Source organism: Pimephales promelas, chromosome 2 (genome assembly GCF_988280905.1).
Source record: "Pimephales promelas chromosome 2, fPimPro1.hap1.1, whole genome shotgun sequence".
In the NCBI taxonomy this organism is placed as follows: Eukaryota; Metazoa; Chordata; class Actinopteri; order Cypriniformes; family Leuciscidae; genus Pimephales; species Pimephales promelas.
The window spans coordinates 40,785,610-40,857,698 of NC_142770.1; the positions used below are offsets into that span (position 1 = coordinate 40,785,610).

Sequence of the window (72,089 nt, forward strand, 5' to 3'; positions counted from 1 at the left end):
CTTGGAGACCTCCTTTTGGCGTGTCAGGCCGACGAGGGTCGTGGAGGTGGGGGAAAAGATGGCCTTCTTTACTTTCAGCGGGGACACGTGCCTCTGGGTCGACGGCAAACATTTCAGGGGAGTCAGGAGCACCGTAGCTTTCCCTCTCCGCCGCGGGTACTTTTTTGGGGTGGTCCTCTCCTCCTCCTCCTCCTCTTGGGATCCCACTGCCTCTGCGTCTGACTAGGCCTTCTCCTCCTCTTGGGATTCCACCGCCGCTGCGCCTGACTCGGCCTCCTCCTCCTCATCCTGCTGCTCCTCGTGCTGCGCAAAGTAGGAAAAACACGCGCACACACACACACACAAAAAGACAAGGTAAGTCATCGGTTGTGATGTCGCAAGAGGGATGTTGTAACTCTGCAGTCAAAGGAAAAAGCCAACTCACCCCACTGGAGTCGGGGCTGGACGTCCCCGGCTCCTGGTACTCCGGGCTCTTGGTCGCCTCTGGAGTCGTGCTGCCCGAAGTCATCTCCTCGTCCGAGGACTCGGGAGCTCTCCTCTTCTTCTTGAGGGGCTCCTTCCCCTTCGCTGGCCGCTTGCGTTTAATTGAGGTCGGCTGTTTCGACGGGGAGCCCCTCTCTTCGCCCTCCAGGGCGGTGTCAAAGAGCCTCCGGTGCTCCATGGCCTGCTGGGGGGTCAAGTTGGCCATGTAAAATTTGTCTGCCGTCCTTGTGTCGTGGCACATAAACTTGGACAGCTTGACCCGGTCGTCGTTGGAGTGGGTGAATTTTATCTGGGAGGACAGAGACAGAGAAGAGTAAAAACCAATGCCGCCACCGGCGGAGGACCTCCGAAACGCGTGCCGGAAGCGGCGACGAAGGTGGGGCACCCGGGAAGGCCCATGGACTTCCAGGCCTCTTGGAAGTAGGAATTTAGATTTTTGCATGGGTTTGAGGTCGAAGTGAAAAACAGGAACTTGGCGGAGGCACCGCCGGGAAGCTGATCTTTGACTCGGAGGAGTCGATTGACCCAACCGAACTCCGTCAAAACGATCTGGGCCGACCCGAAAGCCATGTTCGTTTTGTGGTTGGCCACCTGTGGACACACGAGGGGAAGAAATAAAAATAGATGGACAAATCAATCAATAAACAAATCAATTTAAAAAAAAGTCCACACAAAAACACAATCGGGCAAAGAAGAGTCGGACGCTCACGTTTATCAGGTACGCCTTCTTCGAGGTCGATTTGTGGGCCACCAGAACCTCCTGCATAGTTATGTTTTGGAGAACCCCCCCCTCTGTGGCCGTACACGCAGGCGAGCAGCGCCGCAAAGTGCCCGTAGAACCTCCACAGGGTCTTCTGGGTGGGCTCGTTCTCCAGGAGGGCTAAAGACGAGAGAAAAGCACAAAGTTCAAAGGTCCGTCGGCCGGCGGGTGAGAGGCGCGGGGAGGGGACGAAAGACCACTCACTCAAAAGGTCCGGGATGGCCTTGGCGGCGAGTTCCCTGCACTTGCGGAGGGTGGCCTTTTGGATGATGTTGACCTCCTTGCCCTCCTTGACCTGCGTCTGGTGGACGGCCACGCCCCTCTTCAGAGACTTGCGGAGCGCCCCCATCTCCCTGTGGAGGCCGACCAGGGCTTTTTTGGTCAAGCGGCAGGACTGCGGAGGGGTCTCCGACAGGAAACGAATGAAACATTCCCAGTTCAGGGCGTAGTGCTGTATGGTGGTCACGGTCATCTTCGCCCGCCGGAGGGAGCTGACCCAGCTGCGAAAACAGAGACAAAAACCGTCAGAGAGGCGGCAGAGCTCGCTCAAAGGCCGTGCCCGCGACGGGGGACGCGTCACTCACCCGTGTATCCTGGCGGTGTCGTCCAGGAAACGGAAGTCCGCCAAGTTCTGTTTTCCCCTCGCCATGGCCGCCAAAAATTTCTTGATCCGGTACACCTGGCAGCCGACGTTCTCTTTCAGCTTGGTGCCGGGGTCCGGGCCTTCCCTGTGGCGCCTGTACTCCTCCACGATCTCGTCTGCAAAGAAAAAACAAAAGAGAGAGAGAGAGAGAGAGAGGAGAGAGAGACGACGGCGAGAGAGCAAAGCGTTAGCGTTAGCACGATCACGGGTTAAAAAGAGAAAAGGGGCGAAAGCGTCACACTCACTTAGCGCGCCCACGTGGTCGGGGTAGTGGGGTTGCTCCTCGCCCGGGTCCTCCGGCTGCTGGCTGGTGGAAGGTTTCTCTTCTTCGCCTCCTCCGCAGTCTTCTCCTCGGACGAGGCTCGGGGCTGCTGCTGCTGCTGCTGAGGGGTGGAGGTGGCCTCCGGCGAAGACTTGGCGTCTTCTTCCACGGGGGCGCCTTCCTCTTCCTCCGGACCCAGGGAGGAGAGGAGCCTTTTGGCCGCCCGCCCGATTCGGACCGAGCCCAAGGAGGTCGACCTCCTCTTCAGGATGCGATACCTCCGGGTGACCGTCCGGAGGGTCTCGCTGGGGGTGTCGACCTGCTTGCTCAGGTCGACCACCTGGTTCCGGAGAAGCTCCTTGACGTTCTTGCAGCCCTGCTTATCGCACTCCTCCTCCTCCAGAGTCTCTGGGTCTTGGGGGTTGGACGGGTCCTCCTCGATGAACTGCTGCTGCTCCAGGTCGAGGGTGGACACCATCGGAGGAGCGGGGTTGGAGGCCCTCAGGGCAGTCAGCTTTTCAAGGCACACCCTCCTCTTGCAGTAGCGGAGCGCTTCGTCCTGCATCCCCGCCGTGACCTCAGAGTGGGTGTGGATGTGGCGGTCGAGTCTGTTGGAGAATTTCCCGCACGCAGGAAGCGGGCAGAGGCCTGCACGGGCATTCACTCGCCCCGACTCCATGGCAAGGAGCAGCTTCCTCTCCTCCGGGTTCTTGACGCCGTGGGTGACCACCAGGTGCTGCCTGAGCCGGGCGTACGACTGCAGACAAAGTGGGCAGGTTTCCGCTGGCATTTTTGCAGGTGCCCGGACCAGGGGCGTAGCCAGGACATTATTTCTGGGGGGGCCAGCTTGTGCCAGTCTTTTATTTGGGGTGGCACTTGATTGTCAAAAACTACTATTACTAAAACTCACACGTGGCTCGTCAGGCCATAAACAATGGATTGAACTCCCTTATGACACTAATAATGTCTAATTGATAAATGTGCGAGTGCAATGCGTCATCATTATGGGAGGGGTTAGGGACCTTAACATGAGACAGGGATGTTTTAGTGCAAATGACAGAAAGACACAATATGAATTGTCATATTAGGCGATAATTTCTTTAGGTAAACCATTGCATTTTAAGTGCAACATCCAATTTATTTGTGATAATACAACAAGTTACAACGGTTGCACAAATCATGACTAGATCATGTAGTAACACTTGAGTCATTACTAGTTAGTTCCAATGATCTTCACTTTATAATACGGATCTAAATAATTAGTAATTCCCACAGAAGTATCTAGTAACACTTTCATCTGTGAGCTATTACTTACTAATTCGTTAATAAGAGTTTATTTTATTTAATAGTAGTTACTAGATTGTTAATAAACTTTTTCAGTAGTTCTCTGGGAAGTATTAAAAAATAGAAGTTATTGATTACTTAATAGTGAACTACCACTTCCGTCTGTGCGCTATTACTTACTAGTTTGTTAATCAGAGTTATAATAGTTACTAAATTGTTAATATTGTGTTACTCATTGGTTCTTGTGTAGTTATTCATTAACGAAGGAACCGTATTTTAAAGTGTTACCCTGAAATGTTCTGTTCGCTTTGTGTCTGCTGTAACAATTACACTCTTAGAAGAAAAGGTTCAATATAGAACCTTAAAAGGTTCTAAAGCGTTACGTATTTGGAACCCTTAAAATGCAATGCATGTGAATGATCACAAAATTCAATATGGTGGTTAAAAAATTTAATTAATCAATATCAGACGAAGAGTGCCATTTCACTTTTTATCCTCCAAAAATCTGCATGATTAAAATGTGATATTAAGTTACTACAACAGTTTAATAAACAATAATTTAATAACAACTACAAATGTTGCAGAATAATGTAATATATGAATGAATAACAGCCTTTAAAAAACATTTGAGCCAAAAGGGTTCTTTCTTGTCAGTTTTGAACCTTAAAATGTCCTTCGGAGTTGATTAAAGAACCCTATGCTACATTATAGGGGCCGTTTACACCTGGCCACTTCATGCGTTTTCGATCGTGAAAAGACCTGGTGTAAATGCCCCCCGAAACGCATTCGAGACGGATTTGAATCCAAATGCTCAAACCACTTCAGGAGGTGGTCTGGGCCGCATTCCAGACGAAACTGGACAAGTGTAAATGCATCTGGTTCTTGAAACCACATATGTAAATGTTAATACTCCCAAAAATGGTAAAAAAAGAAACGCGTGAGAGCGTGTTACAGGCTACATGTCATGCTATTTTAGTCAGATATGACGACGCTACTGCGACGCGCATCACCTCAGATGAGCGGCTGAACGCAAGCCAACGCGCCGCAATCGCTAATCAAAGTGAAAGTAAGTCGCAGACGATTAACACTACCATCTTCATTAAAAGTAAAGAAACGAAATGATCTTACCAGTTCTGTTGCCGCTCTCTCTTTTCACCGTCTTTGCTGATTTTGAATATAGCCGATGATCAATAAAATCCAACTCATATCTGTTGCTTTCGGTGACGTGCACTTCATTAAATCCGCATATAACGCGGGAATTGAAGATCGGATTTATATACATTTTGCAAAAACACATTTATGTGACCAGGTGTAAATGGAATCGTTTTGATAAATCAGATAGCTATCCGATCTGAGAAAACGCATGAAGTGGCCAGGTGTAAACAGCCCAAGCGCTGTCAGAATGCAGGCACGTTATGTCTCGCACTGTTGATGGGGGCGAGACCCAACATGTTGCTAATATGGGGCTTATAGCGTAAGTGACAAATCAATGACTTGATTAAAAAATGCATACATTTCAGCTTCCTTTTTAGACCGTTACTGGAGTTTTTTTTTTATTTTTTATTATTATTAAATTTATTTTCCCGTGAGGTTGGGAGGGGGGGCCGGCAGGGGGGCCGAGCCTTGACCAATGGTGGCCGTGGCCCCCCCTGGCCACCATGTAGCTCCGCCCCTGGCCCGGACGATGGACTCGCTCGCTGGAAGGTCTGGTGCGGACTGACTGGGGTCTACTCGCTGCCCAGAGCCTCTAACCGTACGCTTACCCGAAAATGGGGTGCAAAATCAAGTAATTTGCTGAACACTTACCTGTAAATGGGGTCCAAAATCGAGTAATTTAATGTACACTTACCTGTAAATGGGGTCCAAAATCGAGTAATTTAATGCACACTTACCTGTAAATGGGGTCCAACATCAAGTAATTTAATTCACACTTACCTGTAAATGGGGTCCAACATCAAGTAATTTTATGCACACTTACCTGTAAACGGGGTCCAAAATCAGGTAATATAATGTTATAATAATATGAGTTCAATTTAAAGTAATTTACTGTACACTTACCTAAAAATGGAGTGCAATTTAAAGTAATTTAATGTACACTTACCTAAAAATGGAGTGCAATTTAAAGTAATTTTCTGTACACTTACCTAAAAATGGAGTGCAATTTAAAGTAATTTAATGTACACTTGCCTGTAAATGGAGTGGATCATCCCAGCCACAACTGAATAGGCTTTCCACGGTCAGGCTGGAACCATTGTTACAGGTATTTTATTTTTTAAATTAAAATAAAAAAAAAAATAGAACATTTATATATCTTTTACCTGTTATAACCTGTTGTGAAACCCATGACCTGTAATTATGACCTATTAATGCATTGACCACGGACAGCCTAAAGAGGTCCAGTCAAATAAGTTATAGACCTGTGTGAACTGACTTTGTTGCCATTATTTTTTTTTTTTAAAGATGCTGCTGACCTGCCCCCTCTGCCCGGCCCAGGTTCGTCACCTGCGGCATCACCTCCGGTCGCAGCATGGTATCGTAAACGGGGAGGAGAGGAGGATCCTGCTGCGACTGGCGAGGGGCTGCATTAGTTTGAGGAACCTGGGCTGCCCAGAGTGCGGGGTGGTTTACGAAAACGTCGAGAGGCATTTTATATCGGGCCATGCAGAGCTGACGGTAAGTATAATAATAGTTTTGAATAAAACTCTCTTTTCAGAGAAAGAGGATCAAGTTGTTGACCAGACGACTGGAAAAGGAGGTTGCAGAGAGACAGCTGGAAGAATTGAGGGATAGTCAACAACTTGACCCTCCAATCTCGTCAGCTCTGGATGGCTCTGAAGGAGGAGAGCAGCCACAGAGCCCTGTTCACACAGGTGTTCAGAGCCTGTGGCTGTTCCACCTGAATGCCTCCAACTGCTGGGTAGGTTTTGAATGATTTTTTTTTTTTTTGCAATGGGAATATGACATTTTTTTTTTACAAGATGTTGAACAAATTATTGAGTCTTGTGTGTGTGTGTGTGTGTGTGTGTGTGTGTCTATTGTAGAAGATTTTGAAATGGAGACTGCTCCTACCTTCCTGGGTAAGTGATCAACATGTAATTATGCTATATTGTTATTACAAGAACAATACATTAATATCTTTTTTTTTTTTTCATTATAGAGTTACTGATGGCAAGTGAGCCAGAGCAGGAGGTGAAAGCTTTTGGTAGGTATCAGGTGAACAATTGTTTAAACTTGTACTGTGTTGTCATGAATAGGACATTAATATATAAATATAAACATACAAAAATAATGTTTTTTTTATTGTTCTTAGACGATTTGTTCAAACAAATCGAACAACAGGAAAGACAGCGTGAACAATTTTGTTCACGGCCACAAGGTAAGCAATAGGTCATAAGTTTACATGCACGGAACCAAGTTTTGTTGTTGTGTTATTATTTTGTTTAATGAATTGTTGTTCTTTGTTTCCCCTTTCCTTTTTTTCATTTGCCAAGGGGACACAGACCTCACGACTGTCGACTTCAGTCAATTGTTTAATTTGTAAATAGTTTAAATTACTACTGTATATATTTTAAATATTTGATGTCATAGTTTTATATTATCCACATTTTTATATTGTTATTATTTTATTTTTTTCTGTTCTGTGTCCTGTTCATTCCCTTTATTTTTACTGTTCTTAACTGTGTTCTGTAATCATGTGATTTTCTAAATATACTTAATTATGTTTAAATCATGTGATTTTATAAATATACTTAATTAAAGCAGTTCAATCATGTTTAAATAATAAATAATAATAAAAAAAAAATTTCAAACTATGACTGTCTCATCTATTTCACCAGAACATACCAACTATGGCTTATTGACAGGGTCCCTATAGGCTGTTTGTGGACAATACATTAAAAAGTCATATTTCACAAATACAGTGCTTATATGGTGTCCACTGCACACAGGCGTCGCAATACAACACACTGATGTACAGTACAGCCATTGATTGTGTGTTATTAGCCTAAAAATGGAATGTCCACAGACAGCCTACAGGGACCCAGTCAAATAAGTTGCACGTGGGCACAATATGTAGTGTCAGGGTCGGCGGCGGCCCTGGGTCGGCGGCGGACTAATAGACGATCCGCGGTCGCGTAGGGGGTCAGGGGGACGGATAGGCCGTCCGTGGGCGGTGGGCGGGGCCTCGGGGCCACAGTAGGTCGCGGGCGGGATGCGTAGGCGCCCCGTGGGCGGTGGCCGCGGTCAGGGAATTTCCCCGAAAGGCGGTCAGGGGGACGCCGGGCGCGCCCCGCGGCCGCCCGCCTGCGGCCTATCCGGCGCGCGCGTCGGATAGGCCGCCCGCGTCCGCCGGGTCGCCCCCCGGTGGCAGCGGCCCGGACTGCGGGCTTCCCCACGGATTTCCCCCTCGAGCAGAATCGCCTGGGGGGCGGCGCGCGCGGGTCCGCTAACCTCCTACCACCGACCGCACTTTAGGCCGTCCACGGACCCCTGCCCTAACCCGGCGGCCTAAAGGGCGTTATGCATAATAGCCCCTCTGCCCCGTGTCACACCGCATCTGCTCCTGCTACGAGCTGCATGGCCAGATCTGCCTCGAGCGCGCGCCGAGGGTGCACAGCTCGGACTACTGTCACTGTCATTTCGACAGTCCTAACTGTCCTACGAATACTTCGACCTCGTCTAACATACTTAGTGGCATTAGACAAAGTCTCCTCCACAATACTGTCGCCGCGATTGCGGAGACGCACACGGTCAGAAGACAAAGCTACATGGCTAACGCGGTAAAAATCTCCCGCCTCATTCCCCACAACACTAACGCGTCTGGTAACTTCACGATTAACACTCCGACCCCGAGAACATTGTTTCCACCACTGACATCGGGCAAAGGACCATCTATATTGGGCAAAGGATTCACCGTTTGTGCTTGGTGTGCTGTAGTTTCACTTTCAGAATCACCGTCATCTTCTGAAGGCAAATATTCCCCTTCAGAATCAAGGTCCGCAAATAAAAGACCCTACACATCATTTCAGGTAAGCTTTATTGATGTCATATAATGATAATATTTATAATAATAATAATTATAAAAATACAATAATAATAATATAATACAAATACTCGCTGACTTGGACAATATTACTCTGATAAAATTTCTCACTCTCACACTTGCTCCGCTTTTGTTCGCACCGATTCAATGCGCTCTAGCTCGAAGATTTTATATAGAAGCATGACGTTTTTTTAAATCAGGGATGAAGTATGACATATATGCCATCCAGTGGAGGGGAGGTCAAATGAAATTTGACACCCAATTTGACAAAATTGACACCCAATTTGCCGTTTTTCCCGTGCCTGCCGGCGGGTCGGGCCCAGGTGGACTGTAAGCTCGCCATCCTGGGGGTGGGTCAGGGTTTGAAGGAGTTGACACCACCAACGTTTGCCTCGCTCTGGCTCACCCTCAACCATATAAAGGATGCCATATGGGCCACCCGAAACCTGCTGGTGGGGAAACGTGTTACAGTCCCCCTCCACGCGTGCGAGCAAAAAATAACATCAACGCTGCAGGGTGGGCCGCACGTCGTTATTCAGATGGGGGGGCCGGGGTCACACGGTGAAGGTCCCGGCCGCCACCGTTCCTGGCCGCCCGTAGATGCACCCTCACCACTCTGGTTACGGGAACAGTGGGCCGGAGGAGAGGGGATCTCCGCTGGGCACTGGAAGCGAGGAGTCTGGGGCCTGTTCTGGAGACCTGGAGTGAATGGACAATCTTGTTAGGGACTCACCCTCGATTCTGTATAAGAGATGTTTATTTGGCATATTTTATTGTTTTATTGTTTTATATCTGTATTCCTATTTTATTTTAATCCATTTTACCTTTCCTTTAAAACAACACACAACACACATGGACTTTTACACAACACATCCACATAACTGATTTTTTAACTGTTAATTATGTCCTTTTTGTTGTTTTAAGATATGTGCAAAAATGTGATTTATAAAGGAAAAATAATGGATACTGAAAGAATGGAATGAAACAATGTGACAATAAAACTTTTTCGAAAGAAAAAAAATCTGTTCTTATCAGTTTAATATCTGATACGTGCCCTACTCGGGCACCATATATTAAATAGATTTTTGGTTCTGGGAGATGGAATAGGGCCTTGCTCCGTCCACTTCACGCATTGACCGCAGTACTTCTGGGAATGGTGCACCCTCCTAAAGTGTTCAATAAAGGGGCCATAGAGCGTGATGACGTACTGACGTAGTGGGTGTGTGCGTTGGGTGCGAAAATTCAACATGGCAGCGCGCCGCTGCTAGAAAAAGATAAGAAACCTTTTTATTTTTTCATTCTCTCTCTCTCGTTTTTTCTGTAACAACATCACTCACCTTAAACCTAACTCAAAACCTGGATTTCATCTCAGACCTGGACCAACTGGAGGATTACATTGATCATCACTTCAACAGACTGTTTACAATGGGGCGATCACGCAAAGCCAAAAAACCACGCACTTCGGATTCTTCTCCCGTATCAACCAATTCACCGCCGTCACCAACATCACCAGCATCCACCCCGATCAAAACAAACTGCTGTTCCGACATACTTTTTTCAATCAACGAGCGATTAACTAACCTGGACTCTAGACTCTCACTAATCGAAGTACTGCACAAAGAGTTTCAAAACCTCCGTCATAGCCTGGAATACAGTCAACAGCAAGTCGATTCACTCACAGAAGAAAATAAATCACTGAAAAGCTCCGTGGACACACTCGCTGCAAAACTTTCCACTGTAAACACTCAACTTACCTCCGTCATCGCCGAGAACAAAGCCATGCAAGAAACCATCCTGGATATACAGTCACGCAGCATGAGAGAAAATCTAATCTTCTCCGGCATTCCCGAATCATCCACCGAAGACCCCAAAAAATCTGTTAAGGACTTCTTGGTTAACCAGCTCAAACTTGCACCAGAGACTGTAGAGCACATCACTTTCCATCACGTTCACTGTATAGGACAGAAACTCGTCAACTCCACCCGTTCTCGCCCCATCATCGCCAAATTTGAACATTTCAAGCAAAAAGTACTGGTTCAGCGACAAGGACGGCAGCTCAAAGGAACTCATTACGGACTCAACGACCAATATCCACAAGAGATCATCCGCAGACGTAAGTGTAAGGAATCTCGGCTTAGGGTTTATAGCTCAATTTGAATTCAGGGGAAGAATATTCCAAATACTGATCTGGATCAGCAATTTACAGAATATTTGTTAAACCGAGTTTCTCACATAAATTAAATCACCCAACGAGGGGTGTTTCACAACCCACGTCTGCTTCAGGTATATATGACGAAATTAAACACAACGAATTATGATTAATTTGGAGCATATATTTTCCACAGATCGGGGCTGTTTGATCTTTAAACACAACAAAGGATTACACAGCTTTCTCAGTCAGCGCGCCAGTGTGCGGATCTGTAAAACTATCAATCACTTGATCTGTTTAGCTTAATTTTCTGACAATGTTTTGTGCATTCAACAAAATCAGATTGTAGCGTTAGGATCTAATATTAAAGAGGCTTTGTTATGTGATTAATACAAACAATGGCAAATAATGTCTAAATGAGTTTAATAAAAGCACACGACTAAGTTACACTACAAAAATCACACGATATATGTCACAAAATGAAAATGAAACTTAAGAAAAGAACAAGGGAAAATGGAAATACAAAGAAAATTACAGTTACTAGCACAGCTTTAAACCTTCAGAGACAACCACAGGATTATATCTTGAGTCTCAAATTTGATGGAACAAATTGCTTTTTAGACCTTTGTATGCTGGAAGCGTGCGGTTGTCCGGGAGGCGGGAGCCGGATTTCTTTGTTCTCCCCACGTGGGTGTGTTTCGCGGGAGATCAAAGCGTAGAGAGTTCGTGCGGGATGTTGTCTACTTGTTGCAGAAGACACACTTACGAACTTTAACTGGCTATTCGCAAAAGTAAACGTAACGAAAAACTGATAACTTTAAAAAGCTTCAGAAGATGACGAGAGGGTCCAAGGAGATTCCGGAAGGAGGTAAGGTGTAAGAGATCAAGAGTGTAAGAGAACCAGAATAATCATTTTTATCAAGCTTGTATATTTAAATTCAGTAATTTCACTTAAATGGCAATTCATAGGTAATCTACATTACCATTTAAGTGAAATTACTGAACTTAAATATACAAGCTTGATAAAAATTAACATTCTTGAAGAAAATTTCAAATGGCATTTAGAGGCTTTTGCATCTGAACTCTTCATATACACGTTTTAATCATGATTGTTGAGTGCTCTCCACCCGTGTTAATTATCTGAACGTGCTTCTCATTGTAACGCCTGTATTGTTCCCATGTTGCAACTGAATTAATCATTGGTCCAGAAAAGTGGAGCTGTTTGAGTGGGCTGAAAACTGATGTGGTCTTTTGGCTTTCCACTTTTTGCTTCTCGTGGATTCGCCTGACGAGTTGTTGGACAGGGTTTTGAGGCCGACGGACAAGTTTTTTCAGTTTACCTAAAAATGTCTCAAAGGGAAAAGCTGAAACACTATCCAACGGGCCGAATTTATGTGCATCTTGAGCTAGGTGGATCAAGGAATGTATGTTATAGCTGACAAGTTCATTGCCATAAATTGCAGCAAAGTCTTTTACAAAGAGTTTCAAAATCTCCTCAGCATAGTCACAATTGTCAGAAGAACATAAGGCAGGACTCAGAAGAATTCTCATAGATACCGATAGAAGTAAAAAGTTTCTGTACATTATAGTGGGTATATTATTGAGGAGAACAACAGGACCAGTGTAAAGTAAAAATTGACGCAGCTCTGTAGCTTTCCATGTGCTGAATTCGAACAAGGATTGTGGTTTCCTTGCAAAATTGCTAGGTAAATATTGCCTGATAGAAACCATAAATGCTGACATTACAACAAAAAACTTCATAGATTGCCTGCATTTTAGTGGCCCCTTTAGCCAAAGAAATATTAACTTGCGCATTGCCCCCAAACACACAAGGTGCATATAATCTAACACAAAACTGGTCACTAGAATTACACGCGAATGATTCAGTTAGTGCCATTTGTGCATTCACGCGTTTGACGCGAATTCGTGTCTGCCGCCCGAGTTGAAAAATCTGAACTTTGGCGTGAATTCGCGCCGCGTTAACCAATCAGGAGCCTAGCTGCTTGCTCACGAGGTGAAGTGTCTGGATGCTTCAATAAATTATTTTGTTAATATGACTAAATGCATGGTGGGATTATGCACAACAAAGCAAATGTTTTATCACTTAAAACATTATTTCTATATACGAGACATATCATTTTGTATTGAATGTTATTCATTCCATATCTAGATTATATGAAATAGTATTATGTTGTAAAAACAATCAACATATGTGCATAAGTTCGTGTCTGGACGTGAGAGAGAGAAAAAAAATCACAGGACAGGTTAATAACTTTTGAAGGTTGGCTCTATTTATCATCAAAACAAAAATAAATGACAGCTAGATTAGATGGATGAGGGCGAGGGTGATCCGGGACAACAGGTCATCAAACTGGGCGCGGGACAGGCGGAAGTACCGCTGACAGCGGCCGTCATCCAGCGCAGCTCCTGGAGTGAGCAAATGGTGAAACTCGTCAAACGGTTCGGCTCCGAAGGGTCCGGTGGACACAAATATACGGCGACGATGATCCCCACGCCGCTGTTCTGCTCTCCAGAGTAAATACAGAGCGGTAACTCTTGATGAATGCTCGGTCGACATAAAAACAATGGCGGATTTCGATTCTGACGTGCGTAAATTTCGCTTCAAACTTTTGTTTTTACGCACGCCAGTTTCGCTCTTGACACGCGAATTAACACAAAGTGGTCAAGCGTCAAACTAGACGCGTCAGGCGCAAATTTGACGCGCGATTCGCGTCCGGTGTGAACGTAGCATAAGAGTTCTGCCATCCATTGGGATATCAAGGCCCTTCCTCCGTAGGATTTTAAGAAGTGCAGACAGCGCTGTTTGTGGTATGTTAAATTCTGCAGCCCACTCTGCAAGCCCAAGCGAATCATTATTATTGTCTTCTTCCATGTCAAAACATTCATCTCATGCAAATCACTGTCACTATCACACCCAGGCATATCACCTGGCATCCAGTTTTCAGAATCCAAATCATCGAATGAGGAAAGGTTAAAATCATAAAAAGAATCTGAGAAAAAATCTTCCTCTAAATCGCTTGACTCAAAACAGTTCTGATCACAAGCATCGTAGAAAGTGTCTGTGGAATCTTCACTTTCAGTATGCTCTAACAAATCATCCAGTGGGCATTCTTTATCAGATTCATGTGCCACCAAATCATCAATCATAGACTCATTTTCAAGGAGACGCAAATGTTCCTCCACTTTTGCTGATATTTTCCTCCTTTTAGTTCTCTCTGAATACTCCATTATTTCTCTAAAAAAAGGAGAAAAAAAAGAAATAAAAAGCATTTTAGTTTTTAGTTATGAATACAGGGGTTTGGAAATGACAAACTATAGAGTGCAATTGCAAATCATATAGTTTGTTAAAGCTGGTATTAATGTGGCTGATTTCACCAACAGTTCTTCTAGTAGCCTTTACAGTGGGCTACACCAGAGCCATGGAGAAAGAGAGTTACAACACTCCCATAGACCGACACAGGAACTTAGGAATGAGGAAGTAACGCATATCGTGGAGCCGCCAATAGTTCCGATTCTGGATCGATTCTGAGAATTTCAGAATCGATTCTGAGCCTAGTTTTTAACCAGATGTGCGATGACGCTGAGTTTGCTTTAGAAACACCCCGTATTCTGCTTGCTTCCAATTCCTCACATAGGCTACTGTAGGCCTACATACACCACTCGAACCTTCCGTAAAATAATCTTTCATAAAGTTCGGAAAGATTGAAGCGAATTACGAGGACATTCACAGGCTTCATTGCACGTGCTTTGAGAGACGCACACTTTGTTTGATGTTACACTTGAAGTGTGCGGTCTCGCCCGTCGGTGTATTTTCCTTACGAATGCTCTACGGAGTCATCATTTATGTGGTTTGGAATGCAGTGGACTTATATATTTAAAATATCAACCTCACTAACGGAAGACTGCTTTCAATTTTAAATCCTCACGCGTGCTTTGTTTGTGTAGACTGCTCGTGCATGCAGCTGTGCGTCTCCGTGGTTTAATGTGTGCCAAATTAACGGAAACACAGCCAGTTATGTCTTAAGGGATTAAACAGACAGGACAAACCAAATTACTTATTATATTTCAAAAGAGATGCATGCGTGAATGCAGCTTAATAGATCTCCCACAGTATATGTTGTCATAGTAAAAAAATAACAGGCTAAAGATGAAGAAAATTCCCTCACAGTTCTTGAATAGAAAACGTTCAGATAATCTATAGGCTCGTGAAAGCACTTTTTGTTTGTTGCTTGTTATATGTTTCTATGCTCCTCTTTATTATTTGTTACTTGCTTGTATGTTTTGAAGTTATATTAGTTTAAATTCTTAACATACAACTGTTTTAATTATTTTGTAGAAAATGTGTAATTATAAAAAAAGTAGGCCTACTTAATTATATAAACTAATGAATTGGGGGGGGGGGTATATGTAAGCAATAAGGTACGAGAGGCTGTGCTGTATCGTGAATAAGTAATGGCTGAAGGGCGTTGTTAGGCACGACGCGAAGCGGAGTAACCCCTTCAGCCGTTACTTATTCACGATACAGCACTTGCCTCGAGTACCTTATTGCTTTTATAAAACGGTTGCCACACAATATTACAATAAAAAACAATGTATTAGTGCAACTTTTTAATGTAGTTTAATCAATAAAAACATTCCTTCCGCTAGAAAAATATAGGGTCCCACTTTATATTAAGTGGCTTTAAGTACTATGTACTTACATTGAAATTAATAATTTAATACAATGGACTTATTGTGTACATACATGTTTTTACATTGTACTTATATTTTAAAAATACCAGCATGTAATTACAGCTGTAATTAGGGCCCGAGCACTAACAGTGCGAGGACCCTATTGAAACTGTTAGGGTTATTAGGGCCCGAGCACTAACAGTGCGAGGACCCTATTGAAACTGTTAGGGTTATTAGGGCCCGAGCACTAACAGTGCGAGGACCCTATTGAAACTGTTAGGGTTATTTTTTTTTTTTTCTTTTTTCTGCAAAGTAAGTGCCATTTTCGGGGCCGCAACATGCTCAAAAACTCACCAAATTTGGCACGCATGTCAGGACTGGTGAAAAATTTCGTATTTTGTGGGTTTCGCAGATGGGCGGGGCAAAATGGCACGCTAGCGCCACCTAGAAAATTGGAAAAAATTAGCCCCTCGTCCACGTTCAACCTACATGCACGAAATTTGGTGGGGACGTGTATCATGTCAAGACGCACAAAAAAGCCTCAAGAACCCATACCCTAAACTCGACAGGAGGTCCGCCATTTTGAATTTTGCGGCCATTTTTGGACGATTTACAGACTCCGTACTTTAACGAACTCCTCCTAGGGATTTAGTCAGATCGACTTAAAATTTCTGCTGTGCCTTCTAAAGGCATTGACGATGTAAAGTTGTGCTATCTGCGCGTTATCTTCGATGTCCGTGTCCGTGGCGTCGAAGATTCGCCATGAAACAGGAAGTTGTAGTAACTTGGCTGTAAATGCCCAGATCTGCACGAAATTTTACACATTTGACAAGAGTCCCGCCCTGAACAAATCTACATGCCGACATTCACCCACAGTCATAGCGCCACCTGCTGGCAACAGGAAGTGACCTTTAACGAAGCAGCCCCCACCGCTTGTTTGACCGACATGTACGAAATTTCTGTGGTACATCTACCATGACCAGACGCACAAAAAATCCTCAAGAACCCATACCCTAAACTCGACAGGAAGTCCGCCATTTTGAATTCGGCGACCGATTTGGGACGATTTACACACTCCGTACTTTAACGAACTCCTCCTAGGGATTTAGTCGGATCAACTTCAAATTTCTGTTGTACCTTCTAAAGGCATTGACGATGTAAAGTTGTGCTATCTGCGCGTTTTCGTCGATGGGCGTGTCCGTGGCGTCGAAGATTCGCCATGAAACAGGAAGTTGTAGTAACTTGGCTGTAAATGCCCAGATCTGCACGAAATTTTACACATTTGACAAGAGTCCCGCCCTGATCAAATCTACATGCCGACATTCACCCACATTCATAGCGCCACCTAGTGGCAAGAAGAAGTGACATTTAACGAAGCAGCCCCCGTCGCATGTTTGACCGACATGTACGAAATTTCTGTGGTACATCTACCATGTCCAGACGCACAGAAAAGTCTCTTGGAGCGATGCCCTAAACTCAACAGGAAGTCAGCCATTTCTAATTTTACCGCCATTTTTGGATGATTTACTCACTCCGTACTTTAACGAACTCCTCCTAGGGCTTTAGTCGGATCGACATCACATTTCTGATGTGCCTTCTAAAGGCATTGACGATGTAAAGTTGTGCTATCTGTGCGTTTTTGTCGATGGGCGTGTCCGTGGCGTCGAAGATTCGCCATGAAACAGGAAGTTGTAGTAACTTGGCTGTAAATGCCCAGATCTGCACGAAATTTAACACATTTGACAAGAGTCCCGCGTTGAACAAATCTACATGCCGACATTCACCCACAGTCATAGTGCCACCTGCTGGCAACAGGAAGTGACCTTTAACGAAGCAGCGTAGCAAATGCACAGCCGCACTGGCTGAGCTGCAGAATATGCAACGCAGCCGCCTCACACCCCGACGCGCTACAGGTGCGAGGGCCCGCCCATCGCTGCTTGCAGCTTTAATTAGGGCCCGAGCACTAACAGTGCGAGGACCCTATTGAAACTGTTGGGATTATTTTTTTTTTCTTTTTTCTGCAAAGTAAGTGCCATTTTCGGGGCCACAACATGCTCAAAAACTCACCAAATTTGGCACTCATGTCAGGACTGGTGAAAAATTTCGTATTTTGTGGGTTTCGCGGATGGGCGGTGCAAAATGGCTCGCTAGCGCCACCTAGAAAATTGGAAAAAATTAGCCCCTCGTCCACGTTCAACCTACATGCACGAAATTTGTTGGGGACGTGTATCCTTTGAAGACGCACAAAAAAGCCTCAAGAACCCATACCCTAAACTCAACAGGAAGTCCGCCATTTTGAATTTGGCGACCGATTTGGGACGATTTACACACTCCGTACTTTAACGAACTCCTCCTAGGGATTTAGTCGGATCAACTTCAAATTTCTGCTGTACCTTCTAAAGGCATTGACCATGTAAAGTTGTGCTATCTACGCGTTTTCGTCGATGGGCGTGTCCGTGGCGTCAATGATTCGCCATGAAACAGGAAGTTGTAGTAACTTGGCTGTAAATGCCCAGATCTACACGAAATTTTACACATTTGACAAGAGTCCCGCCCTGAACAAATCTGCATGCCGACATTCACCCACATTCATAGCACCACCTAGTGGCAAGAGGAAGTGAGTTTTAACGAAGCAGCCCCCGTCGCATGTTTGACCGACATGTACGAAATTTCTGTGGTACATCTACCATGTCCAGACGCACAGAAAAGTCTCTTGGAGCGATGCCCTAAACTCAACAGGAAGTCAGCCATTTCTAATTTTACCGCCATTTTTGCATGATTTACTCATTACGTACTTTAACTAACTCCTCCTAGGGCTTTAGTCGGATCGACATCACATTTCTGCTGTGCCTTCTAAAGGCATTGACGATGTAAAGTTGTGCTCTCTGCGCGTTTTCGTCCATGGGCGTGTCCATGGCGTCGATGATTCGCCATGAAACAGGAAGTTGTTGTAACTTGGCTGTAAAAGCCCAGATATGCATGAAATTTCACACCTTTCACAAGAGTCCCGCCCTGAACAAATCTACATGCCGACATTCACCCACCAGTCATAGCGCCACCTGCTGGCAACAGGAAGTGACCTTTAATGAAGCAAAGTAGCAAATGCACAGCCGCACTGGCTGAGCTGCAGAAAATGTAACGCGGCCGCCTCAGACCCCGACGTGCTACAGGTGCGAGGGCCCGCCCATTGCTGCTTGCAGCTTTAATTTTTTTTTTTTTCTTTTTTCTGCAAAGTAAGTGCCATTTTCGGGGCCGCAACATGCTCAAAAACTCACCAAATTTGGCACGCATGTCAGGACTGGTGAAAAATTTCGTATTTTGTGGGTTTCGCGGATGGGCGTGGCAAAGTGGCACGCTAGCGCCACCTAGAAAATTGGAAAAAATTAGCCCCTCGTCCACGTTCAACCTACAATCACGAAATTTGGTGGGGACGTGTATCATATCAAGATGCACAAAAAAGCCTCAAGAACCCATACCCTAAACTCAACAGGAAGTCGGCCATTTTGAATTTGGCGCCCATTTTGGGACGATTTACACACTCCGTACTTTAACGAACTCCTCCTAGGGATTTAGTCGGATCGACTTCAAATTTCTGCTGTGCCTTCTAAAGGCATTGACGATGTAAAGTTGTGCTATCTGCGCGTTTTCGTCGATGGGCGTGTCCGTGGCGTCGAAGATTCGCCATGAAACAGGAAGTTGTAGTAACTTGGCTGTAAATGCCCAGATCTTGCACGAAATTTTACACATTTGACAAGAGTCCCGTCCTGAACAAATCTTCATGTCGACATTCACCCACAGTCATAGCGCCACCTGCTGGCAACAGGAAGTGACCTTTAACGAAGCAGCCCCCGCCGCTTGTTTGACCGACATGTACGAAATTTCTGTGGTACATCTACCATGACCAGACGCACAAAAAAGCCTCAAGAACCCATACCCTAAACTCGACAGGAAGTCCGCCATTTTGAATTTGGCGACCGATTTGGGACGATTTACACACTCCGTACTTTAACGAACTCCTACTAGGGATTTAGTCGGATCAACTTCAAATTTCTGCTGTACCTTCTAAAGGCATTGACGATGTAAAGTTGTGCTATCTGCGCGTTTTCGTCGATGGGCGTGTCCGTGGCGTCGAAGATTCGCCATGAAACAGGAAGTTGTAGTAACTTGGCTGTAAATGCCCAGATCTGCACGAAATTTTACACATTTGACAAGAGTCCCGTCCTGAACAAATCTACATGCCGACATTCACCCACAGTCATAGCGCCACCTGCTGGCAACAGGAAGTGAACTTTAACGAAGCAGCCCCCGCCGCTTGTTTGACCGATATGTACGAAATTTCTGTGGTACATCTACCATGACCAGACGCACAAAAAAGCCTCAAGAACCCATACCCTAAACTCGACAGGAAGTCCGCCATTTTGAATTTGGCGACCGATTTGGGACGATTTACACACTCCGTACTTTAACGAACTCCTCCTAGGGATTTAGTGGGATCAACTTCAAATTTCTGCTGTACCTTCTAAAGGCATTGACGATGTAAAGTTGTGCTATCTGCGCGTTTTCGTCGATGGGTGTGACCGTGGCGTCGATGATTCGCCATGAAACAGGAAGTTGTAGTAACTTGGCTGTAAATGCTCAGATCTGCACGAAATTTTACACATTTGACAAGAGTCCCGCCCTGAACAAATCTACATGCCGACATTCACCCACAGTCATAGCGCCACCTCCTGGCAACAGGAAGTGACTTTTAACGAAGCAGCGTAGCAAATGCACATTTTGGCTGAGCTGCAGAAAATGCAACACGGCCGCCTCAGACCCCGGAGTGCTACAGGTGCGAGGGCCCGCCCATCGCTGCTTGCAGCTTTAATTTTTTTTTTTTTTTTTTTTCTTTTTTCTGCAAAGTAAGTGCCATTTTCGGGGCCGCAACATGCTCAAAAACTCACCAAATTTGGCACGCATGTCAGGACTGGTGAAAAATTTCGTATTTTGTGGGTTTCGCAGATGGGCGGGGCAAAATGGCTCGCTAGCGCCACCTAGAAAATTGGAAAAAATTAGCCCCTCTTCCACGTTCAACCTACATGCACGAAATTTGGTGGAGACGTGTATCATATCAAGATGCACAAAAAACCCTCAAGAACCCATACCCTAAACTCGACAGGAGGTCCGCCATTTTGAATTTGGCCGCCATTTTTGGACGATTTACAGACTCCGTACTTTAACGAACTCCTCCTAGGGATTTAGTCGGATCGACTTAAAATTTCTGCTGTGCCTTCTAAAGGCATTGACGATGTAAAGTTGTGCTATCTGCGCGTTTTCGTCGATGGGCGTGTCCGTGGCGTCGAAGATTCGCCATGAAACAGGAAGTTGTACTAACTTGGCTGTAAATGCCCAGATCTGCACGAAATTTTACACATTTGACAAGAGTCCCGCCGTGAACAAATCTACATGCCGACATTCACCCACAGTCATAGCGCCACCTGCTGGCAACAGGAAGTGACCTTTAACGAAGCAGCCCCCGCCGCTTGTTTGACCGACATGTACGAAATTTCTGTGGTACATCTACCATGACCAGACGCACAAAAAAGCCTCAAGAACCCATACCCTAAACTCGACAGGAAGTCCGCCATTTTGAATTCGGCGACCGATTTGGGACGATTTACACACTCCGTACTTTAACGAACTCCTCCTAGGGATTTAGTCGGATCAACTTCAAATTTCTGCTGTACCTTCTAAAGGCATTGACGATGTAAAGTTGTGCTATCTGCGCGTTTTCGTCGATGGGCGTGTCCGTGGCGTCGATGATTCACCATGAAACAGGAAGTTGTAGTAACTTGGCTGTAAATGCCCAGATCTACACGAAATTTTACACATTGGACAAGAGTCCCATCCTGAACAAATCTACATGCCGACATTCACCCACATTCATAGCGCCACCTAGTGGCAAGAGGAAGTGACATTTAACGAAGCAGCCCCCGTCGCATGTTTGACCGACATGTACGAAATTTCTGTGGTACATCTACCATGTCCAGACGCACAGAAAAGTCTCTTGGAGCGATGCCCTAAACTCAACAGGAAGTCAGCCATTTCTAATTTTACCGCCATTTTTGGATGATTTACTCATTACGTACTTTAACTAACTCCTCCTAGGGATTTAGTCGGATCGCCTTCAAATTTCTGCTGTGCCTTCTAAAGGCATTGACGATGAAAAGTTGTGCTATCTACGCGTTTTTGTCGATGGGCGTGTCCGTGGCGTCGATGATTCGCCATGAAACCGGAAGTTGTAGTAACTTGGCTGTAAATGCCCAGATCTGCACGAAATTTAACACATTTGACAAGAGTCCCGCCCTGATCAAATCTACATGCCGACATTCACCCACAGTCATAGCGCCACCTGCTGGCAACAGGAAGTGGCCTTTAACGAAGCAGTGTGGCAAATGCACAGCCGCACTGGCTGAGCTGCAGAAAATGAAACGCGGCCGCCTCACACCCCGACGTGCTACAGGTGCGAGGGCCCGCCCATCGCTGCTTGCAGCTTTAATTAATTTATGTAATTACATTTGTAATTACATAGTTGACCCATCCCTCACACCTTAACCTACCCTTAAACCGACCCATACCACCACACCTGTCCCTAAACTTACCCGTATAATACCTCAATAGCAGCAAAAGTGTTTTACAATACAACATGACTACAATAATACATTGTACTTATTTAAGTATGTAAGTACATAGTACTTAAAGCCACTTAATATAAAGTGGGACCAAATATAGTCCCAGGCTGTGAACAACAACGTTCCAATGTGTAATATGCAGGAAAGCTCAAATAAAAACAACAAAACCATTCTCAAACTTTGTCTCATTCTTTTTATTTTTTTACAACACAAAATTTGTGAAATTTCCTCACACAAATAGGCATAGCTTATCTCTCAGCAAACTAACAAATAAAATAATAATAAAAAAACACAAGGGCACATATTTTGATAGATAACAGTTAGGTCTTTAATCTAGTTATTAATTTAGTTGCTTAAATGCTGCAACAAGAGATACTTTATTTATTGTTGTTTATTTAAATTTATTTGAACATCTCCGTTTATTGTGCACGCATTAAATATTTGACTAATTTCAATCGACTCCGCTGTGGTGATATAACCTCCTCTTTAGTTGGGGCTCAGCGCTGTCAGCGGTGTTTTCTGTTGAATGTCACTCCAGTGCTTTCTTTGTTTTAAGTTTGGCCTCCACTTTACTTTTACACTTATGTCCACTCACAGACATAATTTAAAAAGGCTAAAATGTTTAAAGTAATTTTCGATTTATAGGTGGCATGACGATGGATAAGTGGTTTGAGGAACAATTTGGAGAGACTTCTACAAATACGAACTGTCATGCTGAAGTGCTGAAATGTAATACATTCGAGAAGACTCGTAATGAAAAAAATACCGTGCAGCAAACCCAATGGGCAGTGAAATGCTTCGGTGACTGGTGTAGTGACAGGTTGGGATTAAGCGCATCGGACAGTTTATGGTGCTGAAATCTTTAGTAGAAATCGGTGTGTGTTTCATCACGACCCTCTCTTCTTATTGTCTTTACGACTCCACCGAAAACATTATTGGATGAGGTGAATTCGCTGTGTCTCTTCAGACACAAGGACAAACTCAAAGGTGGATCATTCAGGAATCTGTTCAGACCCGCGCGTAACGCTACACAGCTAATGATCCCATATTTTTCTCCTGTGGAGCTTCTGACGCCGGTTTCACACCGCACGCGTTAGCAGAGCGTCAGCAGCGCGTATTTTTTTCGGCGCCCATGTTTATTAGATTAGATTAGAGCATTCATACACCGCACGATCGTTTCGCCGTTCTTTCTATTTTTGCCGCGCGGCTTACGCTGAATTAAAGCAACATTGCATTGATCATGGCCAAATTAACGCTCTGCTAACGCGTGCGGTGTGAAACCGGCGTGACAGTTCCGTAGAAGTCACGGATGGTGCGTTGAGTTCTGTCTTGGTGATTTGTTTAAAATATGCTGCAACCGTTTTCACTACACCAGTCACCAAAGCATTTCACTGCACATTGGTATATGTGTGGTTGCTAAGGGTGTTGCTAAGGGCGCAGTGATAACTAGAACCGTTGGGTGAAGCGGTCATTGCCGTGTTTTATCGTGAATAAAGCACAGCTCTTGACCAATCAGAATCAAGGATTGGAACTAACCGTTTTATAAAAAGAATCGTTCTGGAATCGGATCGTGACTTCCAGAATCCGAATCGGATCGTGAGGTGACCAAAGATTCCCACCCCAAGAAATTACTGTTTTTTTTTTTTTTTACTTTTACATATTAGCCGACCTTTCGTGAATCTAGTCTGTAGTTAAATGTTATGTCGCCAGGTTTAGTAAATGTTTATTGGAAGATAATAGTTTAATTGCAGCGATAGCTTAGGTGACCAACACTTCACTAACGTTAACTACAGTAACCTGATGTAAATAATATATAATATTTTTTAATATTATATATATATATACGTATATGTGTGTGTGTGTGTGTGAGTATATATATATATATATATATATATATTTATACATATATACAATACACACACATATATTTATATATGAAGCGTTCAGATGCAAAAGCCTCTAAGTGCCATTTGAAATATTCTTCTAGAATGATCATTTTAAACAAGCTTGTATATTTAAGTTCAGTAATTTCACTTAAATGACAATTAATAGGTAATCTTTTCCATTTAAGTGAAATTACTGAATTACTGAACTTAAATAGGAGGACATTAACAAAATGCAATAACAGTTTAAAAAGCATTTGGGTGTGCGTTATATTTTATATTTACCGTTTAATAATGCAATCGCTGCTGTCTGTCCATAGAAGAACATGACAGCCCGCATATGTTTTGGAATTATTGGGGCTTCCATGAAACACGTGACAGCCGTCGCAACGAAATCAAAGCGTATTGTAACTCTCTCTATATCTGAGCTACACTATTTGAAAGATAGCTCAAAGTCTCTGTTAAGGCCTAACCTTTTACTTTCATGTGTCAATAGGCCCATTTCACAAGATGGCGACCGAGACCGTAAGTAGGGTAAACTTTTTTTCCGGTGAAAGCGCCCTAGCACAGTTGCATTCGGTGGAAAAATATGCGGAGACTAAAAGCGCTCCGTCCTGTTGCTTACCTTTTTATGATTTTTATGTCAACCCAAAAAAGAAACAACCTAATTTATCACTTCACAGCTTTCCATGTTTTCATGGAACAACTGGGGAGAAGTTAAATCACGTCAGACACAGACGACAATACGACCAGCTACGATCGACATTCATTCTCAAAATGGACTGTGAACAGCTTGTTTTCTCTCAGTCATTCATATATTTGACAAAAGTAAGAATAGCAGATGTTTTCAGTTTTGTTGATAGTTTTCAGGGAGCTTCAGGGAGCTTCATTCATGCAATCTCCTGGATTAATTAGTGATTTAAAAAAAAGCATGATGTTACACAATATTTTACTGTCTGGGGTCCCCTAATGAAAAGAAAATATAATTCCCTATAGGGCCCTATATTCCCTATAATGTGAATTATCATAAATGGTTTAACAGTATATTTGAAAACATACAGAATTATATGGTGTTAATACAATATATTTCATATTACATAAGCAATTTTCATATATTTAAAAATCTGAGACAATATATTTAGGTATGTAATTTTATATTCAGTAATACACTTCATATACAGGGATTCAAGTCATGCTTAAAATGACAATCATACCCAAAAACATAATAATTTCATGATACATTTACATTTAAACATTTTATACATAATAAAACATACAACTTTATTTAGTTATATCCTATTTATTTATATATCCTTATTAGTTAATATCGCAGTCAAGCTGAAACAGGAGAAACTGTGTCTTATATCATTAGTAGACCAGACTTTTTTTTTTTTTTTTTTCTTGCAACAGGGATGCATTTTGTATATTTATTGGAAGTGGAGATTATGTAATTCTGGAACTAAGTGAATTCATTTTAGCATTACTCTCAACATCCAGTCAGTCACCCATTCTGTCTCTTCCATAGGGGGAAAGGTTATTGCATCGCTCAGAGCTGTACAGTAAGATGGAGACGGAGTACGAGAAAGCGCTTCAGTTACAGGAGAATGAATGACTGTCTGAGGAGCTGTCTGAAGCAGCAAGTTTTTCTAACAGCAAATTTCACATTCGAAATGCAAAACACGTCATCCTTAAATCGCTCCATTGGCATTCTGTCCAGTACAGGATTGAATTCAAAGTCCCATCAGTGCCTCCATGGCACTGCACCACATCTCAAACAACTCATCACCCCCCTTTCCTCATCACGCCAACTCCGCTCTGGACAGGCCAATCTCTTTCAGCCTTTGAGGACAAGGTCTCCCTGTCCATCTAATACATGGACAAGCTACTGTGGAGTGTGGGTTCTCCATAAACAAGGAGGTGGAGATGTGCAATATGAATGAAGACACTATAGTCTCACAGAGACTAATCTGCGACTATGTGAGGATGAGTGGTGGAGTGGTCAAAGTGCCTCTAACTAAAGAGCTGCTAAATGAGTGTGCATCTGCACGCAACCGGTACAGGGTCTTCTTGGAAGATGAGAGGAAGAAAAAGGAAAAGACAAAACAGATGAACAAGAGAAAAGGGGTTAAAGATGAGCTTGAAGAGCAACGCAATTAAAAGAAGAACAATCTCAACTGTGTGTGAAACTCTTAAAAAGGATGCAGAAGGCCTGGCAGAGAAGGCTGAGAATACAGCAGGGACAAAGATTGCAGAACTAAATCCAATTCCATGAGAAAAAGATTCAAGGAAAAGAGAAGGGAGTTGGTGGACCTAGACCTGTCACGGTGGGTAGTGGAGAATAATCCGTGGACTCAAGTGCGGAGTGAATGAGTGATTTAATAAAACAAAACATAAAATAAACAAACCAATAATAAATCCAAAACAAACAAGGCAGGGCAGGACCAGGGGCCTGTACCATGATGATAGTTGAACAAACTCGGGGTTACAGGATTGGTTTTGGGTCGACAAAACCAAACCGATGCAATCAGGCTTTATTGGTAACCATGACGCAGCTCATCAACTTTCTCTGTCAACTCGGGCTTTGATCCTTAAGCTATGATTACTCCACACGCGCGTGCACATAAAAGAGTGACGTCAACACTGAACAACCAATCGCGGTTCAATATGGATAGCGCGAGGGCTATGTATTTTTCCACGCAGGAGCAAGAGATTATTCTTCAAAAATATGAAGAATATAGAAGTGTTTTTCAAGTAGCATAGTTCCCGGCTTACAGTGGAATCCAAAATGAGCCCAAACGTCGGCTTTTAATGTTGGCGGTGCAGGCTTGAATCAGGCTTGAACGGAATGCAGCTGCTGTCCGTCATCGCGCTGTTTTGCTAAGGGCTAAAGCGTGACTTGTACAACGCTGAACGCTCTCACTAGAGTGTAGCCCACAGCGCCGCCACTGGCCTGGATGGCTGAATCGATTCATAGGATTTGACCCAGCCCTACTAGCCACCTAAACTGGCTTCATGGTATAGGCCCCAGGCATGGAACTAAACACAACGAACATGCGTAACAATTACAAGGAACAAGCACAGGATAGCAAACACAGGAAGACTAAATAAGGGAGGCAAACAAAGGAGAAGAGAGCAGCAGAGCTGCGCCACATGTCTTGAGGAGAATTTGGGATGTTACGAAACGAAGGGTTTCTCTCATAAAAAGTCATGTAATAACATTTGTGTTTTCTAACAGTTATGGACATTAGTGAGCTTATTTTCAGTACTCTATGTTAAGGGTGCTCCGATTGATCGGTCGCCGATCACATTAGGCCGATAATTGCTTTGGGATGTGTGATCGGCGGTCTCTATAAAGGCCGATCCAGAAAATCCGATCAGATGACGCAAAACTCGCGAGACAATTTTTTTATGCCATGGTAAAAATGGCTTCAGCTGTCTGGCAATTGTACAAGGTGTGTGAAAAAGCAATTCACTAGCAATCCATCTGCAATGTGTGTACCACGCCGCTGTCTGCTTGTCAAACTGTGCAGCCTCTCTGATCAACCCGTAAAAACACCGGAAATAATAGAGTCTGTCCGCAACGGAAGCGGGCGTCCGACTAAAGACGAGGAAATTTTGGACATTTTAAGGTTAAATGCATCAATCTCGTGCTCTCTGAGAGATCACAATTAAGAGCTTCAACCCATGAACTGCTCGTTGAACAAAGAAAAAACATTAATTTGTACCAGTACAGGACAATAAAGAGGGCTCAAACATATTTTTAGTTATGAGAGTCTCAGTCTGCATTACATTATCAGTGGTGTTTTATGTAAATGAATATGAGTATTTCAAAAGTTTATTTTAACCTACATTACATTATAATATAGGAAAATTTAAATACTTTTGTCCTAATTTCTTCACTTGCAATTAATAAACCCTTGAGCTTTTATTTAGGAGAAAACACCAGCAGCCTGACCATGATGATCGCGTGAGCAAAGTAATCACGCAGCACAAACTGCATGCTATTCTAATGTCAGTTATTATAATGGCGCAACGCCATATTATGGTTTCAATTTTAGTTTGTTGGCAAAATATAACGCTAGAGACCTTAATGTTAGGTTTTACATTTTACATCTTTACATATCTGTGTTGGGAAAAGGGAGAAGAGAGAGTTCGGCAAGGCGGATTCGAACTCGCGTTCAGCGCATCAAAAAGCTGCTTTCAAGCACTTCACGCCCTGCGACCTATCGTTGCGCCACTGAGGCTGTTTCAAGACGGGTGTCGTTTTGCTGTAAAGACAGGCACTTAGTGCAAATATATGCTCCGTTATAGAAAATGTAAAAAAAAAAAATGTTTTCTTCCCTTAGCTTGGGCCATGGCGAACTTCCAATAAATAGATCGAGCCGTCCCTCGCGGCCTCGAGGCCCACCGGGAAAACTCCCGACTCTCTCGATTGCCACTCCGCTACTGCTCAAGCGCATCATTGAGCGCTCGCGATGCGCATAAGCGCTGTGCAGCACTCTATTGGAGTCTTAATCATATATCATAATAATTTTGCACAATGAAAGATTATTAATTGCATTTTTTTGTTCTGTTCTGTCCTATCTATCATAAGTTGCTGCCTCATTAAACAGTGTGCTATATTTTTTTTCTTAATTTTATAGTAGACTATAAAATAACCGCGAAATGTGATTTTGTAGATTTCTTGTTGTTTTAGTACAGTGACCATTGCATCGATGTCTTCGTCCTTGGATGCCATTGTGTTTTTCCCAGACTCTGGACTTAGTTGAACTTCAGCATCAAAGTTATCCATTAACTGTCTCTGCCTTTGAAGGGTTCTACTGATTTGCTGCGCAGTTTGAAAATTCACATTCGCACCCAAATGTGAGATGGCATCCTTTGTGTAACGAACATAATGCTCGCAATTCAGATCCAATGCCACATTACAGTTCTGTTCCACATCATTCTGTGGGCAACTCGTGGACTCAGCATTGCTCGAATGTCAAATTGTAATTTCAGTGCCTCCAAGCTGTACGTGTGTCTCTGGGCCGACTTTAAAATTAAGCATTTTAAATTTCCAAAGGCGGCAGATCCTTTTTCCATCACCCCCTCACAGAGTCTAGGAAGACACGCTCCAAAAGCCCCATCTTTAGAAAGGCACTGTTATAATTGAAAACACAATCTTCTTCTTGGTGCTGTTCTACAGCACTGGCACCATTTTTGTCTTTGTGATCACACACAGAAATGCCATGGTCCTCATGTTGTCTTTTAAAAGGTGGATGGCTGCGCCACCGTGGCATGTGACACACAATTGGTTGAGGTACAACTGTACTCTGTGGAGGACTCAACATGTTATGAAATTCTGGAGATTCATTGAGAATGTATGTGTCAACAATGTTTAGGATTTGTTCATCAAACCGATCTTGCTTCTCCTCATTTAACAGAAAAGAGGTCGACATGGATACTGGCATGTCATCCTGTGTGCGTAAAGAGAAATGATGTAGAACAATGGCAATGATCGATGCGTCCAGCACATCTTGAATGAAAGTGTTGCATGGCCTATAGTTGTCCCCCAAAGCTGATTTAGTCACATTGGTCCTGTGGACAACATTTCTCAGGTGGAAAAAAGAACCAAAATCACACTGTGAACTAGGACTGTAGAATCTTTTAAAAATCACATCATTGAAGTTCATGGAACAACGAAAATCCGCAATAACTGGAACAAGTCCTTCCAATCTTTCAAATGATGAGTCTTCATTTGCTTTACCTCTAATGGCTGCATCAGCATTCTGCTTGGTCAGTTGATCACCAGCCAGTTGATCACCAGCTTGTTTTCTTTTTCTAGATCAGAAATGTAAGGAACATATCGCTGTTAGATGTACTGCACTGCTTTCACCATATCTGCAGAAACCTTCTCATCCACCTCAAGAAGTACCATGGGAGTGATTTCAGTTTTAGGGCCATAACGTCACTGTACATATGAGGAATGTGCCACAGTAAAACGTTTGAAAACTGCTTGAATGCGGTGAAACGCTGAACCACTAAACGACCCACCAGTTCTTTACAGGGCACCTATTATGCCCCTTTTTACAAGATGTAATATTGGTCTCGGGTGTCCCCAGAATGTATTTGGGAAGTTTCAGCTCAAAATACCACACAGTTAATTTATTATAACCATTTGAAAATGTGATTTTTGGGGCCTGATTAAAAATGAGCTGTTATACGTCCTTAAATGCAAATGAGCTGCTTATGTGCTGAGTGGTCTGGCGTCTCCTAGAGGAAGGTTGGATATTGTCAGAGCACAGGAAGTTGTAGACCTTTCCTTGCTGATAATCATCCACATCCCTTTTGTATTTTCAATCAATCAATTTTGTTAAAAACTCTACATACCTCATCTGCTGTAATAGCAGTACCATACCATATACCAATACCGTACTGTATCTGCTGTCTAATGGTATCACGCTCCAAAAGAAAGTCTGGTGTTTCGAATCGTGCATAAAAATCATTCAGTTCATCTGCAATGCTTGATCATCTCCATTTGTATCTATGTGCCTTTTCTTCTCTGCCTTTCCCTATCATTGTAAACATTCCTTGCCATAATTGTTTCAGGTTATTCACCCTCATTTTCGCCTCAATATGCAGTTTATATTTCTGTTTACAACTATTTGTTATCTGTCTAATCTCCTTATGAATTGCTTTCATTTTTAACCTGTCTCCCTGTTCAAAAGTTATCCTTTTCCTGTGCAGTCCAACTTTTAATTCTTTGTTTTGGAAGAAAATACCTAGAGATCAGACCTATTGGAACTTTAATTGAATACATAGCATTGGTAAAGCATACTGAATTTACAGCCCTACAAATGTATTAGGGCCTACTGAAAAAGAATTTATCGAATCAAAATTTCGCAAAGTAGTCTAATGTTAAGAATTCAATTCAATCAACTTTATTAATCCCACAATGGTAATTCGTTTTAGAGCAGAATGTAAGCCCTGTGTGTGTTATGATATACCATTAAAATGTTTCTCCGTTGTGTGTGTGCGTCATACGTTAAATGTTTTAGAATGTAACACAACATTCAAATGCAAATATGCGCCATCCCCCACTTGAAACGGCCGTGTGTCCACCAAAGCGTTTTTCCACACGCCTGGCGTATGTTTTCAATTGTTTTCAATGGGAGCGCCGCGTTTTTTAAACGTGTACTCGAACCATCTCCTGAGATTAGGCTGGCGTTTTTAGTAGGGCTATGTCGTTTTTTCTTCAAATAATTCAAGAACAATATATGGTTTATTTTTGTAAAACTTTAAAACTGGCCTTTACTTTTCTTGACGATTCCTCTGGAAGCTTTAGTTTGAACGCTTTCAATTGCTCCAAAAACACTAACGTAAGTAAAACTACTGCACTTTATCACAACTGGTTACCGGATGTGCTCGGGAAGAAATATCTGTAAAAAAAATACTCAAGACATTCATGCCTAACATGCCAGAACTAAATTAACGCTAACGTTAACGGGTTATTTGACATTTAGCAAAACATAATTTCTGGTTTTACCACATTAGTGTCAGAATATCCACGAAATTCAACTTTAAATCAAACAAAATACCGCAACCTTAGATAAAAAACAAAGACAAATACCCTACGGAAAAAAATCTTTGATTAACCTTTGATTAAACACGTGTGCAACCCCACCCACATTTCACAGCCATGTAAAAAAAAAAAGACTAGTGCCACATAACTTTATCTGAACTTCTTTTAAAAATTAAACTGTCATCAGACCATGAACACCTCTTCATTTTACAGTTCCAGGATGAGGAACACAAGAATGTAAATAATAAGGCTACTAATTTTATTGTTGGTCATTTGAATGTAAACAGTCTTCTGCTTTTAATTATTATTTATCACATTATACAATGTTTTAATCATTCCACTATTGTTGACAGAAATCGTTTGGATGAAAACAGACCCCTATCAGTAGAGAGACAAAATTTTTTTTAATAAACAGATAGTAAACTTACATTTTAAAATTCAGCAATTGCTGCTGTTTTGCACAATGTCCCAAACGACTTTAATGCGACTGGTTTATTTTTGCCGCGGTAGGCATTTTGACATGCACAAAAATACTGCAGAGTAACATGGTTTAGTAGCCTAACTGCAAGCCCTGAAAATGTTTTAATTTTATGATCATTGATTTAAATTATTACTCTTATGTTTCAGTTAATAAATAACAAATTGAATTAACACAAAGTAAAAGATTGTAAATCTTTTAAGATAAGTAAAACAAAAGTAACCTATTGACACAGCCTTTCTAAATTATAGCTAGCCTAGAAAAACTGGGCACACAGCCTAATGTTTGAAGTGTAGTTGCTTAAATTTGATGGAATAATAGAGGCCTATTTTTACTTCACATTTATTTCATTTGAATTTACTTTTTTCAGTAGGCCTATTGTGATTATGAATTCGTTTAACTACAATGTTAATCTTCAATTAATCTGCGACCTCAGCTCTCAATGAGCAGTGGCAAATTATGTCGGACACTTTAAAGAAATAAACAGTTAATAAACTCGCTAATAAACAGCTACCTATTTAAGCTTCAAGAACGGTAAAACAAAAGCTGTCAGCCAACAGCATGGTTCAGAACAGGTTCGATCTCGGGTCGTTTGGAGATCCATGAAGTCGAGGTTGACGCGTTACCAACAGAGCTACCATTAAACTGCTGATACGCTATCGTCTTATAGCGTATGGTTATAAAGCCTGATGTAGCCTAATATGTTTCTACTGCAATGTTTTATGTTTTCATTATTTATTCAATTTAATTTCAGTATTGTTATTAATTAATTCATTAATTAATTTAACTATGTTTCACTTGAATTAATCTGCCATCTGTGGCTGCAGGAGATTACACAAAAAACGGACACTTTTCAAAGTCTGTGATTGTAGCGCCGCCGCGCCAGAACTGCGGCGGTAAAAAACCCCATTCTGGTTGATTACCTACTGTACATGGAACAGGGGTAGGTTTAGAGGTAGGTTCAGGGTTAGTACTAGTTATTACCCAGTATTTGTAGTTACCAAATTAAGTACATAGTATTTACATGGGTAACTGGACTGTAAAAGGAAGCGTTACCAAGACATTTTCCCAGAAGTCAAAGTTTAACAGTACCAGCAAAAGCGCAGAAAACGTTTGATTGTTCTGTCTTTGCTGGGCTCTAAATCTGATACAACCCCGTCTATATCTGAAGAGCTGCAGCTCATGCAAGCAGGGCTAGGAAAGGGGACCCTGTCCTTGACATCGGATACAACACATGCAGAGGTGAGGAACTCGATCCTAAGCAAATGCATATTCTGAGCAAGGGGGTAATCCATCGACCGGAAGTTGAAGCCTCGCGGGAGCTGACATCTTGTAGCAGAACTTCACTTGCGTTAGCATTCCCATTGACTCCCATTCATTTTGGCGTCACTTTGACAGCGAATAACTTTACACCTGAGATGTTTGAAGAATTTGTCCTTTATTTATTTCTAAAGAAACACGACAATGTATAAAATGCTCCATTACCTTGTAGCTTATGTTATGGCCCCGTAGAAGCAGTTTTAGTGAAAGTAGGCTAACGATTGTGTCATACCCACGCGACTCTCTGTCGCACGTGGAGAGATTACCGTACAGGACGAGAAGCTCGCGCGCAAACGGGGAAACGTGGAGGCAAAATCACAAAAGAATTAATCAGAATACCTAGCAAAATTGTCTCCTTCTCCTAGCTCATGGACAGCTCCTATTCACACTCTCTGCCTCTGCATGTTTCGGAAGGGAATGATTCAGATTTCTCACGCCACAGTACTAGAAGACAGACGGGTCACTCACGTCCCACTACATCGTCAAGCTCTGTTTGAGTCTGCGCGTCAGGGACGGAAGTGCTAAAAAATCGCCAAAAACGGGCTTCAATCGTCTCAATCGGGTTCCAATGAGATCACTCTGTCCATTTCTTTTACTGTCTATGATTCTGAGTGGCATTATTTGTTGTGTCAGTTTTTTAAGGGTTTTCTTTAACCTTAACATAGTTATCAAGTTTGCTGCGGGAAGCGTACTCAAAAGATGAATGATTTGGAAGATAGGTGGCTTCTTCATTTCAATCATTTGATGTTTAAATTAAGTAATATAAATTAGTCCATTCAGTACAGAAAACATTAATGAATTATACCGTAGTTATTCTCTTTTTCAGTTGTTGTATTACTTGCATATACTGTAGGTGGGAATGGAAGGAGAAAGAATATGTGTAATATCATTGGAGGCAAAGGGGTATACAGGATCAGTGATCAAAAGTGCTTCTAGTGGTGGGAAGAACTTGCTGTACGTCGTGGCGTTGCAGGATGTGCTTGACATGACACCACTGCCACCAGATGCACCTGAATTTGCATGAATGCCAAAGGCAACTTGTAAAAAATGCAAGACTCTGATGCCCCTTCAGACACTGGCTTTGCATGTTGTTGACAAGTGTGACAGCATGCACAACTCAGAAAACTCTGAAATTGAGGTAAAACTATGTATCTTTTCACCCGTGGGAACATCTTTATAGACCCCTTTTGCGCTGACGTCACAGTTACGTCACAGCGCTAGCTGGAGGCAAAACAAAGTGAAAACTGGAGGCGGCCAGTACAAAACAGCACAGATTTGGCTACATAATAAGGAGCTTAAATTATTGTTAGTATTATTAAATGTCATCTTGTTGTGTTGTTTGGTGCAAGAATTGATGAAAAATGAATATGCTGTGTCTGGAACTTTTATTTCTAGAAAATATTCACATCATTAATATCGCACCGTAATGTCACTCTTTACATTGTCGTGGTCTCGGCGCTGGCTCGGCAGAACTGCGGATTGTACACACAAGTCTTGTACAGGACCATATAGGCATCTAAAGATTTATACGCCCTCAGTTTCTCTTTACGATCGGTTTCTCTATAAGGTAGGTGTAGAAGTCAGGCCACTCACCCGAGGTAACGTAACGTTATAATCCTGTCAGATCATCCATGCATTGAGTGAGCGTGTAGGCGGCTTCGGGTCGGCCAATCTGGTTCTGTCCGTTAAAAATAACTTTTGGAAATAACAATCGCGGTCCTGGACACTGAGTGACCTTACACATTAAGATAATATCGGATTTTCTCCAGTCATTGTTAAAAAACAAGCTAACAATCCTTGCTAACTAGCGTAAGTGAAGCGGCCAGATGGATCTTTCTGCCTCCACCTAAGCTCCGCCCACAAAAAAAACGTCACCATGTTTACCAACTGTAAAAGGGTATATTGAAAGTGGGTCATATATGTAGTCAAAATGTAATAGAAATTAGGAATTTGGTGCTGTCTTGACCGAGAAAAGACAGAAAGTAACTTTAGGGCGCATTTGCAAGACAACAAAAACTCCCACGATGCACAGCTTCGCAAGCCACTCCCACTAATTCAGAACACCACCTATGAGGTATGCATATACGCGCACCAGCACTGCTAGCCATATGGTAAAAGTAGCCACGAACATCTGGGTCGAGCATCAGCTTTTCTTCCATATCATATTGAGTACCTTACGCCATTGTCTTAACTTCCCATCTGGCTCCACAGCGTGTTACCTTAGCTTCCAAACAAGATGGTGGATATTGCTTTCAGTTTCTGCAAGTGAAGTCCCACCCACTGATCTGTAATAGGTGTTTAGCGTAAGAGAGTCCCACCCCCTGGAAAAATGAAGAATGAGTGAGTAGTCTCAATCCCTATACAGAGATATAGGACTTCCTGGTTACAATGATGCAAAATTAAGATTTTTACATCATTGTAAGCAGGAACTGCAACACTGAAATCCGTATTTCTCCTGTCTCAGGGGAAAATGAGGGAATAATGCATGACCATTCAAAAATATGACTGGGTTTCTAACGATACAAAGTTTAATGCAAATGGGTGAAGTGTCCTTTTAACCCTCCTATTATCTTTGGGGTGTCAATTTAAAAGGTTACTCAAATAGTCATCAAAGACATAAATTACCTAAGACAAACCTTTGTAAAAAAAACAAAAAAACAAAAAAAACAAACAAACATCATATTGTGGAGGTTCAAATTACTGGGGTCAAATTGACCCCAGTCGGTGAAAAATGTTATCAGATTTGAGGGTAACAGGAGGGTTATTATATTTTAGCTTTCAAGCAAAAAACAGTCCAGATGGAGTGCCAGAAAAAATGATTTGGATCCGCTCTGATTTGGATCATATCTCATGGTAACCTACCTGACTGTTCATTACTTCTGTTCAAAAAGCATATATGTATGTATGTATATATATATATATATATATATATATATATATATATATGTATATAGCAGCACAGATGACATGTAGTTGTAGTTTAGTTGACATGTTAATTTTTTATATATTCCTAGATTTCATTATTCTAAAAATACATGGTCTGTATCTGAAATATCACTGTTGTGCCGTTTTTTAATGCCCCTCTCTCTAGCCTAATGATATTTCATCTTTTTTTCCCTGTATTTAGCTATGGTTGCTGGGATTGAAAAACATCTCTTTGAAGGTGATGCGAAGAAAGGAAAAACACTGAAGTACTCCCTCAATGACTACGTTTACATGCAGCCAATAACCCATTCAAAACCGGGATATTAGCAATAACCCGGTCGCGAACGGCCATGTAAACACCAGCAAAAACCCGAAAATGCTCATATCCCAGATTTTAAAAACAGGGATATTATACCTGGGGTACCCCTTTTCTAACCCGAATGTTTGGTCATGTAAACGCGTATCGGCATATTTGCAAGGTATCTTGGTCTTTTGAGTAGAGAAACTTCTTGGCGCATACAAAAATCTGCATGCAGTATACATAGCGAGACCAGGCGACACACAGCATACTTTTGGAGCGAGGTCAGTAACGTTACCAGCATCAAAGCGCAAACAAAGGCCTCGAACTATTCATTATCCGCGTGCTGCTGTTGTCTTTGGATACAGGAAGAAGAATCGGAAATGACGCATATTGCGTCTTAAGGTTGTTTGTACGTCCAGACGCTAACCGCGCGTCGCTGTTTACATCAGGATATTGCAATTCCATGTATACAGGAGAAACTGTCCCTGCTCACGCATGTAAATGGGTTATTCCTAATGTTTCAGAAACCTGAATAGTGACCTTAACCCGACAAAAACCCAAAAATTGGTTGCATGTAAACGTAGTCACTGATTTGGATAATGAGCTGTTCAAGTGTTTGCCATTGGATTTTGGGTTTACTTTATATTTGCACAATTCCTTCTAAATCATTGCAGATAAAAGAAAAGTTTTGAATACCATGATGGTATATATAAATATAGCCAATAACTGTTGTCCATATATAAAACAGTATCTTCAGTGTTGCAGACGAAATATTCGCTGTGAGCATTGCCTAAGGAGGACCGCCACCCGGTTTATGCAAGAATGGTGTTACGAATTGTTACTGGGAGAGCTGTCGCGATAGTCAATATATCGACTTATCGCACGATATATGGAAACCAGTGCGATCATTTTTGGTGCCGCGATATATTGCAACAGATCATTTGTTTTACTATTAAGAATAAAAATTAGATTCATTTTTACAATAAAATGAATGTCATGAGCACTTTAGTTGATCGCGCTGCCTCTGTCATCTTGTCTGCACGCGTCCACCACACACACACACACACACAGGGAGAGAGCGGACACCGGCAGGTTAAGAGAAGGCGTGAACCAAAACTGCATTTTAAAGTGTTCTCGTGACATCTACAGCGAGCCAGACAGTTAGGAAGAACGAGTCCAACATGGAATTGATTTCAAAGCCACAATCTTCAGCTCCGGTGTGGGAACATTTTGCCTTAAGCCAAACGAGAGAGAAGAGATAAACGTGAACGAGCGGGTATGTCGACTGTGTTTTAAAACAGCAACGCGATGAGGCAACACAACAAACTTAAAATCGCACCTAAACACATAACCATCCCACCCAGTTTTTCAACCTGGGAACAACAACAGCAGCTGGAGTTGGAGAGGGGCCTTCTTCCAGACAGTTATGTTGCAGATGCATTTTCCCGTCCCGACAGTGCAAATATAGCAATAAACGTGACAGCGCGAAATGGCGCACACTCACGGATAGCGTAACTCTCAGTGTTGGTAAATTTCACTTTCTACACGAACTAGTTCAAAGTTCAGTTCACACATTTTAAAATGAATTAGTTCAGTTCATAGCTCATACTTCAAAAAAACTAGTTAATTTATAGTTCTTTTTTCCATGTTGTGAGCTTTTTTTTTATTAGGCTGTTTTTTTTATTAGGCTGTTATTGTTATTTTTTTATTAGGCTGTTATTAGGCTGATATTAGATTTTTTTTTCCCATCCGCACTGACCTCATAAAATCCGTTTAAATGATCATACATCTCCTCACTCGCTGCTTTGTCGACGGTGGCCGCGGCGCGGTTAGTGTTGCCAGGTTGTGTGTTTAAGGCCTGTTTACGTGTGTTTTAGCCGGGTTTTCGCCTGGAAGGCTCTATACAAATCGGCACCCTATTGTACGAAGGTAAGAGTTTAAACTGATAGAGCGTGCATTCGCAGACACCAGAATGAACGCGTTCACAGTAACGTTCATCAGGCAGTAAAACAGTACATTCTTCAGTTCACTCAAATATGAACGCGTTCAGGCACTACACTACTATTTAGCCAAAGAGATGCAGCCATTATGCACGGTCGAAAAACCAGCATTTAAATACATGTCCTGTTGATGCATCTGTGCCTTTGTCTGAGACACTTTAAAAGTTTAAGTTGACATATTTCTTTGTTTTGATCTTGTTTTTGATACCTGACACTTTTTTGTTAAGAATGTGTATTTATTTACTTGTCTTATTTATTTGGGATTTATTTTTTTTTTACATTTCACAATGTCTAAATATTGAATAGAATGAGAATAAATGTTCTTTGAAACAGTGTACTTGCATTATAATGCTATTATATTGTCATAGGTAATCAGTGGCATAAAATTGTCTGAAAATGACAATAATATCGTTTATCGCAATTAATTTTGGTGCAATATATCGCACAACAAAAAGTTGTTATCGTGACTGCTCTAACTGGGAACATCAAAAGGGATGGTGTATGTGACACAGAGATATCACCACAAATCAAAATGGTAGGTATGGTTGACTTAACTTCATTAGATACAAGTTCTCTATTAGTTATTGTCCATGAGTAAATTAATTCGGTGTTAACATGTTATAAAGCCACTGACAAATTGTTTTTGCTTTAAAATTAAGCTGTGAACTGTTACGTGTCAGAACGTAAATGTTAAAGTGTTGAATAAGTGAGTGTGTGGGTTCTTGTTCCTTTAGCGTGTATGCTCTCTCTCCTTTCCCTTAATTAAGTGTTACAGGTGCAGCTGTTTTGGAGGGCGGGGCTGATGGACTCGTCGGATGGATATAAGCTGTGTGGAAGCTTGTGTTCCCCCTCCTGCTTCATGGTGTTATTGTGTGTGATCGCAAGAGTGAAAACTACGTGTTACAGCCATCTGGCTGCATAGTGTTTTTGGTGTAAAGTTAGTGTAAGCTGCATGTGTGCAGCAAGACAATTGTTAGCGGTATCACACTCGTAATTATGGACTTGTTTGATGGGAGCACACTTGATTTCTTTACATACAGACTCAAACATTATAGTTGTTCTTTAAACCAAAGGAATTTATTTAAATTATTCAAATAAATGTTAGAAAACTATTTTATAGTTCCAGTCCTTGATTCTGATTGGTTGAGCCACGTTGGTCAAAGCTGATATAATACAATCTTATGTTAATTATTAATTTCCTGTTGAATATACTTCTTTACTTTATATTTGTTCTCTCTGTGGATGTGCAGTAAAAGAACACAAAGCTTTTGACCGTTTATTATAGCATAAATGGTCATATAAGTGTAGTTTCTCTACAAACAAGTAGTTGAGAAGACATCGCTGAAGAGGATTATGCTGTATGTAAGAAACGTGACTCTTTGTTGATTTGGAAGAATAAACAGTGATAAACTAACTATATGGATTTTGAGTGTGAGTAATGTTACAAGGCAAGAAGACTTAAAAACTTGTGGAATAAATAAAAGACATTCACATGTCCCGTACAATTTAACAAAATCTTCCATGTACTTATAAAGTTCAGGTTTCCCATTTCCAGCAAAAAGGGCAATCACAAATGGCTTATGGTTGGGGAGATTTTAGACAAACCCAAGTATTGGCCAAAATTGAGTTGATGAACTTCTAAACAATAGCAAGCGATCGACATTGATCTGAAGTTTAAGGCACATTCCGCTGGTCAAGTTACTGCGATATGCCTCTAGGGTCGACCTCATCGACGGCAGGATCCCAAAGTAGTGATATGTCCCGCCAGCCTTTTCTTGGAGAGTCATACTTCAGATTGTGTGGTCTTCAAAATAGCATGAGCATCTAATGGCAGACATGGGTGATGGCACTTAAGAATTCATAATAATTTGTTCAAAGCACTGTGTGTAACATTTTCTTTGAGTGCCCATGTTGTCAATTTATCTTCTAAATGATTTATATTTGTTTTACTCTCAGAATCGGAATCAAAGATCAAATACTCATCAGACAATATTGCCTCTAAATCTATCTCTTCGACATCACATGGAAAATCCTCAACGACTCCATCTTCATAAATGACTCCATCTTCATCAATAACATTATCTCCATCCAGAACATTAAATTCAGACTGAATGGAATCCAATTGCTCTTTTACTCTTGCCCTGGATTTATGTTTCCAAGTCCAGTATGATGGTTCAATTGCCATGCTTCAGATATAAAAAGAAAAACAAAAAAAAGAGAAGAAATCAGAATCATGCTCCCAAGTCGGAATCACGGCACAAGTCCTACTGGAGTTTATTTCATCTCAACTTCTGAACTTCAAGACTCTTTTGCACAGTCGCAGAATTTAGTGATGCGTCTTTTTAACTCCCTCATAGGGATGTGCGGTATACCGGTATTGCAAAAATACTGGTATATAATACATTTCAAACGGTACAATATCATCATTTTGTTAAATTCGGTATTTGATGAGCTGCTGTTCCGAAGTTCTCCACTAGGCGGTGCGCTACCGAAACTGATGTGAGTCACGCGAAACAGGTGCTGTGCCGAATTCCGACTCCCTGCCAGAATCTGACTCCCCTCGCGAGCACGCGCATGACGTCAATTTGTGCCGCCGCCACTTGCGAAAACAGACAGTAATCAGACGACGTAAGAAATTACATGATAGAAATTTGTTTGTTGATTTTTGATCATGTATTTATTCTTTTTTTTTTCCTCTTTGATCATATATTTGACCAAACTCGTATGATCTGTCAGATTTTTCGCTTGTAAAGTGTTTTTACTACAGTATTGTAAAACAGTGTTGTTTTTTTTGTTTTTTTTAAGCACTACAGTGTTTTTTGTCGTAAAACAATTAGTTTCGTAAGGGTAGCCTACACCAAAACATGAACATCATTACTAAATGGAATGCTGACAAATATGTCATTTGACTTTGCTGCCTGCACATTTTCTATAGCTATAAAAACTACAGTGCTGCAAAAACATACTTCCCTATGTAAAATAATAATTATTAAACCTCCTCACTTGTGCTTTTAAAATACTTGGTAACACTTTAAAATAAGGTTCATTAGTTAACATTAGTAAGTGCATTAACTAAACTAACATGAACTAATGATGAGCAATGCATTAGTTACAGTGTTTATTAATCTTTGTTAATGTTAGTTAATATAAATACAGCTGTTCATTGTGCGTTCATGTTAGTTCACAGTGCATTAACTAATGGTAACTAATACAACCTTTGATTTTAATAACGTATTAGTAAATGTTGGAATTAATATTAACTAAGATTAATAAATGGTGAAGAAGTATTGTTCATTCTTAGTACATGTTAACTAATGTAGTTAACTAATGAACCTTATTGTAAAGTGTTACCAAATACTTATTATTCAACCTGCACACTTTTTCTGCCAGGTAGTCTACAGGATGAGATGAGTCTCCAGAATGAGTGTCTTGTGTCTCTGACCCAGCTAAAGTGATCCCAGAGTGGGGGGGTGTGAATTCGGCAGGGCTGCCAAAATCATACCCCCCTATGGTAAATACTTACAATTGAATTTAAATTAATACAGTTTTTTTACAGGTAGTCTACAGGATGAGATGAGTCTCCAGAATGAGTGTCTTGTGTCTCTGTCCCAGCTAAAGTGATCTCAGAGTTGGGGGTGTGAATTCGGCAGGGCTGCCAAAATCATACCCCCCTATGTAAAATACTTACTATTGAAACTACACACTTGTGCTTTTCTGCAGGTAGTCTACAGGATGAGATGAGTCTCCAGAATGAGTGTCTTGAGTCTCTGACCCAGCTAAAGTTGTTAGGGAGGTTCAGACAACAGGACCCAAGAGCAGATCAATTTAGAACAGGATTTATTGTCAAAACGTTGAATGAAAACAATAAAAAAGAACATAAAATTATTGATAGCCGAGCCATCAAGTAAGAGGGCGAGACAGAGGCAAAATCCAAAGAACAGGCTGGGGTCAAAATCAGTAGCGGACCAACATTATGAAGGATGAAGCAAAGGCAATATTCCAGGACGAGAGCAGGGGGTCAAAAACCGGGTGATCAAGCTGAGTCGAGATAGGAAATAGGCAAAAAAAACATAAACAAATCAGAAAGGGCTTTAAAGGTTTAGAAGCAACCAAAAAAAAAAAAAAAAAAAAAAAATCAGAAAGGGCTTTAAAGGTTTAGAAGCAACCAAAAAAAAAAAGACTTTCAGGCAAGGGGAAAATGGTGATACGTACAAAAACCAAGACACACTAACAGAGAAACAAAGAAAGAGAAGCATAAGTAGTTCATATCACCTGGCAAATAAATTGTAAGAAATGTACAATGAAGATTTCAGAAAAAAGAAAATTACCACCTCAAACCTTACATTAAGGTTGACAAACTGGGCAGATGTATGTTTTGTTTTTTCTTGTACGTTGAACACATCTGCAGTGAAACCAGCGTGGGCACATATCACAGCCAATCTAAACATGTTGACAAACACATTTTGAAGTCAAGCATAGGTATTTCTGTAATCCATATCAAACAATACTTACATGAACATTATTATATCACCTTCAATTCATATGATACATTTCACGAGTTCACACTCACTAATGATCAGAGAATAAAAATAGTTATGCGTATTTGGCGTGCTGTCCGGGGGGAGGGCTCCGAGCTCGGAAATTGGGCCCGAACCCAGAGTACTCCCCCCGTATCTCTGTTTAGGAAGATAATTAGGCAAGTGTGAGGAGATGGGGTGGTGGAGGGATGCTGAGAACAGTCGAGGAATAAGGGTGAGTCAACTGTGTGTTTTTATAGGCTTTACTTGTGCTGATTGAGTGAACCAGTTGATTACTGATTGCTGACAGCTGGCTGACTTGATTGTTTGATCATTAGAACGTGATCCTCCCGAAACTTGTTAATAAAACATCGATTCACGAGTTCACACTCACTAATGATCAGAGAATAAAAATAGTTATGCGTATTTGGCGTGCTGTCCGGGGGGAGGGCTCCGAGCTCGGAAATTGGGCCCGAACCCAGAGTACTCCCCAAAAAGCAAAGTAAGTAAAGGACAGCCGCCTGCTTAAAGACCCCCCGAAAAGAGCGCAGAGATTGGCGGGCTGGCATTTCAAGGAGAGCCTGGTAGTTTTGGCTGGGAGAGCTCGCGGTGTCCGAACGGGAGGGTTCTTGTGGCAAAGGTCCCGGCATCGGTAAGCCTCACCAGTCCTGAAAGAAAAACATAGATGCTTTACTGGGAGGGTTAGGCTATGTCCACTGGGAGGTCAATACTCGCTGGATGGAGGAGGAGATGAAGATGCTCGACCAAGGGAGCTCTTGCTGAGTACGCTGGGAGATCAATACTCGCTGGATGGAGGAGGAGATGCTCGACCAAGGGAGCTCTCGCTGAGTCCGCTGGGAGATCAATACTCGCTGGATGGAGGAGGAGATGAAGATGCTCGACCAAGGGAGCTCTCGCTGAGTCCGCTGGGAGATCAATACTCACTGGACGGAGAAAGGGGAGATATGCATACCTGACCAGGAAGGCTATCTCTGGGTCCGCTGGGAGATCAATACTCGCTGGATGGAGAAAGAGGAGATACACGTACTCGATCGGGAAGGCTGTCTCTGGGTCCGCTGGGAGATCAATACTCGCTGGACGGAGAAAGAATAGATATAAATAATTGACCGGGAAAGCTCTCGCTGTGTCCGCTGGGTGATCAATACTCGCTGGACGGAGAAAGAGGAGGTATAAATACTCGAACGGGAAGGCCATCACTGGGTCCGCTGGGAGATCAATACTCGCTGGACGGAGAAATAATAGACATAAATAATCGACCAGGAAAGCTCTTGCTGTGTCCGCTAGATCAATACTCGCTGGACGGAGAAAGAGGAGATATAATTACTCGACTGGGAAGGCTGTCTCTGGGTCCGCTGGGAGATCAATACTTGCTGGACGGAGACAGAGAAGACATAGAAGCTCGACCAGGAAGGCTCTCGCTATGTCCGCTGGGAGATCAATATTTGCCGGATGAAGAACGAGAAGGCATGGAATGGATACTCGAAAAAGGTTTTTTTTTTTTTTTTTTTTAACCAATGAGGATTTGGTGGGCTTTTTTGACATGGAAACGATTAGTTCTGATATAAGTTTGGAACGCGTCTGAGGACCATCTTCCGAGCACTTGGATCTGTAGCTGAGAGAGGCCTTTTTGGGCTGCTGAGGTTGCTGCTCCAATGCGGAAGGAATGACTGGAGAAATTCTCTGCTGGGATGCCTGAAAGTTGGAGAACAGATTTTAGGTGTTTTTGGAACCAAAAGCGTGTCACAGGTTTGTTAGAATCGTCGATGAACAAGGGTTCGAGAGGGGATTTTGCATGAGAGTTTCTCAGTTGGAGGTAGGCTAATATAGTTTGGAACGGTTGAATTGGTGACGAGAGGTTGAAAATATATATGAAGTGGCCTTTTTTGGTTTGGTCTGTTTTGCTCTGTTTAATCAGAAACGAGATTGTTTCGTTGTCAAGCACTGAGAGATCTGAGATGTTTGGGTGGATTTTTGGGTCAAATCTGGAAGTGATAGCCAGTTCAGAGCATCTTAGGAAACCAAAAAAGGCTAGAATGAACATGGCGTCGAGTGTGCGGGAGGTATTGAGGGATCGGTAGCCTGTGCGGAGGGTCTGAATGCATTTAGTGAGAATATCTAAAGTTATGGGTTGTCTGGTATCTGGGCGGGTGGGCTGGGATCGTTGGATGCCTTTAATCAAGAGGGAGGTTTGTGAATTATTTATTTCCGGAGAGGGGGCGCCGTGGATCAATTTGTGAAAAAATTGGATGCCACTTAAATAACTTTTGATGGACCCGACTTGGAGGTTTTTGACGCTGTCAAGGTAAGAGATAAAGGAGGTTATTGTAAGGAGGGAAAAATCAGGGAATGGCATGTTATAAGAAAGGTGGAAGGCTTTAAAACATCTCCATGCGGTCACATAGGATTGGAGAGTTCTGGGGGAAACAGCTTGGAGAATGGTGTCGAGCGATCTGTTGAGGAGGGATTTTTGCGGGTGAGTTATGGGAATATTAATTCCGAATAATGAGGTACTGGAGTTGGGAGCTCGTCCGCCTCTGGAGCCAGCATCCTGAATTTCTGAAACATAAAGCGAGACAGAGAGTCAGCAATTTGGTTTTTTGACCCGAGGATGTGTTTTGCGATTAAGATAAATTGGTCACATGCGGAAATCCAGGTTAGACGTCTTAAAAGTGGCATTAGTGCGGGTGCATGGGAACGGCCTTTATTAATGCACTGGACTGTAGCTTCGTTGTCACAATGCTGCTAGCAGTCCATTCTTTCCCCCACAGGAAGGCTGCTACTACGAGAGGGTAGAGCTCGAAAAATGCAGAGGACTGAAGCGTGTCCTGTATTTGGGGGGGCCACGTAGACGCGAACCAGCGACCTTGGTAGAACCCTCCAAAGCCAACAGAGGGGGCTGCATCTGTGAACAGCTGGATGTCGAGGGGGGAGGAAATTAGATCCTTATAGAAAAAGGATAGGCCGTTCCACTGTTTAAGGAAAGTTATCCATAGCCCGAGTTCGCCGCGGCATGCCGGAGTTATGGAAATTAGATCCTCTAGTGCGTGGACTGAAGACGCGAGAGAGAGGAGATGAGAAATGAAAGGGCGGCCTTGTGGAATAATGCGCATGGCGAAGTTTAAGTGGCCGAGCATGGATAGGAGTTCGCGTTTGGAACACTCTGGACTGTCCGCGAGGGTATAGATGAGATGAGGATTATCCTATCAATTTTCTCCTTGGGCAGGGAGACCTGGAATCGAACTGAATCTAGATTAATGCCAAGGAACTCGATGGATGTAGCGGGACCCATGGTTTTTTCCTGGGCGATGGGGATTCCGAGCTCGGAAAAGACTTTTTGAACTGTGAGGATCTGGGCTGCTGGAATGGCGCCAGGAGGCGAAATTATTAGAAAATCGTCCAGCAGGTGAATGAGGTGAGGAATCGCGTAATTGTTTGACAAGATCCAGCAAACGGCTTCAGATAGCATGTCGAAAATTTTGGGGCTGCTTTTGCATCCAAAAGTTAAGCGTACGGCGAAATAAAATTTCTCATGCCAGCGCACGCCGAATAAGTGCCATGAATCCGGGTGGATGGGCATCACTTTAAAAGCTGAAGTGATGTCAATTTTAGCGAGCCAGGCACCCCAACCCACGATTTTAATCAGGTCGATTGCGTGATCTACGTCGTGGTATTTGAGAGAAAATTCGTTGAGTGGGATCAGGCTGTTAATGCTTGGGAACATGGACTTATGTGGAGCTGACAGATCGACTATGAGGCGTTTCTTACCTGAAAACTTTCTCGTAGCCACTCCAATGGGGCTAATGCGAAAATTTTAGAAAGGAGGATTTTCAAAAGGGCTGATCATAAAGCCTGACTCAACTTCTTTTTTAATCAGGTTGTCTACCACGTCGGGCTCGGCGAGAGCCGATTGGAGATTATCGCAGATGATGTTTTGGGAGAGCGGACAAACCACTCCAGGTTTAAAGCCGTGTAGTAGGCCAGACAGCAGATATTCGGTGAATTCGGAGTCCGGGTGGTGAGCTAGTTCGATGGAAAGGCGAGAAATATTCACAGGAGTCGATAAATAATTTCTAGATTTTTTATTGACATCTTTATATATGACATCTTTAGGGCATACGGGACAGGCATGAGCACTGCCGCAAAAGCTGCATATGTGCAAGTACCGACAACGCTGCCTGGTGCATTTGCCAATGTTAAAATTGTTGCAAGGCTGTTTGTTGTCTGTGAGTGCTCTGGAGCTGAATTTAGCCTCGTGAAGGTTGCTAGTCGCCGGTCTTGGTGTGTAGCTAGTGGATTTGACTGGAGCTGTTTCAGGGCGTGGAGAAACGAAGGGGTTAACTTGGGGACACGATGTCGTGGGATGCGACACTGACCTACAGACCGCGCAGGAAATATTCCTGCAGCCGAGGAAGACTCTACTGTGTAAGTCAGTGTCCAGTGCTCCCCAGTAAAGGCATTGGTTCCACTGAGAAACCCTAACGGCGCATTTTGCTGAAAAGAGTTTGTGGTAAGTGTAAAAGTGCCCTCCCCCGTAGGACAACGCGAGCTCGGCTATCAGTGCTAAATAGTCGTTCAGTTCGCGTCGCCTATGGGGGAAGGCTGAGCAAATGATGTCTGTGTAGTGGCTGAAAGCAATTGAAAACTCTGGAAAAGAAAGTAAACGTGACGAATGTGTATTTTGATTTTTTAAAGTGACTGAAAAATCCCCGCAGTCTAACTGACGGTTGGAATCGGATACGGGAAAAAGAGAAAGTAAATGTGAGAGATCTACATCCGCACCTGCCATAATCTGTGCTCGGATGTTTTGAGTCACCGGGGGAGGCTCCAGAGCGATGGCGTTTGGTGGAACTGGCATCGGGGAAGCTGTGAAAAGAGAATATTGTGATTTGGCATTTAGAAGAGAGCTGTAAGGGAGAGAAGCCTGGGCTGCGACTGTCGGCGGAGGCAGCCTCACGCTTAGGTCGGCCTGTGGGGCTTGAGAAGGAAGATTGAAATAAGCACCAGAGGGTAAAGGAGAAAATGGATGAGATGCCTGAGCCTGTGTTGCAAGCGGAGGTGGTCTTGCGCTTGCTTGGGCTGCAGGCCACTGAAAAGGGGAGGGGTTAGTCGCAGGAAACTGGTGGAAAGTTTGAGCCTCTGCCGCTAGCGGAGGCAACCTCACGCTAGCGTTTGCTACGGGAGCCGGAGGCCACTGCAGAGGAAAGGGGTTAGAAACAGCAGGAGGAAAAAACTGGGAAGCGGAATGTGAGCCGGCGGGCCCAGCTGTGAATGGCGCTGCGACGGGGAGCGCCGTGCTGAAAAGCTGAGGTGAAGCGAGAGGCGAGTGATGTCTCGTGGCGGTGGAATCTGGAGCGCGACCCAGGCTCGCAGAAATCCTGGCGCTCCGGGCCGAAGCGCGCGGAAAACCAGACCTTGTACGGGAAGGTTGCAGAGTCGGGCGAGGCGAGTTCAGGGCCTCGCGAGAATTTCCCGGCCTGCTGGCCGCCTTGGAACCTGGGGTGGATCTAGGAGAGATGTTTGATGATTGCAAGGTAACGTACATGTTGTAAAGTTGCACTTTAGTCATCCTGCGCGAGGGCTGAAAATCTGAGTTTATCAGCGCTTGTCTTAGACTCAAGACTGTCCACTTTTCAATAGGCGGAATCGTTGGCACGGCCGAACGATAGGAGGACGGGGAGGAAGCTGGAGTCCTCGCCGGTGGAAGTGAGGGTAAGCCCCGGCGTCTTGGCATGCAAGGAGTTGTTTGTACCGACCGGCGCCCACGAGATGAAACGTGGGGCTCGGAGGCGGTATCAGGTGGAGAAGTTGTCCTGGGGCCAGCTGATGGCGGCGGAGCATGGTTGAGGTCGTCATCGGATGTTGAAAGTTGCATTTGGGACATCTTTTTGCAAAGCAGTACACCAAATGCTGAGAACAGTCGAGGAATAAGGGTGAGTCAACTGTGTGTTTTTATAGGCTTTACTTGTGCTGATTGAGTGAACCAGTTGATTACTGATTGCTGACAGCTGGCTGACTTGATTAATCATTAGAACGTGATCCTCCCGAAACTTGTTAATAAAACATCGATTAATAAAGGTTTGATAAAAGACAATATTCTTTATTGGAATGCTTACCCAGTTAGTCACTTTTTTGCCATTGTTTTTGTCCCCACATAGATGGCACAGGTCCTTCAGGTTATCTAGTTGAGGCAGAATAAACAATGTTATCATAAAACAAGTTCTTAAAACATCACAAGTTTTCACAAGCTAATAAATAATCACATTTTACCAACACTGTTTAATGGTTAAGGAACAAAAGAATTAATGAAAATTGGACCTTTGAAACTTACAGTGTGCTGCAAGACACAAGCAGCAATTTTACTTCTCAGGGCAGCCACACTTTCCTCAGATGTGGAAAAGTGAAGCGACTCATTATTTAAGACACATTCTGCAAACCAAAAAAAGAAAAGTGATTATTAAGAATGATATGTAATGTATTTTATTTTTTTTCTATATTTAAGGCTGCAAGACTGACCTTCTGTCCTAAAATATAAGTGAGGGATTTCCAAAGAATGATGTCAATACTAGAATGATAACTAAAATTTACAACCTTAACTTCTATTTTCAACAGTAACACTCTTCCTAATATATCCTTGTGTTGTATTTCAATGGAAGTCACCATTAATTTCAATATTTATCATTTGATATCCATTTACCATCCAGAATAACCATCTACATTGTATTTACCTCTGGTGGTACACTAAGGAAAGAAAGTCATATATGGCATAATGATTCATTTAACTTACCTTCAAGACAAAAGGTCCACAAGAACTGCCATCCTGTTGGCATGAATGTGGCAGTGTCTCACACACCCATTTGGGCACGTTGTAGCCCTTGTGTATCATAAAGGACCTGTAATATTTATGATTATGGGGTAAAAAGGTAATTATGATTATGGGGTAAAGATAGGTACATTGAGAACGTGATAATAAATATCTTGAATTTGGAATTTATTAAATTAAATAGAATATCAAGAAACACCTTTAGAATTTCAGAAGATCTTGTTTTAAATGTTGATTTACCTTGTCACATTCTGGCACCTTTGGACTTTAGATGTGGTCTCTCCTAGAGGATCAAAGAACAGAGCCCTCTTCTCTTGTGGAATCATAATCTTAATAATAAAGATATTGCAAATGATTACAACAAAACTTTAAACTCTAAAAAAAAATTGCACCCAACCACTTAAAAGATAAGTAAGGCTGCTTTTAAAACATATAAACAGTACCGTCAGAGTCCAGTGCTGATTTTCGTTAATGATCCCAATGATGTACCTAAATTGTTTTGGATCCATCTGAAATTTCAGTTAAAATAAAATCAACATTTAATGCACACATATTTTGAGGTGTAGTGAGCAACAAACAAAAAAGCATCCCATGACCCAAGTTTGATTGCTGTTAAAAGAAATTACACTTTCTCCAATGTGTCATGGCCCAGCCAGACACCCAAGAAGACATTGCCAAACCAACTATTTAGAAACAGAAATTAATATATAAGTAATATTGAAATAATAATAATTAATTAATTTATTAATCAGAAATAAGTTTTTGGCCCTATAAGTAAACAACTAATATTCTACCATCCATCAAACAATTAGATTTCTATTCTCTCTACTTTACTTTAAATCATACTGACCTTTAGCATTTTATTATATTTTAATAGTGTTGTTAGTTTTCTTGTATATGTTTTTTAAATCAATTAGATTTTGTTACAACTGTCTTCCTTGTGTTGACAATACAGTAAGAGGCTCTACAAATTGGATCATTTATATTGTCTAGGCAACTCCATGACTGGTGCCCCAAGGTAAAAGCAGGGACATATTACTTGACCCACACACAGACACACACAAGAGTATGTGTCAGTTGTATTGTCAGTTGTATGATATAATACACAACTGATGACTGAGTGAAGATCAGTTACATGTTAATCACATTTATATTGCAGTGTTCAATAAATTGTGTACTAACCTTGACCTTTGGTTTTTTGTGCTTCCAGATGTCACTCATTTCATATATGAATCAATGCACACAGCCTTGTTTGTTGAATGCTTGTTGTATTTCTTGACTAAAATGTGCATATAAGCATTCATGACCTGAATGAAGGAAGGCATATTAGATTCCCATAAGAAAAAATATTTACATAGTTCATCCGTTTAATAATGTCTAATGTTTACTTTAGATGGACAATTTCATTTTGAACTTTGGAGTTTTTCTTTGGACATTATTTTTTACATTATTTTTTAAAACTAATGAAATGTTGAAACAGTTTGAAATGAAGTGGCTTCATTCACAAGCTGTTGGATTTCACTAACACACTTATGTGATGTGTTCTTAAGGTATACAAAGCTGTACACTGAGGAAACCAATAAGAAAACCCAAACCTTTTCATAAAATAAAAAATGCATTTACTTATTTAGCCAACATAACATGTTGGACAAACGCATTATTAAAAAAAACAAAACAACAACAATAAAATAATAAAAAAAAACAATAAAAAAACAACCTCAAGAGACAAGAGGCCAATTTAAAATAAATACTAAACAACATAATGGTGAATTCAATCTCAACTCAGATAAACATAAACAAAGCTAAACCACTGTTAATTCTCAATAGTAACTTTTGAACATTTTTGATTTTTTTTCTCTTGTAATTTATATTTGCTTTTAAATATTAACTGTGTATATTGTCACAATTATGTTCTGTCAAGTCGGCACCTGTTCTTGTTAGTCCCTTTAATTAGTTTATCTTCCTCCAACTCAGTTTGGGCTCTTGTAGGTTAATGCAACAAGCAGGTTAACACACTTTAACAGCATGTCCACAATGACATGCACAAACGAAAACATTAAAACTTATCTCCTTATGACCTTCATCTGTCTGTTTCATCTGCCAAGCTGTGACATATATATTACTAATGTACTTAGTTATGAAAGATAAAAGTGGAAAGCCATATCCATCACACAAAATGTATTTCTTGGAAAATATTTCATAGATTAGAAATTAGAATTCAGCACGATAACATTTTCCTAGTGAGTTGGTGCTTCTAAAAAGGGTTAGGCCGGCAGGGCGAGGCGCAGAGGCGGGGCCGGCAGGGCGAGGCGCAGAGGCGGGGCCGGCAGGGCGAGGAGTCCTGGTATGCTCACCGAAGCCTGGCGAACTGAACGAGCCCTCCTTCTCCTCCTGCGGCGGCGTTTCACTTGAACTGAAGACTCAATCACATGAACTGAAGACTTATCATGACTCACTTGAACTGGATACTCATAATCACTCACTTGAACTGGAGATTCATCACTCGCGAGGCTTGAGTGAAGTGCAGGCTCGGCAGGGCTGACGGTCTCGGGCTGGACGGTCTCTGGCTGGACGGTCTCTGGCTGGACGGTCTCTGGCTGGACGCTCTCTGGCTGGACGCTCTCTGGCTGGACGGTCTCTGGGAACGCCCCCTCGGCCTTCTCCTCAAAGCCCATAGTAAATGATGATCCGCTCAACAGAAGAGCCAGGTCAATGTATTGCTCTAACGTCCCGTGAGGATCATGCAAGGGCATGAACGAACTGAGCGGTTCAGATAGTCCTCCACGAAAAAAGGTCATTAAGCATACCTCATCTAGGCAGGTCAGGTGAGCCAGCTCTAAAAAGTCAGCAACATAATTCTCAATGGAATGATCTCCTTGACGGAGACGCATAAGCTTGACTGCTGGATTCATGACGATGATGGCTGCTGGATCTTGTGTTGGCGAAGTCTTCTGTCACGAAGGGTCAGAGACGTGCAGATCCATGTGCAGTATATATTTATTAAGAATAGTCAGACAGGCAGAAGTCAATGATCGGCATACAATATAGAGCAGGCAATCCAGAGCATAAACAATACCAGGCAGAGGTCAGGACAGGCGGCAACAATCGTAATCCAGAAGAGACAGGCAAGGGTCGGGGCAGGCAGCAAACAGAGAATCAGAGTCCTAAAACAGTCACAGGTCAATACACGGGCAATCCAGAATATCAGTGTAGAAACGCTCAGAAATGTTGCCAGGGCAAAACAAGACTTCGCACTGATAGAGAGTCTGAGGGCTGTTTATAAGGAGCGTTGAAATGAGGAACACCTGTGCCGGTAATCAGTGCTAGGTACGGGGCTTATGGGAAATGGAGTTTGTGTGAAACCTAGTCTTATCTGGAGTGCCCTCTGGTGGATAAATAGGGCACTCCAGCTGGTCACCGTTACATCCATTGACACACCTACAAACATTAATTAAACAATTAATACATTGCATCAATAAGTACTTAAATACTTAAACTAGTCTAATATACCTCAATAACTTCAATTACCTTCATAATTCACCATCATCATTTACAATCAAATTACAAACTTAATATAAGATAAATAAATATATATAGTTTTTAAAATGATAACAATCTTAGTTTTGAAAAATTTTAACATTAACATGTTATTTCACTACTAATAAAGTCCCATCAAACCACATATCTATCACAGTGACATGTACTTGATGTCTGCATTTACATCTGCAACACATATTTTTTTGTAGTCTTTGCTCATATGTAAAACATTTTAAATAATTTCCAAACAGATGTCAAATATATATAGCAAAAATATGTTTAAAATGTTTGGGGTTAACCCAATGTTTGGGTTCATTAAACTGAATGTAAACTGACATCTTAAAACAATTTATAAGATGTTTACTCAAAACAAATGCTTTCCGGAACATGAAATCTTCAACAAACAGCTTACAGACAAGTCTATCTAGTTAAAATTCACAACGATAAACAAACCCCAAATAAAATATTGATCATTGTTAAAAGCTACTTTACTTAATGTTAGACAATTTATCCACAGACAATATCGTTTTGTAATTGTAATATTATTTTGACACATAAAAAATTATTTGGCTACCCTACCCTACAAAACAAGGACAATGCAAATGTAATACCTCATTATTCATTAATACCTTACCAAATAATCAAATATAAAAAAACGAAATCATAGAACAGCAATCACATTAACAAAACATACCTAAGCACTTTAACTAAGAAGATTTAAATACTTTAAACCACTGCTAAAACTCAAAGTCCACCTCAATCACCACATTCTTTCATATTTGAAATTACACATTTCCTCAGAATAACTCTAGGCTACCTCTCAAATCTCATCTCAATTTACCTGAATGCATAACCAGTTCAGTACAAAACTACCACCAACACCATATGCCTAACATTAACCACAATTAATATAAACTTTCCAAAACCATTTCAATCTACAAACAAGCCTAATTAGCTATTCACAATTTCAACCCATTCATGGCTTAACGATTCAATTGTATTACTGTTTGAACAAACGAGTAACACCCTACACTCTTTATCAAATTAAAGAGTCACATTAATATCAAATTAAATCAAAAAGAACATAATTTGACAACTGGTTTAACAGCAATTTATGTTAAATTAATATAAGATGCATTCACAATACCTATGGAAAAATTTATTTAAAAAATAAATACTTTTAAATAGTGCACCAAACTTGAAATAAATGTCTCAACACTCAATCCATAACCATTCTGTCATACTTTGAACAAGAAATTACCTCAGACATTACTTCAGAAACATCATCTACAATTATATTATAATTCTCAAAACAGTCTACTCCAGAATATCAGATTATAACATATAGAAAAAGGTCAACAATTTCATTACCCAGCACAGTATGACAACATCTAGTACCATAAGACCTCACAATACCAAGCAAATTAACAATACAAATATAAATTGCAGAATGACACCCTCAAACAGTCCTCATTTCTTGTTTACACTTCTGGACTTTGGAGGCAATATGGAGGAGGCAAAAACTCAGACAAAAAAGTTTTTGGAGGCCTAGCAAACAGTTCAAAAAATTCATGTCTTCCCAGCTAACAGGGAACGTTCTCAGAACTTTGGCTAAAATTCCCTAGAGGTTTGGTTAATGTTTTAAAAAAAAACGTTGAATGTAATGTTTAAAGAATGTTTAAAGGATGTTTTCTCATTTCAAAAAAGGTTTCTATAAGGTTAAATGTAAACTAAAATATAACATTTTAACTGTAATATTTTGAGGATGTTTTGTGAAAATTGTTGAGATAAAAGATTATACAATGTTCCATAATAACAAAGGAGGAACATTATCAAATCAATGTTCGCAAAATGCTGAAGCAAAAGCAAGCAAAAGCATTATTGAAGATATGTTCCTTGGCTTATAACGATTCCACCGATGTCTCATTTTTCATTTTCCAACAATGTGACTATCCGCCATATTGGAGCAAATGAAAAACCATTTTTTCGCTACTCCTCCTTCAAATCTTGCTCAAATTTGTTTAAAATTTGGTCAGATAATCTTTGGACCGAGCCGCACAGAAATGACTGAATAGATTTTTGATATTTGCTACCGTTTGAGAGACATTTGTCTCCAAAGTTGACCTGGCCTGTGTTTGTTGCCTTATGTTAGTTAGCTTAGCATAATAATTGTTTAGCATGCTAACCAGGTGCCATTCTTTTGAATGCGGCTCTTCAGCTATCAGGATAACCATTAGCTACGTTAGCATTGAGCTAGCTTAGCATGCTAATTGCGTTAACATGATTTTGTGTGCTTATTCTTATACTGAAGGCTCTCCTCTGCAGCTCAATTATTTGCGTCTTCTGTGTGGCGCAAGCTGCTAAACCACGTGTCATGAATCCCCAACCATTGCGGTCGTGGGTTTGAATCCTGTGTGGCACATGCCCAGACCGCAAGAGGTACTGTGGCCTTAAGTGGTGGAAAAGTTGTTTCAGTTCTAGACATGGTGTCTGAGAAAGGAATTCAAAAAAATATAATATGCAGCAAATTTATATTTAAAAAAAAATCTTAATTTTGAGGTTATTTTCACTTGTACTACTGACCCAACAGTTTTTTTTTTTTTTTCAATTGTCGGAGTTGCTGCTGCTTCCGGGCTTGGCCCCTGTATTGCTGCTTGCAGCTATATTTAAGGATTATTTTTTTTAGGCGGTCTTGAGGTTTACCATTCAGTTTTACTGAAATACTGTAGAAAGAACCTGCATTTCCACTACTCCTCGATGACAGCACGTACCCAACTTGCTATCATGGATCACAATGAAAATGTAAACCGACAACAGGCCACAACCAGATCAGGCAAGTAGTTAGGAAGTTGTGTGTATATATATGTATGTATATATATATATATATATATATATATATGTACATACACAAACACACAGTTCAATTGCGTGTATATATACTGTACATTCCAGACAGAGTGCTGACAGTACCTGGAAGATATCAAATTACATAAGTCTAAAAATTGTTTAACAATGACCAATTTATATTTTGTTTACACAAATAAAACCTTGTGGATCTGTATGAATGAAGCCCCACTGAATGCTACTGCTGCCGACAAATGCAAATTCCCAGCTGGTGTACTCTGGATGTGTGGCTGGCTGTTCCACTTTCTTTTTTGGAGGCAATGTGAACAGATCTATGAGATTTTGAAGCAATAAAATGTATATGAACAATATCCAATATGCCAATAATACAATAAATAAAATTATGTTTGATACAATTTGTCAATGGTACATTTATGATCACCTGTGTGATGGATACAAATGTCCCATTTACAAATTTCTCAACTGTGCAGGTATGGCAGCATGCTTGACACTTCCTAAACAGCTGTAGCAGATTCTCTTCATACACCATGTATTTCCGGGCTTTGTATGATGGTTGGCACACCCTGGACAATCATAACTCAGCAAATCATATCATACTTTCTAACAAGGCATCTTGATTGATCATCTCAAACCTGACATATATACCATGACATTTTTTAACATGTATGATGTTTTAGTGATAACCACATTTAGACTTACTTTTCAATGCTCTCTTGAGTGACATCAGGCTCATAGGTGACATCTGAACACTGATTTGAGGTGTATGTTGAGCTCTCATCAAACACAGTGTCTTCCATGCGTGGCCTTTTAATAGGTGTTGAAGTGAGACACGGAGCTCCAATACCTGTACCAACACTCACACCAACAGAGTGGCCTAAAGGCTTCACCTGAACAGCTAGAATTTTAAACACACACATATGACAATCAAACACATGAAACAACACAAGAAGACTATTACCAGTTAATAAAATTAAGATAAACATAGCTAGTAGTCTATAACTTTACCTTTACTCCGTCTTTTCTGTTTGTGGGGTTCTGTTTGAACGGACACATTTTTCAAAGATGGTGCATTACATTGACAGGCCACATCTCTTGTTACGGGCTGTGTAACAGGAATTACATTCTGTTATGATATGAGCAGTGTACAAGGGTAAAATATATTGTGCAGGACTGCCAACTTTTTATTTAAATTTGGAGTTAGAATTACGATTAATTCTGATCTTGATTCAACATCGATTCATTTGGATATACAATACAATTTTTAATGTTGTAAACTATACTGCCATATAAAGGCAAAGCGCAGTAACTACACATTTGGTCAAAATTTAGTTGAGACTTGTAATGGGCTTTATGACATGTGTTCTGTCTTGTGAAAAAAATATATCTTTGTTAAATTATGTCCCGTTTCGGAGATGCGTTAACACATAATCTACCCATAACTTGTTTGACTGACTGGTATACAAACCTTAAAGGCCATTTTCTCCATTTCTTTATTTGCGTAGTTACTGCATTTTGCCTTTGTAGGGCAGTAATTATACAGGGAAACCTGTCAGTTGGTATCAAAATTGACAACTTGTAAACAATTATATGTCGATTTTTAAAAAAAAAAATATTGAGCAATTGCATGAGACATGATTCATTTCAATAAGTTATTCTATATTTTTTAACATAAGTTACCCTTTGTAAAGAGTAAGAGATGACAATTATGTCTTGATTCAGGTGATGTTGTTTTTTGGCGCGCACGCTCCAAATCACGCGCACTAAACATTTATTTACTTGATTAAGCATAAAATGACAAAGTTATGTTGGCAGCCCTGTATGATGTTCAACGTCTCAAGAGCTTGGTTGTAGCTAGTTCAACTTACCGTCAAACTTTGTGAGGTACCAACGGTGTACACTGACGGGACCGCGTTATCTGTTAATGACAGATATCTCACAAACCCCAATTCATGTTCTGTCCAGTTTTTGAAGCATTCACGCGTGAAATGCTTCGAGCACATCCGTGACCTCTCTGTTATTCCTCCTTCCTCGAAATGTAAAAAATCGAGCCATCTGGATCGTAACGAGGGAATTTTAGGGAATGGGAAAAGTGTAAGTGTTCCATGAGCGCAACCAAAAATACACCTCGCCATCTCTCCTTTCATACGCTGTCAATCAATGCTCGCTCGGCGCTCGCAAACACACAGCAGCTGTCAGTTGGAGGGGCGTGGTTATGGATGTTAAGGAGACGCCCAAACCGTAAAGCCTACGTCATCGGCCAAGGTCCTCCAATGCAGAGGGGAGGGGCATTTTCAAAATTTGATTAAAGATTACGAAGCCAAAACATTTTTTTGTGTGGATTGACTTGCATGTATGAATTGTTCACCACAAAACGATCAATTTAGGCAAACAAAGTAAGTATGGTCGATTTTGATTTCATGGGGACTTTAAAAAAATAAGGCAGTGGTCAATTTCAATATAGTGATAAAGCTTATGATCATACTTTTTTTTTTTAGCTCCAATTCAACACACCGTGAGTTTATGTTAGAAGAGTTTCTTCAATACGATTAATATTTATAGCAATAGCTTTAAACCACATTACGTATTTAAGAAAATAATTAAAACCCCAAAACATCAATAAACTTATGACAAACCTTGTGTTGTGGAAGGTGTCATCTCAAACACTCTCTTGGCTGCAATTTCTTCGGAGTGTTAGCCTTCTTCCACGCACATTCACGTCGGTGCGGGACACATTTTTTTCTGCCCAAATCAACAAACAAAGCTGCCATATGATGGCACTTGTCTCTGCCGATTGGGCACTCGCATGTGCTGTACATGACTGCCTGACCCTCAACGTGTATCGAATTAATTTTGAGCCAATAAAAATGAACGTAACTTTTCAAGAAACGAATGAAAATATAAATTGAAACTGAATAAAATATCTTTGAAACTGAAAAAGAATGAACCGCAAGCAATTTTTTTGACTTTGTTTTTAATACACTACATGTTTTGCTAACTATTCTTCATATTTCGTTTACTGATCTACACTTACAAATGCGCTTCCAGAGTTTTCATTTACACTTCTGAAGTTTTTGTTTACACTCCCTGAGTTTGCGTTCGCTGTTCTGACACAAATCTCTCGTGGGGGCGGGGCTAGTAGCAGTGTATTCTCATTGGCTACTGAGCTTTTGATTGACAGCTTCTTGACCTGGAAGTGAAGACGTCAGTGAGTGTTGTGTTTACACGTTTGGATGTGAGCGTCTGTAAGCGTAGCTTTCTATTTCATTTAGGTGATATTAAGTTTATTTCTATATTTATTTACTGCTACACTATATTGTTGATATGATTTCTTATAGAAGGAATACAGACAAATGATATAATTTGTCATCGTCGATATCAGAATACTGGATAGCATAGGCTACTCGTGGTCTGATTGTTTTTATTTTTTTTTTATTAATTAATACTAAACTAATACTAATTATAATACAGTTCTTGCTTTTTCAGGTGGAGAGGCATATTAGAGCTCAGTGAGAGCCCATAACATTATACAGCAGTGTTTTCTTGATTTAATTGGTAAGTTTTTAGCCCAATCATTACATGTCTTGTTTATCTAACGTTACATACGGTTACAGTCTTCGATTAGATCATATTTGCTTCAATTAGATCATATTTCCCCTCTGCCACCCCAAACAACATTGTGCTAGAGTACTGTACAGTATCTGTACTGTAGCCTACAGTACAAAATGTACTGTATCAGACAATGACCGATGCCATTGGACCAGAGCCCTGTCAATCACTGCCCGGTTCAACTTTGGCAATGTAAAGCCAATTGCTGATTAATTTGTGATGCAGAGTTTTTAAAAGAAGAGAGAGAGTACTTGACCATTTTCCACGTCTCCATTCATAATATGTAAACACTCATTTGTTTTGAAGTATAACCCTGGGCACAATATTTATTCTGCAAAAGGCAACAAAATGCTTTTTCTGTATCCATATTTTAGTAATAATTATGTTAAAAAAACATTTTGGAGAAAAATGTTGAATTTTTAATAGTCTTTAATAATTTATATATATATATATATATATATATATATATATATATATATATATCCAAATTCAAAACCTAATACATGCAAGTAATTATGACTGAAAAAATCCAGCAACTAGGGAGTAGACGCTACACAGCCATGGATAAATGTTTATTGGGCTATAGAGCCATCTACTGGTTATACAATAGTATTACAGATGATAAATGGTGTGTGAGTCAGGTAAACATTTGGTACTGTAAAATCCCTTAAAACATTTATATAATTTGTTTGAAATAATTATTTTAAGTCTGCAAATGGTTACTGCATGTGGGAGTTCAAAGCAGTTTGTATTGTTAGATTATAATATATTTCCTTTCTCATTTTCCAGGGATTTGAGCAACTTTTCCACAAACAAAATTCTGATGCTGACACAGAGGATGGAGTGATAATACCAGAGATCAGCTGTCTCCATCAGACAATAATGTTACTTTGTTCAGACATATCACCTTTGAATGACTGGGATCATTATCTTCAGACACCTGTTGTATTTTATTTTAATATTATAAAAATAGCAAATATTTTAATTTCTTTGGAGCTCTAGATTAAAACAATCACAGTACACAAGAGGTTGCAGTTTATTCTTATTAGTCTCTGCTGATCATGGATTAGCATACCAACAGCATATGAATGGGATAGTTCACTCAAAAATAAAATTCTCACTTATTTTACTTACCCTCATGCTGTCCCAGATGCATTTTACTTTCTTTCTACAGATAAATACGAATTAAGATTTTAAGGAAAGTAATCCATCTCTGCAAGCCCTAAAGATGCTTTAAAAACCACACACAGTGACTGTGATGTCCATGTGACCTCAGTGGATGAATCAATACTGAAGTGAAACAATAGAATAAAAAAAAAATAAATACTAATAATGTAAACTGTTTTAACTATTAAAAATAATTTCCGACCAACTGCCATACATGGGTACAATCCACTTGTGTTATGTGGACTCACAGAGATGTATTATTTCATTAAAAATCTTTGTGATTATACATTTTATTATCTATATTATGAGAATACTGTGCATTACATGTATAGTATGCAGTTAATGTTTTGTGGATTCTGGTCTTTCCTGTCATAACTGCATCCAAGACTTTCACTTTGGTACTTGTGTATATGCTGTAGTGACAATAAAGAATGAATAAATTTATTAGATTTTTTATTTAAATTCATTTAACTGATTTTATAAGTCATAATTGAACCTGTTGATGATTGTTCAAATATATTTACCATTTTAAATGTTAGAAAATAATATTAACAAAATGAAATAAATAAAATGATCAGCATGATTAAAAAAATACCAACAAAAATATTCTTTGTGTGAAATATGTAATGAAATGCCCTTTGAGGTCTGTATCATCTGACAGCAACCCACGATTGTAATTTTCATATAGTTTAAATTCCTCTTATTTAAGTGATCATACATGATCATTTGATGGTGTAAATGCATATGGTAACAATGAGAAATTTGATGGCCATGGTTGCCAACCTTGATTACCTGGTTGAAGTGAAACTTTCTTGACTGCTGAATATATCACACACGTATACTAGTAGGCTATTCTCTTGTAATAGCACAACCTATTCAGAGCCTAACATGCAAACGAATCATCAAGAATAAACAAATATTCTCCTAAAACATTGGACAAAATATTTTAAGTAGTCATATACAGTGGGCCTACTTTGATGTACAATTACACCTGAATAGACTGATCTCTTGTGAACCTAAAAGCTTCTGTTGACAAAGTAATCGCAGCAGAAGGTAAATACAGATAAAATTAAAAAACAACCATAACTTAATATCACTAAAATTAAATAGAAAGCTGCGCTTACAGACGCTCACATCCACACGTGTAAACACAACTCTGACGTCTTCACTTCCAGGTCAAGAAGCTGTCAATCAAAAACTCAGTAGCCAATGAGAATAGACTGCTACTAGCCCCGCCCCCACGAGAGATTTGTGTCAGAACAGCGAACGCAAACTCAGGGAGTGTAAACGAAAACTTCAGAAGCGTAAATGAAAACTCTGGAAGCGCATTTGTAAGTGTAGATCAGTAAACGAAATATGAGGAATAGTTAGCAAAACATGTAGTGTATTAAAAACAAAGTCAAAAAAATTGCTTGCGGTTCATTCTTTTTCAGTTTCAAATATATTTTATTCAGTTTCAATTTATATTTTCATTCGTTTCTTGAAAAGTTACGTTCATTTTTATTGGCTCAATATTAATTCCATATATTTTGCCTGATTATGCATTGAATTATGCAATCACATAATCGTGTTTTTCTCGAGGGACTGATTTATATGATTTTATGAGTGGTATTCAGCTTTTTTACATTTAATCAAGGCGTTATCAGCTGTTACCAACTTGTAACTTTCAATAGAATGTTCTGTCTTTATTAATAATGAATAATTAATAATAGGGTGGAAGTTACAGTAATGGTTCATTAAATATGTTTCACCATTTAAACAAAAGACAAATTATATATGAAGAACACAAACTAGTGTTTGTTCTGCCCTAACTTTGTATAACATGCGACTTTATTTTTTCTTGTAGAGCTTCCAGGGATATTAGCATCTCTCAAAGAGGCCCTGGAGTCCATGAAACGAGGTTCATTCAGCTCAAGCCCAAGATCATCTGAGCTGTGTCTTCCTGAAACCTCAGAAATGGTTAGAAAATTCTTTATGATAAAGAAAAATCCTATTTGTTATAATAATTATATCTGACTTTTTGTGCATTAAAGGGTTAGTTCACCCAAAAATGAAAATTAAGTCATTAATTACTCACCCCCATGCTGTACCAACCCCGTAAGACCTTCGTTCGTCTTCGGAACACAAATGAAGATATTTTTGATTAAATTTGAGAGCTGTATAACTACCACATTGGCTCCTAAGGGACTGCCTCTTGACGGCCCAAAAAGTCAATGAAGAAAATGTTTAAATATCCCAAGTGACTACCGTGGCTCAACTATATGTTTATCAAGCGACGCGAATACTTTTTGTGCGAAAAAACAAACAAAAATAACGAGTTTATTCGACTATTTTTTTCTTCCTTGTAGGCCAGAACGAGACTTCCTTATAGATTTCCACGACGCATGCGCGAGATTTGCGATCTGCGTACACAGCTTACACTACTTCAGATCGCAATTCTCGCGCATGCGTCGTGGAAATCTATAAGGAAGTCTCGTTCTGGCCTACAAGGAAGAAAAAAATAGTCGAATAAACTCGTTATTTTTGTTTGTTTTTTCGCACAAAAAGTATTCGCGTCGCTTGATAAACATATAGTTGAGCCACGGTAGTCACTTGGGATATTTAAACATTTTCTTCATTGACTTTTTGGGCCGTCAAGAGGCAGTCCCTTAGGAGCCAATGTGGTAGTTATACAGCTCTCAAATTTAATCAAAAATATCTTCATTTGTGTTCCGAAGACGAACGAAGGTCTTACGGGGTTGGTACAGCATGGGGGTGAGTAATTAATGACTTAATTTTCATTTTTGGGTGAACTAACCCTTTAAGTGTTCTGAATTAAGTAACAAAGTGACAGCTTTTTATTATAATTATAAATGAACAAGTTTATACTAATGCTTGTTTTTTTTATTCTTTCCAGATTTCCCTCGGTGGTTCTGATGTCCCCAAAAGAGTCTATGGCAGACTGAAAAAGTCACGAACTTCTCTTTTTACTCACGACTTGGCCACTTTACTTTTTGCTATTGTATTTCACTTTGTTTGACTTAAAGGATTAGTTCACTTAAAAAAAAAAAAACTTTTGCTGATAACTTACTCACCCCCAGGCCAAGATATCCATGTCATTCTTTCTTCAGTTGAAAAGAAATTAAGGTTTTGGATGAAAACATTCCAGGATTTTCTCCATATAATGGCCTTCATTGGGGACCAAACGGTTCAAGGTCCAAAAGACAGTTTCTGTGCAAACTGTTCAAAGGGCTTTAAACGATTCCAGACGATGAATAAGGGTCTTATCAAGCGAAACGATCGGTCATTTAAAAAAAAAAAAAAAAAGTTTAAGTTTTATAAGCTCAAATGGTCGCCTTGCTCTGTTCTGTTATGCATGTTCATGATTTTCCTATTTGAACTCGTTCATCAAAATTAACAAATCTTTTTCCGAGTCATTAGGTTCATTCAACGAACGAAATAAATGAATTGACTCGAAAAAAGATTTGTCAGGGCTGCCAACTCTCAAGCATTCAGCACGAGACTCTCGCAATTGAGCCAATTCTCATGCTTTCACGACAAATTGACTGTTAGCCATTGGACCTTGAACCATTTGGTTCCCATTGAAGTCCATTATATGGAGAAAAATCCTGGGATGTTTTCATCAAAAACCTTAATTTCTTTTCGACTGAAGAAAGAAAGACATGGACATCTTGGAAGACATGGGGGTGAGTAAATTATCACCAAAAGTTTTTTCAAAAGTGAACTACTCCTTTCAGTTAGTTTATTTATTTATTGTTCTGTTTAATACCTCTGCAAATCAATGCATTTTATGTTAATGTATTTTGTTTAGTTTTCATAATGCTTTACTGATGTAGTGCATTAAAGTTTATCTTTCAAAGAGTGTTTGTGTGTTTTGTAGAAATATTTTTTTACTGGGTTTTGTTGAATTCAAATGTTTAAATGTATTTTTAATACATTAAAATATATTATTTTTATATTAAATGGTTTTTGGAACTATAGTGTTCTACTAATACATTATTAATAAGCTGAAATTATATTTAAAATATACTCAGAACGCATTAATGTGAAGCTAAAAATATACTAATGCTGTATTTCTAAAGTCTATTTAAAGTGTATTAAAATACACTTTAAATAAGTGCTATTATATTACATTAAATGTACTTAAAATGGTTCCATTTTAGCACAATTTAGTATAATGAAATATATTACTATTACCTTAAAATTGAACTTAAATACATATTAAAGTACACTTAATATACTTGAAGTTGTTTCAATTTAGCACATTTAATACATATTTAATACGGTATACTTAAAATACATTAAGTATATCAAAAAAGTACAATTTAAATGTATTTCCTTTTCACCTGGGTAGTGTGTAATGTTGCTGTTGGTGCATGAACATTATCTGCAAAGTTGCAGCGCTGAAAGTTCAGTGTAAGCAGAGATATCGTCTTTTAAAAATCAGAAAGTATATTGCCTACAAAAACGACTGGATTGGGACTACAGCTGGGTTATGGTACGTCACTAACCCACACATTTGCATCAACCCTCCCTCCGGAATATGCAGAAAAGGGCATGGCCATATTTCAGAAGCTCCAGCAGCTCGTCGAGTGTGTTGTTCATGCAGCTCTCAGTTTTTATGTCTTCGAACTTCGCACGGACGCTGTACTTCGTCAACAATGGATACAATTTATGTTTGATTATGTTCCTGAAAATGACGATCGTAATCTAGCTCTCTGTGCTGCGCATTTTACGGAAGACAGCTTCCAGAATCTTCACGAGTTCAACGCCGGATTCAATAAGAAACTGTAAACATGAAGCAGTTCCGACTTTAAAACCAGAGGCAGCAGTTGTTGTGCCACAACCTGTAAGTAGGCTAAGACTTAACCATTTTAAATGTATTTGCATGTGTAATTCCAGACATAACGTTAGCCTTGTGTTTTAGCTTTTTTCAAATGCCAGCGCTAGCTTTATTGCCACTAGGCTATTACTTCTGCTATTTTGTGTCTACGACAAACGCGTACAAACATGAATTTTGTATAAGTGCTAATGTTGTAAATGTATTTTTCATGTTTTATGACGTTATTTTCGATTTGATTAAGAACGTAAACTTGCCACCGCTGTTTGAGTATAACATTAGTAGCCAGTCAGTTGCTATTGTTGCCAGTCAGATACTATTGTGTTAAACAAACGTGTATAAAGTTTAAAAAATATAGCAAATTATCATTCAGAAACGTTTATTAAGAGCCATGTGTGGTGAGGTTCTGTTTGACTCTCTTCATCGCGGCTTTCTCGGTCTGATTCTGGGTCATACTGAGACTGCAGTTCGACGCATATTTACATCTGGACCGGTGCTCATGACGTGCCCGTTGCGCCCGTAAAGGTAATGGGCGTTAACTTTCCGGACAACGTAAGCGACAGTTTAGCCAATCACAACTCACCGGACCAAACTAACCAATCTGAGCCCACGACGTGTTTCTGAGGGAGTGTTTTCATAGAATCAGGAAGTCAACCGCTCGTTCGAGGACAGAGGAGAGCGCGGCTGACAATAGACGTGAAGTTTATGAAAAATAAGACTTTTTAAAAACGAAAAACCACGAATACATGTTATATTGCACCCCATAAACACAATCATGCAAAGAAAAAAAGCAGTCAACCCCCCCTTTAATTGTTTGATATCATCACTGAGCCAGGGAAAATAATGCTTTCTGTTTTTGTGTTTAATTGCCACTGCAAATTCTTTCATTTTTGTTTGTAAGCATTCAGTGAATTTCTGACTAATTATTTCGAATTCATTGTCCATTAATAAAGTGTCCCAATTCATATTTCTTATTGCTGTGTGAAATTGTTCTTGTTTGCTCCTCGGAATACCGATGAAATCCTTTTTTTTCCGGAATAAGCTGCAAATCGTTTTCTGGTTAATTTTCTTGTTATCAGCACCATGTTATGATCTGAGAGACCAGTTAACATATTGAAAGATTTTGTGATCTGTTCCGGATGATTGGTGAAGATTAAGTCAATTAGGGTGCTACAATTGTTTGTGATCCGTGTTGGTCATCTGGACAAGATTAAATCCATCCATAATTTGCTGCAGTTTTTTCCTTGTACTGTTATCGTCCCAGAGTAGATTAAAATCACCCATCACTATAACCTCCTTTTTAAAATCTCACTGCTTTGGCATTTCCTTAAACTTATCATAAAAGTCTATTTTAGCAGATGGTGGTCAATATAAGACTAATAACTAACTGGCGAACCACAGTGAAACCTCGGACCGTCCAGACCCAGGCGCCACACAGAAGCACCACCAAGCCCAGGGCCGAAAACTGCAGCTGCACATGCACTCTCCACGGATCCAAACCGCTGCCTCCCCGGTGAATCATGCCGAAGATCCAGCCCACCATCCGTGCAGGAGCCAAACTCGACAGGGTCTTCTTTCCCCGCTGATTCTGCCAAGCCCGTTCCCTTGGCTGTGGTTTCGCTAAATAGCAGGTAGGGACAGTGGGAATCTCGTTCATCCATTCATGCGCGTCACTAATTAGATGACGAGGCATTTGGCTACCGATTCCGACGTCCCCCAATTGATGTCAGATATCGTCACCTGGTACGATACCCGAGGGGCGACTTTCCGGGTTTTGAGGCGGCCCGTCCTCCATACTATTGCATCCGGAGATGCGGCATTTGAAAATGCCTGACTATAACTAATAGTCAAGACCGGGGGATACTTACGTCACCGTCTAGCAGCGCATGAACCAAGGAACCGCACCAATTCGTCCTTTGAAGCCATTTTTCAGACTACATTCCGGGTCGCGGCATGTGGATTATATCATTTCGAGATTTGAGCCCCACCGTCCCACTTCCAATATTGTAGATCCGGCCTCCTCGCACCTAATTTCACCTGCTACGGTCCTGGACCGCATCTGTAATGACAAGGCAGAACAGCAGAAACCCTGAGGAGCTGACCCGGCCCTCATTTACCTTCCCTTTGGCACCTCCATACCGTCCTGAACTTATCACATGGGGGGTAACTCCACCGTTCCACACACCGTCCCGGATCAGTAGGGTGCCAGCTGCCCCGGCATACCCACCCTCTGTCCCTAGCGCTTTTTGGCCCGGGAAGGATGACACCAGAGAAGGTCCGTCTGTGGCCCAGAATGCGGTAAGCAGGACACTTCCAGCCACCACTGTTTCCTCGTCCCCCTGCCGCAGGAGAACCCCCGCAGAGGGAGAGCCCAGCTAATGGCTTTCCGCCCCTACCCCGCACACCGTCCACAGAAAGCTCCACAGCTGTTTCCAGAGGTCCATCTTTCGGGTTTTGGGGGATAACACGACCGGCAGACCGTCCCAACCCCAGCGTGGGGTAGCTAAACCCCCACGCCAGGAATTGGCATCACTCCAGCGATATCCCCCTAGTTCTGGGATTTCCGCTCATTATTTACTTCCTGGTGGTTCCTTTCCCGGCACCCCTTGTCAGCTCAGGCCAACCAACATAAACAACTGGTTTGTCCGCCCTCACTTGTCCCGTGGATGGGGCCGTACACCACAGTCCACTGACGTTTGGAAGGGCGACTTCCCTACTAGTCAGCTTATCCATGGGCACCGCCGCACCCGCCGGGTGCTGACCGGACTCATTGCCCCAAGGTCGACCATGCTGAGGAGTGATCACCACTGCTGTGAAGCCACATCAAGGTAGTTCGAGACAACAAGGGACGGAGCTGAGTTGACACCGGGAGGACTGGTTGAGTCCGCCCCAGCTTCCCAGCTGCGCCCGGCCAGCAGGCTTGTTATGTTGACGGTAAAATTCTCTTTGACCGAACCGTCAGTAAGTAATAATGATGGGACGCCTGACCCACCACACTACTTTAAAATTTTCCTGGCCGCCCTCACTGATCCACAGCACACTTTTAGGCTCTCAGGGACAGTTGAAAAGCCCTCAACAAATCCAACGAGTGGAGAAGGGTTCTCCGACTCATCAATTCGCTGAAGGACTTAACCCTTGCCCGACTGAGTCCGATTGCCGTCAACGTCCTGTAGTTTCTGGTAGGCCATAGGCCCCTTGCCCCTAAGGGAAACCCAATGACCTCCACCTCGTCAACACCCAACTCTCGCCCAATTACCTCGCTGTGGGGACCGTAGTAATCAAGTTTCTCCTGCGCAGCCCTGGTGAGGGAGTCAGGAGCATACTCGTAACGCACCGTTAGATCAATGGCCAAGGCTTTAGAATCACGGATGAGCACCAGGTCAAGTCGTCGCAGCTCCCCCTGGAGGGTTCTGAACTCCCATTCCCAGTGAACTTCCCATACATGGAAGTTCACAGTTTGGAGTGCCCGAGCAATCCTGGCTTCCTGGATAGCCGGGCATTGCCCTAAGATGTGCGAACAGGACGCCGACCTATATGAGCAGCGCCTGCAGGCCGCCCCCGCCTTGGCCCTGCCTCTGTGTAGAAACTCTTGAGTGGGGTAAACGCAGGTTCGGACCTGAAGGGCTGCTATATACAATCTCTGGGTAAACCCGATGGGATTACCCAACCATCCGTTGCTGGCAACAGAATTATGAAAGCCAAGTATCCCCACTCCTTGAGTTGGAAGGCCTGCCCATCTAAGGAATTCGTCCTTTCTCCAGTCACTCGGGACTGGGCACACCCGGTGGTGGCTAGTCAACGAGTCGGTGGTGTCTCCTCTTGCGTTCAAATCCTCCACACCCAGAGGTGGGAGGGAGTCCTCCTTTCCACCGGCTCTCCGCCACGCCCCCTTAAACTTGGATCTCATACGAGAGTTATCCATTATGATCCAAACCAACTCGTCTGCAGCGTGATAAAGGCTGTAAAGCCTCTTCACCTGGATTGATGGGATTTGTCGAGAGAGCTTGCAGATTCCCAGGCCGCCGTCCCTGTTCCTTGCATAAATTAGCCCGTCACAGGTACTCTGTGGAAGGTGGAGCCACTTCTTCACAAATTTCCTGATAGTCCTATCGAGGCTCTGGAGTACACCGTCACTAACCTCACAGAGGTCAGCTTGGTAGAAAATCCGGGGTATAATATACTGATTTAGGAGGACCACCCTTTGTGAGGGTTTAAGTAGTGATTTCCCGATTTTCAGGTACCATTGGTCAAGAGCCACCCCCAGGTCAGGCTTTTCAACCCCTCCCCAGGGGTTGAATTTCACACCCAAGTATTTGATTGTGTCGGCAATACTTGTTTGCTGCAGGGCCATGCCCCCAGACCCCATGGGGCGCAGTTGTTCACCGTGAATGCACCACTGCAGGGCCTGACAAGGAAGCTGTAACACTTCCTCGGATTAACCCGCAAGGAGGTGGTCTGAAAGAATTCGTCCAGAAGCCGCAGGTTCTGTGCCATATCACTCCATGATCCTCCAATCAGCACAAGGTCATCAGCGAAAGCAAGGGAAGTTACTGTAAGACCTGCGACAGTGTATCCTTTGCCATAGCATTCAAGGCCTTGGATGAGGGGGTCCAAGGCTAGGTTGAAAAGCAGGGGTGACAGTGGGTCTCCCTGCTTAACACCAACCCTCACTGTAACATCGGGGGTTTTCTCACCTCTGACCTCGACAAATGTCGTACTGTCCGTGTAGATTTGCTGGATTACTTCTACCATATGTGGATCCACGTTCATCCGCCCAAGAGCTGACAGGATGTGCTCATGTGAGACGGTGTCAAAAGCCTGTGCAAAGTCGACGAACACTACTGCAAGCTGGCTCCGCTCTTCTTTGCAGTGGCGGATGAGGCCTTGCAGCACCTCTATATTCTCCGCACACCCGGGGCGAAACCCCCTTTGTCTAGGGTGGATCGGGCATGCTTGTTGGGCTCGCTTATTAACCACACTGGTAAAAAGCCTCAAGATCATAGACCCGATGGTGATCGGTCTCCAGCTACCAATCTCCATCACCGCTCCTGGGTCTGAAATCTTAGGGATTAGCACCGTACGACTTTTCTTCAGACTAGTTGGTATGACACCTGTGAATCACCACATGTTGAACAGACAAGTGAGGGTCTCGCACCTAGGGTCCCAATTGAGAATGTCCCGTTTCCCGATCCTGTCTGGGCCTGGTGCGGATGCGTTCGATACTTGCTGTAGGCTTTGTTGGATCTCGCCTTGAGAGATGCTTCCCACTAGGTGAGTATTATCAGCACTCACCCTTACGTCGAATCGACCGAGCCCGCCGAAGGGAGCTGGTGAGTCCCATTTTGCCTGAAACGTGTTATAAACTGTTCCTATTGGAACTGGACAGATCTCCACCTTGCCACCGTCCAAGATTGATTTTACTAGGCGGGCTCGGTCCTTTTTAAAGAGGGACTGACCGGTGTGAAATGCGCGACATTTGGCGAGCGATTTATGTTGGCGCCACCTGACTGCCCTTGACGCTGGTATTGCCCTTCCGTGCCGCTTTGTGGGAATGACTCTCACTCTAGGGTTACAGCCCCGGAGCATCCTTTGCGTTGCCGCTTCAACCAGCTCGGGTAACTGGTCGCTGCCTTCCAGACAAGCTCTTATTACGTGGATGTCCTCCGTGCCATTGCCTTCCACCTCGCTCACCATTTTGCGGGCCACCTCTTTAAGCAGACGAAGGAGGCCTCCCTCTGGCAAGTTCGGCTGTCTAGGAAGGATCGATGAACTCGCAACAGGCTCAAACGGTGCTTCACTGCTCGTTGCAGGACTCGTAAGTCCCACTTGAGCTGCCCCGGGAGGGGCTACTTCCTCACAGTCCCTCAAGGTAGTCTGGGCTCCTGCCTCCTCTTCCGTCTGGTTTCTACCAGAACCATCCCCCTTTCTCACTTCCTTGATCCTTTTCCGATTGCGAATATCTGGGTGGACGTGCAGTTCGTGTATACTCAGCGCTCTCCTGGTTCCAAAACTAGCTGTACATTCCGAGCACTTTATTGCTCCCCGGGGTTGGGGCTTGAACCGCCGAGTTGGCCTGTTACTGTGTTTGCGCTCTCTGTTACCGTTGACTGCCCTACTATAAGGCGAGTCAGGGCAACCAAGCACTCTCGTAAACCAAATTCCGTAGCATAATTTCGTAAAACTGTTGAGCCACCACCACCATGATCCCTGGCTCCGAGACCATGAGGGGATCTAGCCATACTGTGGTCACCCGATCCAGAGGC

At 41.6% G+C, this 72,089-nt stretch overlaps 1 protein-coding gene, 3 long non-coding RNA genes and 3 pseudogenes across 4 annotated transcripts; 2 read left to right on the forward strand and 5 right to left on the reverse strand.

Moving 5' to 3' along the window:
- The first annotated feature begins 9,470 nt into the window (after positions 1–9,470).
- On the forward strand, positions 9,471–9,640 carry LOC148997402 (U2 spliceosomal RNA; annotated as a pseudogene).
- Positions 9,641–11,708: 2,068 nt separating this feature from the next.
- On the reverse strand, positions 11,709–13,973 carry LOC148997403 (uncharacterized; annotated as a pseudogene).
- Positions 13,974–28,773: 14,800 nt separating this feature from the next.
- On the reverse strand, positions 28,774–29,826 carry LOC148997404 (uncharacterized; annotated as a pseudogene).
- Positions 29,827–42,147: 12,321 nt separating this feature from the next.
- Positions 42,148–49,419, reverse strand: LOC148997405 (uncharacterized). Its single transcript, XR_016146341.1, has 3 exons — positions 49,320–49,419; positions 49,105–49,169; positions 42,148–42,893 (listed from the first exon to the last, which is right to left on the reverse strand). It is a non-coding gene; the product is annotated as an uncharacterized LOC148997405 (long non-coding RNA).
- A 362-nt stretch (positions 49,420–49,781) lies between these two features.
- On the reverse strand, positions 49,782–51,401 carry LOC148997406 (uncharacterized). The gene is made up of 4 exons (XR_016168962.1): positions 50,994–51,401; positions 50,255–50,320; positions 50,052–50,140; positions 49,782–49,881 (listed from the first exon to the last, which is right to left on the reverse strand). It is a non-coding gene; the product is annotated as an uncharacterized LOC148997406 (long non-coding RNA).
- A 663-nt stretch (positions 51,402–52,064) lies between these two features.
- On the reverse strand, positions 52,065–57,364 carry LOC148997407 (uncharacterized). The gene is made up of 3 exons (XM_089132590.1): positions 57,219–57,364; positions 56,913–57,108; positions 52,065–53,249 (listed from the first exon to the last, which is right to left on the reverse strand). Exon 3 carries the CDS (start codon positions 52,721–52,723, stop codon positions 52,076–52,078), a length of 648 nt encoding a protein of 215 aa, XP_088988716.1. The 5' UTR covers positions 52,724–53,249; positions 56,913–57,108; positions 57,219–57,364; the 3' UTR covers positions 52,065–52,075.
- Positions 57,365–58,860: 1,496 nt separating this feature from the next.
- On the forward strand, positions 58,861–61,430 carry LOC120488642 (uncharacterized). The gene is made up of 3 exons (XR_005624631.2): positions 58,861–59,619; positions 59,697–59,765; positions 60,609–61,430. It is a non-coding gene; the product is annotated as an uncharacterized LOC120488642 (long non-coding RNA).
- The last annotated feature ends 10,659 nt before the right edge of the window (positions 61,431–72,089 follow it).

Excerpts from the sequence above, each read along its gene's own strand:
- LOC148997407 (XM_089132590.1), bottom strand. The coding sequence starts at position 52,723 with ATGAATCCAGCAGTCAAGCTTATGCGTCTCCGTCAAGGAGATCATTCC.